The 72,089-nt window shown below is 38.4% G+C and overlaps 2 protein-coding genes across 5 annotated transcripts in view; one reads left to right on the top strand and one right to left on the bottom strand.

Moving 5' to 3' along the window:
* The window catches only part of otofa (otoferlin a), a gene marked incomplete at both ends in the record, with an annotated part of 88,889 nt that extends 71,506 nt beyond the window's left edge, over positions 1-17,383 (bottom strand). The window contains 2 exons of the mRNA XM_079255090.1: positions 8,090-8,148; positions 17,302-17,383. Coding sequence (XP_079111216.1) covers positions 8,090-8,148; positions 17,302-17,383 — 141 coding nt within the window. The remainder of the gene's footprint in view (positions 1-8,089; positions 8,149-17,301) is intronic.
* Positions 17,384-22,175: 4,792 nt separating this feature from the next.
* On the top strand, positions 22,176-59,620 carry fndc1 (fibronectin type III domain containing 1). Of its 4 annotated transcripts, none has more exons than XM_079255415.1 (22): positions 22,176-22,308; positions 30,940-31,134; positions 32,453-32,521; positions 36,922-37,167; positions 37,482-37,580; positions 37,678-37,795; positions 37,917-38,104; positions 38,702-38,809; positions 38,928-39,116; positions 39,213-41,744; positions 41,931-42,046; positions 43,019-43,130; positions 43,437-43,757; positions 44,342-44,416; positions 45,321-45,464; positions 48,957-49,193; positions 52,272-52,380; positions 54,092-54,171; positions 54,340-54,369; positions 55,676-55,837; positions 55,958-56,080; positions 58,358-59,620. In XM_079255415.1, the coding sequence occupies exons 1-22, from the start codon at positions 22,236-22,238 to the stop codon at positions 58,471-58,473; spliced, it is 5,442 nt and encodes a 1,813-aa protein (XP_079111541.1). In that variant the 5' UTR covers positions 22,176-22,235; the 3' UTR covers positions 58,474-59,620. The 4 variants fall into 4 exon arrangements, with proteins under 4 accessions (XP_079111541.1, XP_079111540.1, XP_079111543.1 ...); XM_079255414.1 differs by having other exon boundaries at positions 36,919-37,167; positions 58,358-59,619; XM_079255416.1 differs by lacking the exon at positions 22,176-22,308 and adding an exon at positions 23,720-23,787 and having other exon boundaries at positions 36,919-37,167; positions 58,358-59,619.
* Positions 59,621-72,089: the final 12,469 nt, after the last annotated feature.

Raw genomic sequence — 72,089 nt, 5'->3', positions numbered from 1 at the left:
ATTATAGTCATATTAATATTCTAAACGCAGTATTCTCCTTGGTGTTTTAAAGTAATTTTTTTTGGCTAACTTTTATTTAGTAAGCTGTCAAAAATGGGCTATGTATGGTCCTGTTTTCTTTTTTGCTTTACTGTTTTGCACTCGATGTCTGTGTCTCTGTGTCTGACTATAAAGATCAAACAGCATCAGTGATAAGCTGACTTGGGTGGGGAACTCAACCTTGTCGAATTTACTGACAGCCCTGACAATCTCCTCCCCATCCCCACCCCATTACTACCACTAACCCGGCCTAAACTTATTTTTTCCAGCTCAACTTCCATCCTGCCCTGTTTCCATTCCAGCTGCTTCTCAAGTGTCACTTTCTTTCTGTAACGGTTGAAGTTACTTAGTTTCAGATGTACCACTAGGCGGAGCTATTTGTAAGCTAATGTCATTAAGAATATTACATTTGCGATTTATTTTACATAATTATTTTTGTATTCATAGCATTTCAGTAATCTTTATAGGGTCATACATTTAATAATATGGTACATTTAAGAGAAATTTTGTTTGTCAAACTATTAAGATAAGTGCAAGGTCATGTAAAGGTCACTTCCTGTGTAGCGCTAAGCAGTGAAAACAGCAGAAGCCGACAGACCCGACATCGTGCTCGTTAAGAGAGTTTTGAAGCTAAATAAGTATTTTCTACAAGCACCGGTTTGTTCACTAGCAGGCCAAAGTGGTATGTTTTACTTTATTGTTTGTCTATTGTATAATTTATGTCATTTAAAAGCCTATGTTAATTTTATGTACATCATTTGTGTGTCACCAGTTCTACGGTGTGCCTGTGGTGTAAGAGAAAGACCGCGGTAAACATCAGTTGAAAAGAACTCTCGTGCCTCCTGTTGTTTGTGTGCAACCCGGCATACTTTCCATGCTTCAAGGTTTCTTCATCCAAATCTAACTTATAATACTGAATGTGTCAGTACAGTGTCCCATTTATTCAAACATTTTATTTAACCGAAATTGTATTATAATTTCATGTAACTCTTAAACAATAGCCTTAAAAAAGGCAGGAAATATGTCATTAGATCATTCTGAGTAATAGTTCAAAACGACAAAGTTATGTGCCCTGAATAATATAATTTATTATAGCAAAGTTGTTTTAACAAGAAGTTTTGCAAGATGATACACTATATAGCCAAGAGATGATGTACTCAGTGATGCATAGCAGCATTTAACCATCTGAACATTTTCTTGTCATGCCTTGTACCTGCCTGTCATATTACTGTATCAAATGGCTGTGAGTTGGGTTGTTTTTTGGGCTGGGCTTACAGATATGATGCAGCAGATCTGGTCTGATCCAATGCACTGGTCAAAGTGAAGATGGAATGTAAATAGCTAAATTGTGTTATAAAAGAAGTACATTAATTTATTTGTGAATTGTTTTTATGTTGTGATCAATTTACAGATGTTTAACACCACAAATTCCTTTGGCAAATCAAAATTACAAATGTTTCAGTCTCATACTAACCCCAAAAAAGGAATTAATTTCGATAAATATAGAAGGTATCCTCACTGTAAAATCCAAACTCCTTTAATTAAAAGTACTCAGACATACAGTGATGTGTTATTACATAGTAGATACTGCTTAGGAAAATGCCTCTCATCATGCATGCATTGCCTAGACTACCTTACTTTCTGCTTAAAGTTTGTCTCTTGAAACACATCAGTGCTAAATAATCTTCTTCTCCTAGTTCATGTTCTGATGTTTATTCCTTACGGGGGAATCATAGAGGAAGAGTAATGAGCTGATGCACATGGGCACACACCAAAAAACACATTAAACGTTTCCCTTTTCCTAAGGGGTTAACAACAACAAAATAAATTAAATGTTGACACCCCCCCCAAAAGGAAAAAGTTAAGCTGTACATCAGTTTGTGCAGATGTTTGCATTATACGCTGATCTTCTGACTTTCTTTTTCGTTTTAACTAATATTGGCTGCACATAGTTGAAGTGTAGTTGAAGTGTGAGCCTTCTCCCAACTTTCCAACATAGCAAAGAAAATATTCAGCTTAGGTTATCATTTATTCATAATCCAGGGAAAGTGGGAAAGCACATCCCTGGAGCAGCCCTGAGTGTTAAAAATGAGTGAAATTCAGAGACTATTTTCAGCGGTGGATATATTCCAGCTTGTGTTCTGTCCTGAGGCAAACGCTATTTAATTTTCTCTCTGTCCAGGTAGTCACTGAAGAAGTCGTAGAAAATAGAAATATGACCTTCAGAGGTGGACCACTTTAATGCATGGAGGTATGCTACTCTCTGCTCATTTATGGGATATAACCTCAGTTGATTAGTTTAAAAAACTCCCTCTGATAGTGATACAATGTGTGCTCGTGTAAGAGTTAAACCTGATATGATCCAGATAGTTTCCCAAACATGATTATCCTTACAATCTGGGAAGTGGTTTGAAAAGGAGCTCATCCACTGGCTTTGATTAGCCACTAAACTTCCACGAGTTGAGGTCAGGCTGAAGAGGCTTTGACTGGAAAACTTCTGCCACGGGATATCGGATATCAGCCATTTTCTGCAAATTTCTAAAATATTAACATTAACAAAATAATATCCCTTGTAAATAATTATGTGTTTTGCTTGATAAAAAGTTGACAGTCTGAGACCAAGGTTGTTTAAAATTCAGACTTTGTAGCAAAAAATAAGTTTTCCCTCTTTTATACTGATTAATATTGATTTATTTTAACAGTTACTCACTCAGTTAGCTCTGATCTTCAGAGTCACTGCCTTACTGTGGTCGAGTTTTAGTACTCCAGTGACTGAGAGTTGTGTTATTGGGGGGCATTAGCCACTCCTGGGGTCTCTCATAAAAAAACAGCTCATAAAGGCCACATTACAGAGATTCATAGACCTCAATGGCAAAGGCTTCAGAGTGTAAACAACACATAGAAAAGGGAAACCGGTGGACCCTTGGAGCCAAGCATGTGGTGGTCAAGCCATGGCTCCTGGGACTCAGCTGACTCAGCTAAAAAAAAAAATGCAACAGAACTCCACATGGGCTCACCATCTGCAGGGGAGGAAAACCGAGGCTGTGTGCAGTGTGAGCTGACTGGCATGCCAAGGTGGGGGCCTGCCAGTTCCCAACATTACAAAACCTTCCTCAGGCCAACAACAACTAAGGCAAGTGACAGATGAGTGACATGTGGTCAGGATGACGGTCAGCTCCTTCAGAAAAGTTTGGAGCGCTTCCCCCAGGGTGGGAGTGAAGCTTTGCATCAAGTGGATGAGTTTAACTACGTCAAGCTCTTGCCAAAAGGTGAAGTTTTTCATTTTACCAGTGAGTCTATGTTCCAGCTCCCACCTATGGCCATAAAATTAGAGCAGAGACTAAAAAGATTGTGGACTTGTGGACTAGATAAACAGCCTACAGAGCTTGGCCTACACCTGCTCTCCCTTTGTATCTAAATGAGCCATTTGAGGTGGTTTGGGCATCTGATGAGGAAGCCTCCTAATCACCTCCTCATAAAGGTTTTCCAGACATGTCTGACTGAAGAGACCATGGGATAAATCCAGGACTCACTGGAAAGATAATATTTCCTTTCTGGCCTGGAAATGCCTTAAGAGAAGAATATTGCAAAGGTGTCTGAGTTTCTATCCTGAACCTATGCAGAAGAAAATGGATAAAAAAGAAAAAAAATAGAAATTAATAAACTACGTTATCTGCAATATGCAGCATACCCCTGCAGAGTCCTGGTGTTTATAGTATGAAATAAGTCGGCAGCTTCAAGACGTTAACACTTGTCACACTGCACATTCATGGCAGGTTTGTTGGGTCTTGCTACAATATGTAGAAGTATTCATGTCTGAGCCAGCAGCAGTGATTTTCAAAGACATGCCTGAGAGTTTTGAGAAAATTTGCCTTTGCAGAAACAGGGCACTATGTTGTAAACACAACAGTTGTGACAGATCTGGCATTGTTATGTTAGCAGGATTCTCACACAGATATAGCCCTAAGCATGAGTGATCGATAGCAATATAACAAAGATGTCTTTATTGTGTAATCTCTCTGCAATTTAACAACTCACATTGTTAAAATGCACTTAATCCATTTAAGATCCCTGCAAGAAAATTCCACTTTTAAAATCATTAACATGTATGCTTAAAATTTCTGAATCAGCCTTACATGCACCTACATACAGTTTTTTTGTTTGTTTGTTTTTTAAAGGGATTTATGTGAAAACTAATGTTTGAAACTTATCAAAACATCTTCATGATGTGTTTAGATCACAAATTTTGAGTGGATTAAAAGTGGACAACAGGGATGACCTTTCTTTTCTTGAACATCCAATGTGTCAAAATCAGATTCAGAGAGCCAAACTTTCAAGAGTAAAATAAAAAAATAAAAAAAACTAGTCCCTGGTGTGTTTTCCAAAGTTGAAGAGTCAATAAAATATACTGATACATGACCCAGAGATCCTGAACAATTCACTTTGGCTGTTCTTGAAAACTGATACATCTAAATCTCTTGGTAGCAGCTGTATTTACAGTAGTCCATTATTTTAAATGAGTAGCATGAGCAGCTGCAGTCTAAAGACAGAAATTGTGAATTTTTATATTCACAAAAATGTGCATATTTGACTAGGTTAAGTGTATAGTTTCTTTATTGCCTATTAAAGCCATGAAGAAAGTATTTTATTTGAAAAACTGGATTAGATATGTTTAACCAAGATCAGCAATGATATTTAGGGATTTTATCAAATTACAAGACAGACAAAATGAACAGGACGTGGCCAGTTTTTCTTACTGCCTTTTGTGATCTGCCTGTATGCAGAGCTTGCAAATCCCTTTTGTGAAATGGGCATCCAAGCAGTAAGTACACAACATCCTGAAAAGCCATGAAAAAGTCATTTGATTCAGACTTGGAGTTACGTAATCCCAAGACTCCCATTAAGAAGTCAGATATCTCACTCACCAAACTGTAAGGCTGCACTAGCTGGAAGCTGCAGCTTATATTCATCATGTTTGCATAATGCTTCCTTATACCTTCTTTGCATTGTTTAAATGTCTTGACATCATGTGTGGGGCTTAAAGACAAGAACTGTTTTTATATGCTTACATGTGCCCCCACGTAGGTATTTCTGCAGAAACAGAGCTGAACCCTATGGCCACATTCAGTGCGGGACTCTGTTCTCTGCTCCAGTTGTGTCTAACTTATAAGGGGGAAGCCCTAGTGTTCTGCAGCTAAAAGCCCCACCATGCAATGAATAATGAATACAGATTCCCCATCCAGTCTCTCCGCATACTAGTTCAAAGGCATTCTGCTAGTCCATGCATAAAGCAACGAGACACACAACTCTATGCTAATGGCCTCTCGACTCCAGGGACTGGACTGAACTTACTGAGCCATGCAAACATTCCAGAGATAAGGACGAGGACAACAATGAGGAGGATGTGAGAAAAAATTGCTCCAACATTTGTAAGGGTCAAGAAAAGAGTGTGATTGAGCACCAGCAACACACAAACGCACAACACCAAACACACGAGGCCCGGAGTCTGTTGGAGTTGTCTCAAGGGAACGCTGAACATTTCATTGATGCTGAGTAATGCTAATGACCTCCCCGGGAATTGCAGGGCTGGGATGCAAGAATCGGGTGAGACTGTCAAAGGAGATCATACTGTAAGGTATTCTACTCCATACCCGCTACTGTAGCATGCTTCCAGACTATTCCACGATTATAAATATTTCTGACACATTTCGCTTATTGTCTGGTATCATATCGTGCATTTGTTTCACTCTACAAAAACAACCTTATTTTGGCAGACTGTATGCATGTGTGTGTGCGCTTTTCTGCGTATGTGAGACTGTCTGAGTGTGTAGTCATTTAGCCATTTTCCTGATTACAGCGAAAACAAATGAGGCGGTTATCAGTAAAGGAAGCAGCACTCTGCTTGTGAACCCATCAAAGGAAAAATGTTTTTCCCTGCAAGAAACAGCCGCTAAGACAGAAAGACAGGGAGAGAAAAAAGAGTCTTTACTCAAAGCTCTTCTGGGAAGGTATTAAATGTATTTGAGGTGCTCTCTTTTGTTTTGTGCATTTCATTAGCTGACTTTACCTCATACCTCTGTTCCTCCTCTTCTACCGCTGCAGATGTTCTGTCGCACATTTTTCTTTTTCTCCAACCGCCATCTCTTCTCTGTTCACGCATCTCTATTTCCTTTTATGACGCTTCAAATTTTGATTCATCCTATTACACAGGTTTCTCAGTGTCAAAGGAGCTTATGGGAATCCAACTGGGAACATTTCCCACAATCTCACAACAGGCAGGAAGAAATGAGACACAGAGACCAGTAGCAAAGGGGCTCGAAGTAACAGATGTGTGTTGTTGCTGGGAATAATGCAATTTACAGGAGTAAAAGTGAAGTGGTGAAAGAGTTTGTCTCCACTAAACTTTCCTTAAATTCAACTTCTAGGTCTGAATGCAGAAGCAGTGGACTATAAAGTTCCTGATTTAATTACAGTGGTGTAATGCATGAGTGGAGATCACTACCACTTAGATACTGATAGGCCATGTGGACCAGAGAGAAGTTTGGCAGGACTTTGGCCGTTTGCAGGTAAAAACCAATATCTTTTTTTCAATCCACACATTACTAAGGTGACACTTAATTCACAGAGTGGCTACGGCACATAATAAGAGTCCTAATGAGTACTTTTTGTGAATTACAATTTTGTCTTCCAGTTAAAACCAGAATCTCTGAAATTTCTCATTAATGTGAATAAAAATCTGAATATATTGCATTTGAGCTTTTGGTTCACTCTTCTTCACAACGTATACTGACACGTGAGACCTGTTACAGAAAAAACACATCACCACATACACATAGGAAACAGCTCTTTGTATGTTACAAGATATTGGTCTGGAGGGTTTTGGGCATCAAAGCTTTACTTAAGAATAAGGGCGAATAATAAAGTTGAAAGCACATTTTATCACATAATATAGAATTTCATCATCAAGTGTATGAGAGAAATACATCCATCCCTTTTTTTGTACCTGCTTCTTGTAATGCAGGGTTACAGGAGGCTGGAGTCTATTCCAGCAGCTATTTTGAGAAGCAGGTACCTGCTGGACAGGTCACAGTTCACAGCAGGGTCAACAGAGAGAGACAAACACCTCGCGCTCAATCCTGGGGGGAATTCCGAGTGACCATTTAACCCAACATACATGTCTCTATGGGAAGAAGCCAGGAGAAAACATGCAAACTCCACAGAAACCCCCATCAACCTGAGCAAACCTTTTTAATTCATTCATTTCATTCAATAAATCAAAACATATTTTAAAATCTGAACATATCTTCAAGTTAAACTTGAATGAAATAAGGAGCAACAGAAGTAAAGTCTTATATTATCTGCCCCCTTTTCACCCAAACATTAGTACAGTATGTAAACAAACAGACCAAAAAATTAATACAATAATTAACCTGCCGCCCCCCCCAACCCCCTCCTCCTGCCAAAGCTCAAAGCAGGAACCTGTTGGTCGTCAACAAAATTATTCTTCACCCTTAATTCCTGACAGTATCTTGGAATCTAACAATCTCTTGTGTTAAATCAAATCAAATCAAACTTTATTTATGAAGAAATTTTCCCTACGATTAAATGTAACACAAAGTGCTTAATATATATAAAATGATTTAATTCAATTTATTTGAACCTGATATTTAAAAAAGGGTTTTGACTTGGAAACAAAAAAACCAACAAACAAAAAAAAAACTGAAGATAAACTGAAAATTATGTCTCTATTTCAAAAGAAAGCATAGAAACGGCAAAAATGCTGTTCTCAATTGTGTTTTTCAGGAAAATGTTAAATACCATACTCACTCACACCATGTTAAAAAAAAAAACACATGTTTAATGTAAGATTAACATCCATTAACATGGATATTTAATAAAGTCCAAATAAACCTCAGCCTTCACTATGCCTGCTAATCATTGACTTTCTACAGTTCATTAACAAAACTTCCAAACTGCATTGAAATCATCATGCGGTTATCTGATAACTGCTAAGTGGTGATTGTGTGATAGAGGTAATGAAGACACTGACCTCGTTGAAATGAGCCACATCCTCACAGTTTTCTGCTACTCGACTGTAGAAAGGCAGACCTGCAAGATGAGGAGGAATTTAGTGGTTAAAGAACAGTTCAGTCGATGGCAATGGTCACTGCCATCTCAGTTTCGATTGGTAGATTCATTTTTACAGCTCAAAAAAGCAGTGAGTTACTTGTGTTCTACATTTCTAAGGATTTAGTTTCAGTCTCAAAAACTGAGAGAAATTAATTATTGTTGGATTTTTAAAACAAGCAAAAATATATTAATGTATAGACGCTATTTCCTACTGGCGGATTTTGAAACTGAACAAAAGGTTGCAGATTTCGTGAGACTTAACATTTTTTATTTCTACTAAATTATTCTTTATCTTTATCTTATATATTTAGGATATAATTCTGCATTATATTAATTACTTGTATATTAGGTCAAAAAGAGAAAAAGATATTTGCTTTATTTGCTTTTATTTGTTTTAAAGGATTTTTTCTTTCTTTCTCTTTTTTCCTTTTGTGAGTGTACTTGCCCTGGATTGCACTTCTATTAAGCTAGAGGGCTCTCTGATATCTGATTGGATGCCCCGGGTGCCATCTCAGGTGATTGACAGATCACTCGAGGGGGAAGACAGGAGTGTCACTACACCAGTTTTTAAAGTATATTTTAAAGTAGTTTCATAATTAGACATCCTGAAAGAATACTAATATTTGGCTGCATATTAAAAAAAAAAAAAAAAAAAAAAAAAGAAAGACTATTTGGTCCCTGTGCAAGTACAACAATTAATGTTATGTAATGCTATTAAAATGTTAGCCTGAAGCTATGTAGCAGTGCTAATCTGGTTATATGGTAGCATTCACTTTAATAGGGGGAAATTGTGGTATTTAATATTTTAAGGGACGACACATTAGCTCGGTTAATCAAGATTTTCACAGTGGAGCTGAAAATAAATGATAAAGAAATGTTAAAATAGCCATCCTTGATGGCTATTTTAACATGGAGATGATTGTGGAAAAGGGTAGAGCTACATGATCCACTTGAATTAAACAAGAGCCAAGCAAAGCTGGTAGTTGGTTTATATTAAGGTCTGGCTTGAAAATGTGGACAGTTATAGCATGCAAGCAGTTTTATTTTATATAAGATCGAAAAGAAAGGGAGATATTTCTGGCTTTTTATATAGAAGAAGAACACAGAGCAGGTCCAGAGAGACCCCAGCCCCAATGTCAACAGCCTTGACAGCTCGCAACATGGAAGTAGCCAAGCAAGTCGTTGTGGTCAGACACAAAGATCTGGTCTACCACTACCACCACCATACAGTGAAGCTGCCGTGTTGCGCTGAACACATTTATTCTTTATTATTAAGAGGAGCCCGTGGATAATGAGGCTCCCCTTAGTCCTTAAGCTTTATTCTTTATTTTATTATGTATTTCATAATGTCTGTTATTTCAGCGTATAACCGCTGGACCACATATTGTGCCACAGCTACCTTTCCATGGACCATTTTAAACTTGTTGCAAATATTTCCACTTAATAAAGTAGTTTTATTATGATTGCAGTGGCTTTGGGCTCGTTTGTTTAAAGTTGCTGATAATCTTCTTGTTTTGTTTCATAAATGTAAAGACATTTGATTCTTCATGTTTATTCTTTTTCTCCTTTGGCCAACCTTCTGGCCAAGAGTGTGTATAAAAGTCTTGCTCTTCACTGCTATGAATTCATTCCCTGTTCGTCCATTAGGAGGTAAAACCCAGAGACTTTAACAGAAATTAGCTACCTGGAGTCCCTTTTCTTTCCAATCCTAATATTCATAACTGCTCACATCTGGGTATTTAGTATCACACATCAGCAGCACTGGGACACTTGAAAGTTTCTAAACTTCTCAGCTTTTTTTAACTTTATGGATTAGTTTTGCAAAATGCAATCTACATAAAAATCAATGAAAAAAAAGCAGGATATATTTCGGAGCTCTGTGTTGTTCTCGTCAGCAGATCTGTATCAGATGGGTCAGTTAATATCGCAGCTGCAGTCCTAGTGAGCAGTGATTTTGCAATATTTCAGGTGGTTGAGTTAATGAAAATTGATAGCTTTGGTGAGATAAACTCATCTTCTTTCCCACATTATTAAACATCTCAGATACATCCAGATTTATTCTGTGACCTTTAAAGTCGGTCCAACTCCCTCTGCAAGTTTTGAGCCACTGAACTAATGACTAAACTTTGTAGCGTTGTAATAACTGGGTGCAGCCTGACCAGCAACATTTCACTTACGCACTCATACATCAGCAAATAACTAGATTACACTGAAAATAATTATTTGCGCATCTCATATCTCAATTTTTCAAACAAACCTGTATCTTATTCTTCATCTTTGGAGTACATTTTACTGCCTTTTCCACTGCTTTATACAAGCTTTACATAAACATACAAGAACTCACTGAGGCTTTTTCCTACATTTAAATGGTCTCATCGTAATCTAAGATCTGTTTGCTTGCAATAAACAACAACACAAAGAGAAATGAATGACTTAAGCACCTGATAAACAGTGGGATGAAACAGCTGTAGAGTCACAGGAGAGGATAGAGAAATGGAGTCGGTTGAAGCGCTAATATGTGACTCACTATGCGACAGAACAGAATTAGAGAAACAGAGACTGCAGCGAACTTTAAAGAATAGAAATAAAAATCAGACATCAACACTTAACAACAGCAGTACTGAATGAAGTCTCATTTAAGGCAACACTAATCTGTTGTTGCAGTTATTCAACTCAGTGCACAGTAACCCAACTCATTCGGGTGTGCATCTTGTGCTCACCTTGTTGCTTTGAGGCCCATGATGAACCATCCCCGCTTTATTGTGACTGTTTATTTTGTATATCTGAAGCTCTGTGTGCGCAGCATGTGGACACACTAGTACATAAACACATGCAGACCTACAGCATTAATAAAGTTTATGTCAGTTTGGTTTTACTAATTACTTTGAATATAAATATGTTTTGGCCCAGCTTTGGCAATATTGTTAACATCATGCTCTGAAGCATGTTTTTCATCATTTAGGGCATCATTTAGTATCCAAACACAAGACGCTACAACACACATGGAGGAGTAAAACGGGAAATTATATCCTGCATCATAAAGCCTCACTTTCACATATTACCCATACAAGGAGCCACTTCTAATTCTCTCTGCAAGTGTTCCAGTCTCCTTTCTCATCACTCCCACACGCTGCTCATCCTTATAAAACCACATCCTTTTGAAGCAGTTTTTCGCTAAATAAACACCACTTCAGTTTCAGAATAGGAGAGAGACAGAAAGAGAGAGACAACATTCCCTCCTACATTATTGATAACAGTGGCACTGCTGTCATACCAGTGTTTTCATCCAACAAGAGATGTGGGCTTAGAGAAGGAGATCATATGAAGCTTATGTAAGATGCTCCAAACCAACCTAAAACATTCTGTTAATCAGCTTGAATTTTTGGCCTTGATGAAACTAGAAAAAAGGTAAAGTCAACATTGAAATAACTGGCCTCAGAGAAAGAAATGAAAAAAAACAAAAGTTTGATTTCAAGCAGACACAAACAAAATGAGAGAAAGAAGATGCAGAACACCATCGACAACCAAAACCAGCACAGAGGAGATTTTATTCACTTTTACATTTGTTACTTTTGTATGAAATACAAAAAAAAAAAAAAACATTGAATGTTACATCCAGTCATGGAAGTACTTTTTTATTTCCCTGTCTGCCACCCTGAGTGTCTCATCATTATTGCTTCACACTTAGCTATTTATCGTACAGCAAGGGTTTAAATACCCACAATGCAATCTGAAACTAAACATAATAAATGTTCAGGTAAATAAAAGGATGAATATAAATTGCACAACTGGGAAGAAAAGCAACTTGTGTTTGCAGTATCCAGTGGATGCACAAAGCCCAGTGTCAGGCCTTTAATACATCATGCTGGCCAAGCAGCAATATGGATATCTGAATATTAACATATCTGAAAAGTCTTGAGGCAGAAAGAAAGTTTACTGGAGAGTAAAAAATATCTTTAATCAAACAGTCACTTTTTTTTTCTTTCCTTTTTATTTTTTGTTTAATAATTATTTTACACCATATTGCAGACTTAATTTTGCTTGTAGTCCTGCAGGCGTCGGTCAGTCCAATGAGGCAATGCCAACTGGAGTGCTGTTCTTTGATAAAAACCAAGAGCTACAGATAACAGCAAGAATTCATCAAAGGCTTGTCAGGAAATCAATTAATTTTTGACGGCTTGTCTTCAAGGCAAACTTGCCTCATTGGCTATCTCCACGGTCGAAAAATAATGAAACTGTTTTAGTCTGTCCATGGCAGGAACGCTGCAGCCTTCTTTATCACATTTTGCATTACGTTATGTCTTCATTATAGTTGAGCACAGCTTTCATCTTCTGAAAAGTGATTCTGGACTATGAGTGCCATATTCCATTTTTCTCAACATGGATTAACAAGAACTAAAACTTAGGAACACTGAATTAAAAGTGATAGAACCTTTATCTTAATTGAAAAAAGAAAAAATCACATATAGGTGTAGTTTCTAAACGTTTGTTAATCCGTCTGCTAATAAAAGATTGTAAAATCAAATAGATAAAGAAAATGAGAGAGGAGATAGTGAAGCTGGATGACAGGTTCACTCGTTCTAGCTGAAAGAGGCATGATGAAAAGACTCAAACTGTGCAGAACAAAACTCTCAAATGCCCTGGTTAAGAAATGGACTGGAAAGTAATATCAAAGTGTTTTGGTGTTCATCTAACGATGTTAACACAAACTACCTTGAATAGAACTAATATGGGCACTCATCCTTGAAATTGGCACCAGCTAAGGCAACTCAAAATAATAATCTTCTTGTGGCTTAAAAAAAAAAACTAAATAACAAAATATGATTAAAAAAAAGAGTACCAAAGTACCAGTTAAAAGCTGTAGGGGATCATTATATGTGGTTAAGATCACTGTCTGTCTTTGTTCTGGTCACAGGGAACAAAAAAGCATCAGCGGCCAACACTTGAATTAAGCTAATAAGCACAATGACGCTGCACACTACTTAAGCATATGTTTCACAGAATAACTTCAAGAATAACCTCTGTAAAAGCTCAACGACAAACATGTCTTCCTTTTCACCCATTCCACTGGAATCTAATCCTTCGAGTGGCCTGAGAATGCCTTGGGACATTCCTGGATGAATTGGAAAAAGTGGTCAAGGAAAGAGAATATGGATGGATGGATGGATGGATGGATGGATTTTCAAACTCAGAGCTTTAATAAATGTAGTTTACTTCCATCTGCTCTTATCAGAATGAAACAAAACTTCTGAAGTATATTTTAATATAAGGCCATACATCACAATTGAAACATATTTCCTTAAGTAAGAAAGGATGGAGACACCATCATAATTTGATTTGTTGCCTAAGAGTCTTGAATAGCTTGTCATCACATTCAGGAAATTGGGAAGTTTTAAGCAGTAATTATAGTATGTTTTAACGTTTACTTGTGGCCATGTTAAATTGGTGTGTGTGAAAAGTGTTATTAATTTGCACATATCTAGTTTGTCTATACCACAAGCTTAGATCAATGCTGAAGGTTTAACAAACAGAATAACTCGGACCACCTTAACATGCATGAGGACAAGGGGTGGATTGGTTTTCCTGGCAGATTTCTTCCTCTCCAGACAGGAAACTTTGAGATCTGAAAGCACTCAGGAAACTCTACTGACAAGTTGTGGGGAAAGGCATGACTCAAAAATCCACAGCAGAGGATAAGATCAACAAACACTTTGGAAAGGCAAAGCATTTCCACACAATTTAAAAACAATCCTGGATTTGGAAAGGACAGAAATGTCTCATTTTATTTTTTCAATTATGTTCAAATTGTAATGAACTTTCCTCATTCCCTCAGCAAAGCTATTACTGATACATTTGATTTAATGTTAGACTTTTTAGTTTGAAAGTAAATTTAATCTAAATTCAATTTAATTCAATTAATTTTTATTCAACTGTATTAATATGGCACATTTCAAAACAACTTTAGTTGACGAAAGTGCTTCACAATAAAATCCCAGACTGCAAATTGTTCATACAATGTGTGCTGAAGTGATTTAGTGTGCGGTCGTTTGATCTTTGCTCTCTCTTGTCTACTGTGTTGGCTCTCTTGCTTTTGTAATAGAATAAACCAAAAATAGCTCCATTTAAAGCACATATTACATTTAAACACACTGATTAAAACTCTGCCATTTTATCGTGCTACCTAAAGGAACAACCTCAAGAATGAAATCCTCATTAAATGACAACTGCTGATGATAATGCAAAAATCTTAAATACTATCTAAATGCAACTGAGTTAAAATGCAAAATTATTTTCATTCCATGTTTGTCTATTAGGTCAGACAACAATAGAAAACAGTTTTCAATGATACGTTAAATTATGCAGCCGTTGACGTTTGATTTTTAGGTAAAGGGATCAAAAGTTTTGGTCAACTATGGCATAAATTTGCAGATGTGTCCAAGCCGTTGAGTGTATGCGGTTTAAGGGCATCTTTTTGTGTTCATACCTTTGATAAATCCTTGATGTCATAAAAAATGCAAGTAAAAGTTCTTAATGCTTTTCTCTATGTATGCTGACATACCTCTAGATTAAAGATTGGATGTGTTTGTTCCTTGAGATGTACCTCAACTTAATCTTTACCCCCGCTTAACTATAAATAAAGCTTTCGGCTAAAATGTTAATAACAGGCCTCATATATGGATATATATAATTTGACTCTTAAGCATGTCCCCACAACCTGAGTAACTCTAATTCTCTCCCTCTTTTAAACACACACACATACACACACAAGTGAAATCATAAGCAGATGAACTGCAGCAACTGTGCTGACAGTTCTACCATGGAGAAAAGAGCAGAGCATCACATTTCTGACTCAGATAACACGGTTCATGTAATATCGAGACCCTGGTGAAATTGCTGCAGCACAGAGCTCAACACTAAGAGCCATCCATTTTCCCAACACACACACACACACACACACACATACACACACACACACACACACACACACACACACACACACAAACAAAGAGCAAAAGAACTGGAAACAAAGAAGAGGTGGTTCTTGCAAAATGCTCCACAATCGAGTTGTTGACAGATCAGAGAGCAGTCACTACTGAACACCTGACAGAGAGCACTGATCACTGTCCAAGGTGCTGAAACACACACACACACACACACACACACACACACACACACACACACACACACACACACACACACACAAACAAAGAGCAAAAGAACTGGAAACAAAGAAGAGGTGGTTCTTGCAAAATGCTCCACAATCGAGTTGTTGACAGATCAGAGAGCAGTCACTACTGAACACCTGACAGAGAGCACTGATCACTGTCCAAGGTGCTGAAACACACACACATACACACACCCACACACACACACACACTTCCATTGTCCTGTTCTTGTGTGATTCACACACTGTCTGAGCTAGCTATCTTGCTGACACAAAGACACATGAATGAATCCACAGTGGCAGAACTTTTTCCCATTGTTTTCCAAACTGTGTGTACTCTGAGCTTTGGTGTTGGCTGAAGGTTAATAAAATCCAATTTTTATCTTGATAGTTTTTGGTTGGACACCTTTTTACCTCCAGCACAATCTAGATTCCTCGTTTCATAGATTCATCAAGGAGTTGGAGACATTCTTCAGAGATTGAGGTCCATATTGACATGATAGCATCAGTTGCTGCAACTTTGTTCAATGCCCATGATGCAAATTTCCTGTTCTACCACATATCAAGCTCTATTGCATTGGCATCTGGTGACCATGGAGGTCACTGGAGTCCAGTGAATTCTTTGTCATGATCAAGAAAGTACTTAAGAGCTTTGGGACATGATGCAATATCCTGCTGAAGGTACTTCATGGTTATAAAGGGATGCACATAGGCACTGGCAACATTCAGGTAGGCTGTGGTGTTTAAACAAAATAAGTTGGACAAGAATGCCCAATCGCATGGGTTCCAGCAGCAGAAGACCACAGGAGAATATCAAAAGTTGCCCAGTTTAGGTAGTCCGATAAACTGTAGCCTACGTTTCCTGCTGTCATTTCCAACGAGTCTAGTCCTCCTCTGACATATACAAGACATCAGGCAACTGCTGCTCAGTAGATTATTTTCTCTTTTTCATTTTTTGTAAATATTAGAAATGGTTGTGTGTGAAAATCCCAGTACATTTCAGTCTCAGCACTCCCTGAAATACTTACTGGCCCCAGCAGCCATGCCACATTCAAAGTAACTCCAATCCCCTTTTTTCCTCATGAACTTTGGCAAGTCATCTTGACCATACTTACATGCCTACGCAGTGACTTGCTGCCATGTGATTGTGCGATTAGCTTTTAGATTAAGTAGTTGAACAGGAGTGTCTAATTAAGTAGCAGTGAGTGTACACAAGATAAGAAATGCCAGAGGCAGTATTTTGGTAATTACAGGACACACGTGGTAATAGTAGGACACCTGTATCAACATCCTTTGTAATCACTTCATCAGCTTGTCAACACTGAGAATATTTAAAGTTAAAACTACATAAAAGCACATGGAAATGGGACTGCTGATATTTCCAGGCGTGATTAAGCTTTAACAGGGTGTGTGCGCGCTCACATGCGTGATTATATAACTTAAATTCCATTATTTATATTTAAAGCTCCCATTTTACATAACTGTGCTGCAAACTCACTTTTTTTTTATCGTGATCGAAATTATTTTATTTATTATTATTATTATAGGAATATTACATGTTTATATTAGTTATTTAAAATGAGTGTGGTGACAAAAAAGGAAGTAAAAAAAAAAAAAAAGGAAAAGTTTGCCGTTCAGCTGAAAATGTGCGTCTAAATGCCATGTTTCATTTTTCTACAGACTAATCATTTGGGGGTTTTGTTATTGTAAGTTACATTAAATCCAACTACATAACTGTTTTGCATTTTATTAAATTAAAAGAACATCCTCCTCAGTGAAAAATCCGCGCGCGCTCCATATGATGTCCACCGAACCAAATTCCCTCCAACTTTTTGTCCAGCCAGAACAGCTGGTTATGTCCCATCATATTAATAATTCAAACACAGCCCAAATGAGGACACTCGGTGAGGTTTTTTTGGGGGGGGGTTAAATCTTCCACAGAGACGTTTCAGGTTAAGATGTCCTACCTCTGAACGTAACTTTTGCGATCCTGTCACCTTTCCCACGAAGGTGAGCCACCGTCTTCAGGTGAACCACTAGGGCCATCATTAGTCCACACTGTTCAGGGGAGTAATTTTACTCCACACAGATGAAAGTTAACCCGGTTTGGTGCAATCACTGTTGTTTTACACGAGCCTCAATCTGGGTCTGGATCCGCTGTAACCCAAAAAACGCGTTCCTGTCCGGCAGCATGGATACTTAAAAAAATCGTAACAGAAAGAAAGAGGGAGAGAAAAAAATGTATTTAAATCGCAGGCTCGGGTTCAGATGTACTCTGTGTTGCTGCTGGGTCTGTCGCTCATCTCCTGGCTGGTTCTTGGTTTTACTGCTTCCCTGCTCTTTGCGCAGGAAGGGTGGGGGGTGGGCTTCAGCTCCAGCTTCAGCTGGAGGTTGAAAGATGCTTTGATTGCAGAGGATGACTTCAGACATGGAATATGGAGGCAAAGAGTGCTATCTTTTCCCTCTATTGTTTTGTGGCTGAATTAGTCTAAATGTTTTGCATCATTGTCTTACTTTGCATAAGATTTGAAGACATAGTGGATTAAAGTGTCGATAAGGGAAAGAATCATATTCTCCCTTTTGATAATGCTAGACAGCTCTTGCTTTACTTTGTCCTGATATCCAAACACTGTTGGATCCAGTCTTTTCTTTTCTTTTTTTTTTTAACTACATGGTCGCCAAGCAACTCCTTTTGCCCCTAGTAGACCTATAGCTTTAAATGGGTTTGGTGAATATCAAGGGGTCAGATGAACGTTGCCTTTTTCTGGCTAATGGGCAGCTGTGGTCTGATGATGGAAAGAATGATCCACAACAATCATTGCAGGGAGGAGGACGGACTGGAATCCACATCTTTGTTTGGAAAAAAAAAAAAAATACAGCAGGTTGGTAAATTTAACAAAAAAAGATTTTTTAATAGTCAAGATTTGTGCACTTGTGAAGCTAAAGAATACTCGTCAATTGATTCAATAAATGTTAGCAAAAGTCATTAAAACACACTTCTCTCTGAACATGAGAAATTTTTGCTTGATGTATGAAAATCCTTGTGATACACTGTTTGACAGTACTTGGCCTTGAAAATTAAAGGAATGTCTTCCATTAGGCACCAAGGGAAAATAAGACAGAAAAGATGCTTTATGCTCCTCAAAAGATCCCACCATGTCTGTGCGGATCAGAGCGCTGGCAGTGGGTGTCCCTGTGAGAGCACTGGGATATTTGTAGCTCTCAAAACTCTTAAAGCTGGGACAGCTGTGGTTTATTCAGATTTAAAAAATGCTGCTTGACAGGTAAAAAAAAACAAAAAAAAAAAAACAACCAAACAAAATGAAAAAGTGAGCCAGGCAGGAGAATAATCAGCAATCTACCAACCCAATCCACCAAGACACCAAATTGCCATCTCCTCCCTGAGACACTGCACCTACTTCTGCTCATTACTGGGAGGTTGTGTTCCCTGCCTCTGGTGCTGAAAATGCCCCTTGCTTATAGTGTTTTTTCATGACTATCTGATGGGTTAAATGCTGAGGTTAAATAGCTGTGTTTGTAAAAACATACAGGCTAATAAGGGACTTCTCTTCTTCAGCATCCCAGCAGTCATACTGGCACACTAGCTGTCCTGAAAAGATAATCGATGTTCAGCATGAGATAGGGGTGAAACCTTTCCATGCAAGAGTATATTGTGTGATAATGTGACATTCATGCACTGACAGTAAAACAGCCTTTAATTGTCAAACAGAAAGATGAGGAAATATGTGAAAAACCTTTTCTAATATGAACGAGCTTTTCCTTCTCATGCTGGCATCTCTGTTTACTGTACGTCTCTATTTTAAGCTCAGTCTAAGGCAGCTAATTAAATGTTTTCCTCCTCAGCCCTACAAGAGATTCAGGGCGAAAACAAAGAAACCAGCAGGCTGAAAGGGCTGGTTTGCTACACCATCTCTGCAGACAGGAGCTGCGCATATCCCGAAGAGATTCATTACCAAACAAATCACTGCTTTTTCTTATCACACACAAAAACAAGAAAAACAACTTGTGTTTTAAACAGGGTCAGATGTTGACCGGCCCCTTTCCTGACAGCAAAGTGTTGCAGATTTAATAAACAAAGAAAATGTGTGATGGTAAATAGGTGATAGAACTGGAGCACTCACTCCACTTGAACACTGATTCATATCAACCCCGTAGGATGGTGAGTCTCTCTTGATATAGCTAATAAAGAGAGATGGCCTATTTCATCAGCATCTTGTCTCCTCACTTGAGGCAATCAGTTGGACCTGTCGTAAACAACCTCAGGCATGCATGTAACAAGACAGAGCACTCTGTGATTCTGTACATCCAGCTGGCTGGAGGAGCAATCCAGCCCTTTTAGCTACTGTCTGTCTGTCGATGTGTATGCGAATCTGTGGAAATGTGCACGTTCGCTGCCTCGCAGAGACACTGACACACAACCATCTCCTTCAATGGGAGTTTTTAGTTTAAAAATGCATTACGTTTTTTGTGCTGACTCATGCATTATTTCAACCGGCTGCAGTGTTGTGTGTTCTTTTTACACTGGTGCAAAGAAAAATTCAGGACTATCATGGCTTTTAATTCAAGTTCACCGCTTGTTTGTGTAACAGCAGTTGAAAGGTAATGACAACACGTTTCATGATTGATCTGAAATCAGTGTAAACATATGGATCTTTGATTATTTCAGTTTTTTTCTTTTTCTTGCCACCCTGCTCTTTATGTGCAGGATTATAAAGATGGAAAATGTTCAGATATTTAAGACAGCACAGTTTATGTACCGCATAAAGGCTTTACCGAAAGGGCAGTGAACTTAACTGTGATGCACAGGAATTTCAGTAGCACTGGATGTCTGCACCTGAGCAAATAGCTTAAGTGTTGGTGAGTACTAAGAACAGTAGCAAAATCCTAAAAACATGTTAGGATTACATTTATCACGCGCTTTTTCCTATTGAGTTTGATCGCCCTTTCCCTTCATGACATCACACTAACTTGTGAGATAAGTTAGAAACAAGTTGAGAATGAATCGCTTTTGCCAATAGTTGTTAAGAATCCAGTCAACAGAGGGGGGTGTTGGACTGCAGTAAAACCTCATCAAAAAACAAGTGAGCAGTTATTTCATTAAATCTTTGGGGCTCATTCAGATGCATATGGATTATAACATCATAGTGGCAGACTATCCTCTGCATTATAAAGACACATGGTTTATTAGCTGCACTTCTGTCAGACTGAGGCAGGTATTGTAGGACCTTCTACTGTTCTAACAAAAAGGTCAAATCATTCTGCAACAAAACCCAGAGGTTGTGTAGGAAAACTCTCAAGTGAAAAAAGTGCTGGAAAGAGAAAAAAAACCCCAATGGTTTTTAAGTTAAAGACACCAGTGACAGAAGGCAGCAGTTTTCTTTTTAATTACCTGTTTAATTTTGTTCTGTTAAATGCACATCTGTGCACTATTGTAAGTGTAGCTTTAGAACATGGATCCTTTCCATTAGCTACATAGCATGATCTGATTACCTGAGAACCAGGCAAACATATGCAGATGATATTCAGAGTAAAAGGGTCAACAACCCACAGCCAGAGTGTGAAAAACAGGTGAAGAGATGCAGGTTGGAACAGGTGGGGAAACATGTCTGGTGTAATAAACTAGGATGAGGAAGAATTAAAATGTGTAAAAGACAGTGGGGAGGCTGGATATGGTGTTGGGGTTGTTTGAGAGGATAGATCAGGAATGAGTATAAAACTGGTACAGGTTGTTAGATGTTTTGGAAACAAATTCAGAAAGGTGAGACTCAGATAGTTTGAATGTGTACAGAGGATGGATGTAGACTGGATCCGTAGAAGGATGCTGAGGTTGGACCTAGCAGCCATGAGGCAAAGAGGAAGATGAAGGAGGAGATTAACAGATGCGGTAAAAGAGGACATGAGGTCGGTTAGTGTAAGAGAAAAGGACGCAGAGGATAAAGTTAGATGAAGGCAGATCATTTACTGTGGCAACCCTAAAGAAAACAGCCAAAAACGAAAAAAAGAAAAAGGGGGGAAGACAAAAAAAAAAAAAACCCAACCTGAGAAGACTCATGAGGCTGTCGTTTCAAAAAGACGGATTGTAGCGCCATCTTGCGGTAAAGAAAATGATTGGAAAACTTGAAAATCCTTTTCTTTTCCACCTGGTGCAAGGATGACGTCATCCAAAAAGATTTAACGAAGCAGATCTGCTTTGCGGGAGTGGACCGCAGGACAGGTGCGGCTCTGCGGCCTCTATAAAGGATTTTACTTGCCATAAACCACTCGAATGATTGTTAAAAACAAATTAAGGTTTTAAAATAGTAAACTATTAAACCCTTACCAAAGTGGGTAAATATGCTTTCTGTTGTTGTTGTTTTTTTTTTTTTTTGTTTGTCTTTTCTATAAAAGGAAAAACACATGGAAGTGTCTTGTTCAAGCCTGCAGAAGTGTGATCTGTTTTTTAGAAGTCATTCCTCAGACTACCTGCTGCAGAGGGGACATTTCTACGTTTAATATTGAGAGGGGTGTTCTACAGTTTTGTGTTTCATCATTAGGCTACAGACTATATCTGCAGCATCTGCAGATGGCTGTGGTCGAGGGAGGCATTTTAGTCTTTCAAGGTTAAAAGCATAACAATATGTTTTTTCCTTTTATTTAAGGGAAACGCAGAGTGTTGCACCACACCTGCAGATCACGATTGGCTGGAAAGATTTGCGCATTCTCAAGTTTTTGTTTTTTTTTTGGTAATACTTTAATAATTTATATTTTTATTTAGCAGAGAATGATTAACGACAGCTGAACGGCGGGATTCATAGCTGTAGAGGGGAGGGGGTCTGGTGTGTCCCAGCCCTCCGCATCCAGCTGTTGAGCGGCTCTACAGCCTTAGTGCGCCACATTCACAATGGCTTCAGCCACAAGCGGGACGCTTTTGGTGCTATTCATTACGTTTTGCGCCCCAGGATGCGGATGGGCAGGTAAAGCAGTTGTTTACCTTTTATCAGAGCAGGTGCAACGTCTGCACGTCCAGATAGCAGTTTGTGTAGACTTTTAAAGGCGTTCATGGTTTGTGATTTTTACTTCTCCGTGTTTTGCTGCAGTGTGCATGTTTAATGCACTAAAAAGAAATAAGTTTGGATTAAACATTGTGCTAAATTAAAGTTCAGAGTATTTTCATGCATGCATGTAAATCTCTGACACTAACATCTGCTGTTAAAACAGATTAACTGCAAATACACAGCTAGACTCCATTAAAATGAATATTTACTGTATTTGGTTGAATATATTTGCAGGTGTGGAAGAGTTTGTTTAATTAAGAGCAGCCACAGAGAAAGTTTGGACTTTGACAGTATTTTCATTGCTGGTACTTTATGGGGGAAAATGTGAGCATTTCTTGCCTCATTCACATCCTGAAGTAACCATGATCAGCTACAATGGTCGATGACAAATGTCGGTATACATCATGAAATACTTTGAAAGTGGAAAATCTTTCCTCTGAGTGTTTTCATGCCAGACTGGTGACTAATCTGGCCTAAAGTGTTGATAAATGATCCGCCTGTTAAATTTAGAAAGTGCAGAGACTTTTGTGTGCCACACTTTTTATCCCGACACCCGTCTGGAATGAGTGGAAAATGCTTCAGCAAAATTGAGCCAAAAGATATGATTTCCGAAAGCATGTGAACGGTTTTGGTGATGCTCAGATTGAGAGGATTTCAATGAGAATACACCACTTCAGCATATTGATTTGTCAAAAGTGCAGCACATCTTTGACAGACTGTGAACCACATCGGCACAAATGGTTTTAAAGTTTGTGAAGTGGTGTGTGTAAAATCCATTTTCAGTGAAAGGATCCCACAGTCAGACAGTGAAAATAACCAAAATATTTGTAAAATCTGCCTTAAAGCTTGGTCTTGAAAAGCCAGAGGTGAATCCCTTTGGCTTGATTTAAAGGCCACAATCAGACTCCTCTCTTTCTCCCCTCCTCCTCGTCTATATCCAGCTCACCTACTGTGTCAGCGTATCTGTAAGTCTCTATATGCCTCCATCTCAGCTGTGAGCATTTTACTGAATGAGATCATTGATTTAACTGAATATAGAGAGCTGCTATTTGCTAAAGTCTTTTCCTGAACTTATTTTCTTTTCCATTGGTGAGAAAGACTTTTCAGAGCACTCATGACCTTTTCCTGCAATTCTGCTTCCATATATTCACACCTGGAAGCGACTTAGTGCAATCACAGCTCACTGCTGCTGGCCACTGAACAGCGTAGTGGAGCAGTTTGGAGTTAAATGCCTCCTCTTGGGCATTCTGGCAGCTGTCCATAAGTGAAAGGAGAGTGCTGCTAATTAAATAACTACTGTTACATATCATCAACTTGTCACACTAAAACTTCTTACAAAAGTAGACGAAACTGGGCACATGGGAGTCGCTGGACACGCTGGTGGGAGATCTTCAAATGGTGAATAGAAAGCATAGTGTTCTTGAACAACAAATAATGTCAACTTCTTCCATCTAGCCACAGTCAATCAGAATGTGGAAAGTGGAGAGTAAGGGAGAGTGAGAGTGAGGGGAAAGAGGGAATCATGTCCTTGCAAGCCAGTGGAATTTAATTTCTCTGCTCCTCTTAATGTGCTGGGATTCTACAGCTACAGGTTTTCAAGGTTATTTCAAGCTTCACATTGTTTGCTTTAGTTTCTCTTATACTCTGTGCATCTTTGACATTTGTGTATATATCTAATATTTTCCACAGTGTTGGGTATGTCAAATCACTGACATAGATTGACCCTGTAACCCCACCCACCTGCAGTTTGGCTGTTTGTCAAAACTGCCAGCAATGGCACGAGGTCTCTTGTTATGATGTCATCTCTGTGCACAATTCCAGTTGCTCAAACAAGCCCCACCTGGGCTACAAACACACCTGTCACAGCACAGACAAGGTCAGCAAAGTGAATTGCAGGACACTTTAGTCTAGCATGCAGACTGTTAATTTTCATTAACAATTTATTATTACAGCAATTTGGGAATATGTTTTGGTTAAAGCAACTGGGTTTATGACCTCTGACTGCAGCCACAAGTGTTTTTTGACCATAATTACTAGTCAACTAAACATGTTCTCAGTTACAATTTCATGTTGGATAAAGTTTGACTCTGATTAATAAACTTAAAACATGCAGTCTGACAGTTTGCTGACAGGTCCGACTGCAGTCTGAGAGCATTGAGAGTCTTGGACCATGATCTAAGTCTGGTGTGTTTTCTTTCTAATAAGTTTAAATACTACCAAAGTTCAGCGGTGTTTTAACTGACAGAGGTGCTAAAAGGAGTTGTGTTGTACGTGGCAGGTTTGACACATATTTCCAGCTCAGACTGATCCATTTTATAGTCATAGAGGCTGATCAGATTTTTAAAATCATATTAGTTCTATTTAGTTTCTCATGCCTGCATTTAAAAAATTAAGATAATAATTAGTAATCATCCAGATCCAATGCCTTCCTGAGCTTATATAGGTGATATATTATGACAGACACATTATGGATTAAAAAAAAACAAAAAAAAACAGGGTAAACTAAATTGATTATTCTATGCAAAAAAAATTACGTTTTTAAACTTTTTTTTTTTTTTTTTTTTTTGCCTATATGGTTAAACACATAAAACGTGTTATGAGACATATCCTGAGCAAATTTAGGAGTGCTCCAGCTGAGGATTTTTGCTTTAGAATACCAAAGTACCACCTACATTCTCAGGAAGACACTGTTTGCAACACTTGTTCTTTGTAGGTTAATCTCAGGGACCAATCCCAATTACTGTGGGCCGCACAGTTATTTGCATACTTTGTGAGAAACTGATGAAACAGAAGGATTGCAAGTAGCAATGAAGATTTTGCACAAGCTGGTGGGAAAAGACTGTAGAGGGAAGGCTACCTGAGGAGCCCAGGTTCTTGCCCTGCTGTGTGAGCTGTTGGGGTCCGGTCCAGTAGCTAGCTGCTTGGGACCTAGTTGAATTAATTCTTGTGTGAACAACTCAGAATCTCCAGAGCTGCAGGAGCCTGGAGTTAGCGCGCCCGGTTTCTCTGCCAGGGACTTAGTGCTTAAGGACTAGTTCATGTTCATCTGAAGGATCTCCACACTTCTACAGATCGAGGCAGATACTCATGAGTGCTAGCTTATCTGGCTCCCCAATTCCCGACTATGCAACCTCTTGGCTCGCTGCTGCTCGAACAAGTCAAGAATGCTGGTCAAGTGCTCTCCAGAGCACTTCGTTGGGAACTGTTGAACTTGGAGAGTTAGCTGCCAGAAAAACAGGACCTCTGAAACCAATCTCCTGGCCAGGAACTTGTGAGCTTGCTGGTTGAGAGCCAAGAGGTAGATCTGCTTGCTGCCTGACCCCGGGACTCATTTGCTTTTACTGTTGGTAGGTAAACTGCACCTGCTGAAAGCCACAGAAAGTAAATTCTTTGCTATTTTGATATTTCCACTTGCATGTGATTATTGTACCTCGTGAAGAGTCAGTGCCAAGCTGCATTAAGATAATTTTTAAAAATTGTGTTTCAAAAGCATCAAATATACAATTCTGAGGAACGCCATCGTTTTAAATCATTCATTAATACAAAAAAAAAAAAAAGCTCAAAATATCCAGTATTGTAAATGCACCTCTGATGTCAAACAAATTATCTGCTAATTAGGTGTCAACAAGTTGATGATTTTATTTGTGAATGGATCTATATAGTCCAAGATAAATGGAAAATTCAGACGCTCAAAGCCAGCTTCCAGGCAAGTCGGCAAATATACTACAACCATATTAGAAGTATGAACATACTTATTTCAGTGACAGATGTAGCTACTGTATGCTTTGTTTTACCATGACTTTAGATGAGTACCTGGCCAGTTGTCAGTTTTTATAATCAATATAGCCATGTTTATAAAGCTGTGTTCCGAGTGCTTGTCCATCACAAAATAAAAAAGGAAAAAGAAAACACAATTATGTAAATATACTGGATTATCTCGATGTATGTGTTACCTAACACAATAAGGTTTCTTGTTTTTGTGCAAACAGAGTTTAATCATGCCCTGGCTGCTTGTTCTCATAATTAGGGATCATGTCAAACTTTTCTTTTAAAGGGTGTGGTCAGCCAAGTTACAAAGCATACGCCTATTGTGTGTGTATACACAATACTTTAATTGAGAGGAACACAGATTTGTCTTCTTGCTTGTACTGCCAGACAAAAGCGGTAAATGAGAATTTTCTTTTTAACGCCAAATCAATATTGGAAAGTCACTGTAAACAGCAGACTTCCATGATTGGTGTTCCATTTATTTGGATAAAACAGGCTGTCAACAGAAAAAGGTTTAGATGAAAACAACATGTTCTGTTGATTATTCATCCTGTTTGGAAAAGTGTTTCTGCAGAAACAAAGCGTGTTCATTTTTCTGAATTAATGTTTTGAAAATGAATTAATTCATTTTTTTTCAAGTGGTCCTGATAACTTCTGAAACAGGTGTTTTTAAACCAGTACAAATAAAACCAAAATCAGCTGGGCATACCAGAGCTTCACAGCACAAGTCTCATGGCAAGAACACTATATTGTGATATAATCACAATAAGCAGACAATATTGAAATAGATAAACAAGAAAACTATTTCACCAATGTTTTGAAAGTCTTTTGTCTCCTTTTTTTCTAACTTGAAAAGAACAAACTGTGTTTTATAATGTCTTGATTTTAACCGACAGTCATTTTTTAACAGTCATATCAGATGTGTTTTTACCAACAACACATCAACATTTCACTCTTTTCATACTATGAGTATTGTGAATTCTGATTGATTCTGACACCATGACTTTCATGTGGAAATATGTACTTTAGCTTTTGTGAATCAATTCATGAATTACATCAACATACGAAGCCCAAATCTGGTATTTTAACTCAGTCTGATGGTATGGGACCCAGCTGGCAAAGGAAGAGGACCATAAGTGGCTTCAAAAGAAGTGGGTTTTATTTGCCCAAAATAATGTTTTACCAATAAAAACTCGGCCTATAAAAGAGATCAACTAAACAAAACATAAATCAACTTAACATAACTTAAACTTAGATAACTTAGAATAATTTAAACTTGGTAACACAGCCAAAGAACATTTAAAAAAAAACAACCGAACAAACAAGAAACAAAGGGAAACTGAAATACTGGATGATCAGACCAGTAACAAGACACATGGGATAACACATACTAACATATTACACAAAGAAACAAAACCAACAGAACCTAACCAAACCTGCTTGAAGTTACCGCCTTTAGTTGTGTGCCTGTCAGCATGGTCCTCACACTGACCAACCAGACAGAAGACCTATTTTTGTTTTAAAAAGCAATTTTTCACTGTATTTACAGCAAACAGGAAAACTGGAACTTGTGCTTCATGTATGAAATTTACCCCTAAATTAAGCAGATAATTTGCGATACTTAAATGTGGCCCCTCGTTGTGAAAAGGCACCTGAGTCAGTCACTGAGTTCATTCCTTTATTGTTCCTATAGCATTGGATAACTTTATCATCTAACAGCTGCAGCTTTGTGTACATTTCTTAATATTATAGTGTGAGTAGTTGCTTCAATAAAAGTGGACGGAGATTCAGATGAGACCCTGATTATTAATGGAAGTTTGTGGAAGACAATTATTGGAGGTTTCGGGGCAAACTCTTTAGGGGTTAATGAAAGGTCAGTGTTTGTAATTTTGCAGTAAGGTGAGAGAGTTCTCTTGTAAAAGCAGAGAGCATTGCAGGTGCATGAGCACAAATATTTTCTAGAACAGTTTTACAGCATTCATTTGGCCTCTGGACTTACCTGCTTCATGTACCAAACTATGCATGCACATACATGTGTGTGCCTATCTGTCTTTGGGTCAATACATGTGCATGTGTGCTGCACATTCTATATTTATGCAACCTATACTCACTTTTATGAGAAAAAAAAAGGCATTGACATAATGACCCTCAGGCCCTGCCCTCATTCTTCACATACTTAATACTTTCCACTGTTTAAATGAGTTTAACTTGCCACTTGACAACCACAAACACATTGCAAAAAATGTTGCATTGTTACGACAGTCTCTTGTAGCAACCGCCTCAAATGAAGCCTCCCTTTTTAATAGTACAATATTATAACCACTGCAATCCTTTAAAGCTTTGAAAGTGTTTGTTCTCAGATAGCAAACATGATTCAGAAATTTCTGATTACATCAGAAATATCTAGTGTACCCTTGGATCATCAATCTCTACAGGGAGCGAGACACAGTCATTTCTGCACAAAGGAATCGATCCAATGCTATGTAATAACACAGTCTTATTGGAAACTGGATGCAAGTGACTGAAGTGTATCCAGATGTGTTACAGTGAAGACTGACTCAGACAGCAGATAAAACTAGCTCCAGTGTAAGCCTGCAGTTGTTATGAAGATATGAGGAGACTGCATTTTGGTTTTGAATGAGAAAAATACTTTCCTACTTCCTACACACCCCTGCACAATGTGAGGCACTGTCATGAGTGATCATATGCAGTATACAGTCAGCAGAGACAATGATAAGATAATCCACTGACAGATAATAAAACCTTAAGGAGTGTTAACCAGAGTTAAGGAGGACTGATGTGGCAGTTATAGCTAAATGTGAAAGTTAAGATCCAGCTGGGAGAACACCTGCAGACAGCAAGAGTGGCAAAATGACTTTGTGAGCGTGCAAAACCAAAACTGCTACTGAAATCCTTCAGGAATTAACATCTGTCATGAGAACTAGCTGATGACAACAGAAAGTTATTACTGTAGTAAATGTATCCCAGTAAACCTCCTTTTCTATTCTCCCATGCATTTTGCTAACATTTAGCATTTAAACTAATGTTTAAATTCTGAGCTGGAAGGAAAGCTGGAAAATTAAAAGAGAAATATTTTGTCTAAAAAATATACAGATCTTGAGATTTAAAGCTGGTATTATTTGCAATTAACCAACTTCATGTCCATATCTTTGAAAGGACTTTATAATAAATGTAATTTCTCATTAGCATTAGCAATTTTTCTAATTGGTTTCATTTCACTGCTCTGATCTGTGTGGTTTCCAGCAACAGAAACATGCAGCTGATTTCACTCAAAAACTCAATGCATCCCACCTGTGCCGGATCAAACAGCAGACAGATGATGTCAGCAACTAGCTCGTCTACATAGTGGAAAATCTAAAGCCAGAGTTTCCCCAAGGATCTGGTGGAAACCAGACCAGCAAAAGATTTTTCATCAGATGGACAAAAAACATCATTCCAGGCACTAATGCTGCTTTTGTAAATGGAAGACTGTGTGTGGACACACCACCATGTGAACTTAGACAAACAATAATTTGTTGGTGCTTTGCTGTCCCCCAAAAGCTGTAGAGTAATTTTCTGCAGATTTAGCAGAGAGGATTATCTCTTATCTTTTGCCAAGATAAATAGAAATGGTGGAGTGCTTCAATATTCAGAAACATTTTTTAACAACCATCAAGCAGAATTTCATGAAACCTTTGGAACTTTGACAAAGAAAGCACAAGTTAAAGTTTTGCATGGTCTGAGTTTTTTTACAGTTCATATTGGGCAATATATTAAGCAAAGAGAAGTCTACAATGTTACCTTAGTGAGCAAAAAAAAAAACTTAAATGCTGGACAATGATTATATGAAGATTTGCTTTTCAGCTTGATGAATTCTTCAAATATATTAAGACTGAGAAAAGAGATAAAGATCGTATTTAAATAGAGCCAATTGCTGATATGGATGTATAGTAATGAAGTATTTATTAAAGATGGCTGACATGTAGGTATTGCAGACTTCATAAATCATATTTCCAAAAGGCATTTACTCAGCTAAGGTTTCATCACCTGCAAGCTCTCAGCCATGAGAAAAATGGTAAATTAAATTAGTTTTAGTGAACATTTCAAGTGGTTGCCTTTACTACTCCCTATTCTTTTATCTCTCTGTGGAGCTTTTAAGCTATTTTTGTTTTACATATGCTAAATTCACAATTTCATGCTGGGGCAAATCGTAATTTTGCTTTTCATAGATGATTTCATTGCTGTCTACATCAGGGGTGTCCAAAGTCAGTCCTCTCGGGCCGCTGTCCTGCAGGTTTTTTATGTATCCCTGTTTCAACACACCTGTCTTCCAATAAATAGATCCAGTAGCCAATGAAGTTCTGCACAATGACTGATTCTTTTGAGTCAGGTATGTTGGAGCAGGGATGCATGGAAAACCTGCAAGATTGTGGCCCTTGAGGCCCAGATCTGGGGATCCTGGGTCTACATCTTTAAGCTTTCAACCATGTCCTCAATTATTAACACTAGTTTTTATCTTTCAATGCCACCTAAATGTGTGTATGCCTCATCAAAGGGGAAGTTGCAGAGTGGCAGATTATCAGGAATTATAAAGTGGAAACAGGTATTGAAGTAGAAAATCAGCACAAGGAGCTTATATAGTGTCCCCTTATATGGTGTCCTTACATACAACCTAAATATGGAAGACCAAATTCTCATATTTAGTCCAGGGAACAATGCAACAATTAATACTGTTTGGTTACACTTTATACAGCCAACAGGATTGTGTCATTTGTTTTACAGCTGAGAAACCCCTACGGCCACAAAATGGGAAACAGACATCTGTAGACAAAGTTTTGAGGGAAAGCTGGGAACCATCTATTCACTTGGATGGAAGGCCAGTGGACCGCTTTATCATCAGCTCCCACAAACCCCCCAGGTCTCACCGCTTCACTAAAGTTAGCAAGGACAGTCACACTCATCTGTTGGAGGATGTAGGTAAGAGTGTTCAAATGAAAGGGATGAAAGTTGGATGTGAATGTGTGAAGTGTTTAAATACACTGACTGAATTTAAATGTTGCCAAAGAGGAGTGTGAGTGCTGGTAGAACAGCTTGATGAAAAGGAAAAAAAGAGAGAGAGATTTCAAAGGAGTAATTCACTGCAAGGAAAATAAGGTTTGGATCAAGCTATATAGTAAGCTTTCAAAATGTAGAGCTCTGCAGTTTCTCAAGGCAAGTGCCAAGAGCAGTGAAACGATGACAAAAACTAGGTTCAAAGTAAAAACAAGGAGGTGAGAAGCAGAAAACACACATGTGCACATTTGTGATTGATTTCTTTTTAGCTGTTTAGTTCAGAGTTGGATGTACTGTCATCCAAGATTGCCAGAAAAAAAAAAAAAGCCCAGAGAACCAGAGGTGGCGTGCGTGACCTGCAGTCATCAGCTCAGCAGACAGTGGATATTTTAGGCTTTAAGAACTTTATATTTAGGTCTGAGTAGCTTCTCTAAAATTCCTAAACCTGTCTAATAAAACATAATTTAGGCCTTATGTCTCCATACACATAAAGTCTGCATTGTTGAGCCAGTCGAGCCTGCTTTTGTCATTACTCCATTTTCCTCTGTCTTTGGCATCTTGGAACCACGCTTCATCAGAGACTAAAAGTCTGTAACCAACTGTTTCCAAACCCAACCCTGCTCCTATAACACAATCCTCTTTGTTGTGGCCACTTGTAATGCGTGTGTGTGTGTGCAATATATCTGTGTGGTAGTTGTTGGTGGAGGCAAGGGTGGTGCAGAGCAATGATGTCATGCATTGTCATGTATTGTGTCTAAGTGGGTTCAAAAAGCATCTGCTGTATCAATGCCTTTGGGTTTGTGTGTACGGGCCAGTGCAAGTCCAAGCAGCCCTTGTGGTCTTTTCAGCTCCGGTGAGGTTCACCATAAATCTCTGGCAACTGAGCGAATTCACGGTGTTGCCTTTTCCAGAAATTCCTCACTGTTTGTGTGTTGTTCCCCCAACAGCATGAGAGTTGCATCAGACATCATAAATAACACCACACTTTTTTGCCTCCACATCATTAATATGTCTGGCGAGCTGCCGGTGGAGGAGCAAAGACAAAGAGTTGACCTCTCCTGATGAAGAAATAGTGAGGTGCAGAGTAAGGACGTCAAGAAAAAAATAGCACTTTACTCGTTAATACTGGAGCTTGAGAAAGTGACTTCCTTCACAAACAAAAAAGTTCCTTTTTAAATGTGTAAGATTTGCTATTTGTAGCAGAAAGCAGGATGTAACTTTTTGAAATGATATTTGATTTTAGACCCTGATTGGGTTAACCTGGATGGCTTTGCTGTGTTGGGCAATCCACGTGTCAACAACTCAACAGCAGGTAAGAAAGTCTTCACAGAATTCTTCTTAATTTTTTCCAGTAGTACTGCAGCCAAATATTTATACAAAATTATGTAAAAACAGTGAAATCATGGTTGTGGAGGAAGCATCAAATTTATGTAAAATTGTGTCTTGGGGCAACAGGCTCCTTTTCCTTGATTCCCTGTCAACTTTTTCTGTCCCTGTTGGATCAGTATAATAAAAAGTCACTTGTATGTGACTCAGAAGTTCTCATATGTTATGTCAGGCATATTTTTCTTGCTTGAGAGCCAAGTTTAATATCCATGTGAGACTGTGTTACCTTTAATGACATGTGGCACATTAATTACAACATATTAGCCTGCCAGTAAGCTTAGTGCAATGTAAAAGGATGGGGAAATTTGTAGTAGATAAATATGTTGCATGCTCTTGTCAGAATAGTTGAGGATATCTGTCATAGTCAACAAGAAAGGTGTTTTGTATTTTTGAATATAATGCAGGAGATTCTGGGCCCATTTCCTTCCATTGTGTCTCGGCTTTCCCTTAATTATTTAACACTAAGTCAGATGGAATTTTTAGATATCGTACCGACTTGCAAAAGGTGAATGTTACTTCCAAGACAGACATACATCCACTTCCTTGGCTCAAGTTTTGCACTGATCACATTTGGTTTGCATATATTGTGATTAAATTTGATTGGCAAGTATTCCTGGAAACAAATTCCAAAATTTTGACCCATTTATTGCACCTTAACGTGAATGCATTCAGTGTGCCGTGAAGTGCAGGCATCTAGTGGTTAAGTGGTTAAAGAAAATGTTTGTTTTGACATCTGAATAATTGGAAAGTATCTAAAGTTATGGTGCTTGCTCCATATGCATTTCTGTGCAGCATCAGGGGAACACACATGTCCTTCAAACACTATCGCAACAGGAGCAGACATGTTTTCATACTGTTCTTTAGACAAGTTATGCTTTTCCAAACCACTTATTTTTTGCCTTGGCACCATATCAGAGTACATGGAGAAAACCAGTTGAATTTTTGTCTGAAAGTTTGAGGCTCAGAAACTAAACCCAGAAACGTACTGTTTCGAGGGAGACATGCTAACCACGAATCATAACGCTGCTCTGGAGTTTCAGTTTTGTTTGTTTAAAGCAGAGCAGCTCTGGAGACTCAGCTAATCATATTTGTGCAGTTTCTCTTCAGCAACTAGAGCCACACAACCACTGTGATTTTGGCAGGATTAGGGTAGCATTAAAATGAGGATGAAGAAGCAAGTTAGATAAATTAGCAGTGTTGGGGTTATGCATTACAAAGTGTCTCATTAAAGTAACATTATTACTTTTTTAGGTAACAAAGTAAAGTAACGAATTATGTTTATAATCTCAGCAACAAAGTTACTTTGCTATACTGTAGGAATGTGTTTTCTGCATTACCAGAGCCGTGTTTGCCTATGTGTAAAGTTTGATCTGTTTAAGTGATACGTGCATGCACTGCCTGTGTGTGTCCTTACCTGGGCATGTTGCCATAGAGATCGGTTTGAGTGGTAACTTCTCGTGTGTCCACTTCCCGATTTCACAGAATAAAAAAGACAGTTTGTTGGAGTTTTTATGCTTCTGAAATTCATTTGACTTTACAGATCAGTGGAAGGAAACTCCTCTGTCTGTTATATCTGCTGATCAGTCTGATCAGTCAGCTGATATACGTGCTGTGTTTTCATGGCATCCTATAAAATGTCGATGTTGACAGTGACGATCACATTGTGAAAAGAAAATACATTGAAAACACTGACCTTGGCCGCACTAATGACCCCATTCTTGTTTTTTGTATAGACTTAACAATTATACTATGTACAAGTAAATTCAATGAGGAAACACTTATGTGAGCTGTATTTATTTCATGCTACTTGTATGGGCAGTACTTTGCAGGAGCTTGCAAATCTCACATTAGGTAGTTACATTTAGAGCTCATCCTAAGGCTTGTTTGTTTGAATTGATACTTAAACAACAACAAATAAAAATTCTGACAGTTTGTTAATTTCATTTCCAAAGACAACATGCTTTCATATATGATGACTTGTCCAGCCAATTATTGAGTCATGGTAAGATAATGCCATTCGTGCTGCATATTTGGAATGGGGGTGGGTTTTTTTTTTCCACTGTCTGGGTTCTTAATGAGCTATCATACCAGCTGAGGCTGAATACATAAACTTTGCCAGCAGGAAAGTCTGCTCAAGAGTTGTTTGTAGAAATAAAGCTATGGGTAAAGTAAGCAATCCATTCAACCATGGCAGCCAAACTTTACCAATTCAATGTTTGCAAAGTTTACACTGGAGTTTAGAAGTGGTGAAATATCAAAAACAGTGGTGAAAGTCTGCAAGCTTTTGAGGAACCTTAAGACACACAGAACATTGTCATTTTTTGCAATTTGCTTCTTAGCCTGAAAGCATTGAGGTTGGTATTTTCACTGAAGCATAAGCTGTAGATTTGTTTGTCTGCAGGCCAGCCTAACAGTATCTCTGACCATTGAGCGTTCAGTAAAAGAAAGGAATCTGGCATCATTTCAACCCTGGAGTCAATGGTTTAGTGGTCCGTGGCTAGTGACTTGAGCCAAACTATTCAGAGTGACAGTTTTTCCAGAAACGGCAAGAAAGACGGAAGGGAAAAAGTCTCAGATTAAAACCAAATGGGGATATTTCTGTTGGAAGTTACAGCTAGCATCAGAAAAGTAAAGTTATGTAAAGTTTGTGAAACAACTTGCATGAGTCACACCACTTTCTGTTTGTCCTTTACAAAGCCCAAAGCCAACAAATGTTTGGATAAAATAAAGTGTAAAGATTAGCATATCTGAAAGTGTTTTACATGAAAAAAAAAAACAAAAAAAAAAAAACAACCCAAAAAACTCCAAAATCTCAACAATAAAATAAAATTAAAAACAAGCCTTAATATTCCAAAACATAGCTCACTCAAAACCATGCACAAAAAAAAAGACCAAAAAAACACATTCACTCCTTTTTCTCACAAACTTACAAAGATAAATCACATAAAACACTCCCATCCACTAATCCAGTGCCTAGTCCCAAACCCCACAGACAAGCCCTAGTTCCTAGTATCTGGCTTTATGCGACTAGGAAGTAATATGTTGGTGACCTGTCCACAACTGAACACTAATCATGTTTACAGGGGCCACCACCACAGAACCCACCCAGTTCATGACAGGTTGGGGCACCCACCGCTGCCCTTAGGACAGTGGAGGATGCCCCCAACACAAGGCAATCACTGCAGTGGGGAACCTATAGATAATGATGATAGATAAATAAGCAGCTTGTGTAAAAGTTTGCAATAATAATGACAAAACAACATTTTCCCGCATGTTGTGCAATTACATAACATAAAAAGTCAAGAATAGGAGATGGGGATTAGAACAGAAAGTTGGTGTTTCCCAGAACAACGCTTTCTAGATCCAAAAGCAATCGTCCATTCAGCTGTACTGGCAGAAAACCTGAAAATACACACTAGCAGAGACAAGGAGAGTGTTTCAGTTGGAACTGAAGCAAGCCACATCTTGATCGGGGAATTGTGTTTAAAAATCTCATCTTCCTTGCACCAGAAATACTTAAACTCTGTTCTTTTTTTAAGTCATAGCTGTAGAGGACCTGTTTGGATCCCATGAACCTATACAGTAATCTCAGTAGGACCTCCCTGTTTATTGAAAGGGAGAACTCTACATTCCAACGTCACAGCCTTGTAGCCCATTTGAATTGAATAAAAAGCACCTTGTGAAATCAGCTGACTTATCAGTGCTCACCCAGATGTGCATTATGCTGATTTGATGGGACACAGGGTCGGTCCTTTTCATCCAACAGTATGAGTAATAGCTGTGGTAGGAACACAGGAAGGAAAGAAATAAAAACAAAATAGTTTAAATGATGGTGGTGGGGTTAGTGGGGGGTGCTTTGGTCTTTTCTTTTTGTTGTTTTTTTAATTTGTTCTATTGGCAATGCTATCGCTCAGCATTGCAACCACATGAGAGGGATTTTCTGGCTGTCTGAGTCAATGCCTGAATGGCTGCCCGAGGCAGAGTGACTACTAGGGTTAGACTGAAGTAGGAGACATAGCACCAGAAGTTAGAGATGATGACAGGGGACATATTACACCGCCAAAGCATTTCCTTTTTGGGATAACTGGCCATGTTTACAGTCAGTGTTGGATTAATGTGATATCTAATTGAGTTTATTAATGAGCAGATATGTCTTGAGTGGAAAAGTTATGCGTCAAGCTTTTCCACAGCGGTTCGATTTTCTACAAGACCCCAAAGGCAAATCTGGTACAGAGCACAGATGATGAATGAATTATGGGGTCACAACGGGTAAGAAGAACTTGAGTGCACTCTGACGCTTTGCCGTTCATTATCATCCACCAGCAGGTTCAGTCAGGTCTTCACAAAATGCTGCCAGAAGCCACTCCACAGCAGAGAGGACCACCAGGGTGGACAGAATGACTCACCCGGCAGGTGTGACCTATACCAGGACACATAGGAGGGCACCTCAGTCCTCCTCAGGTCCAAGACAGCCTGAGAGAGCCGCGGCAGGAGCCCCACTGCTGCAAAGGAGGCGACAACACAATGCCAAGCCTCAGGCTGACCAGAGGAAAAGACATACACCAAAGCTAAGTAAGAAAGCTTATATTTTTTGTCAAATATGACACTTAAGTAGAGCTGTTTTGTATTTTTTATGAAAAAACACTTCCATAGCATCTGTAGTAGCTGCTAGATGGCATGTGACAAATACATGACTTTCAATCAGGTAACATTATTATTTGAAGCAAGCAAGTAAATCAAAATTGTCAAGATACAAATAATATTTTAAGCTTATGTACTTTTTAGTGGTGTTTTTAATGTTTTTAAGTTGTTACAATTTGTGTGGACTATCTTTAGTGTCCATAGTGTAAACCCTGGCCGTGCCTGGTATCCCTTTCTATTCATAGCATCTGAGTCCGTTCATGTGGTGTCACTGCAGGCACAGAAGGCCCAAGGCCAGAGCGCATCCGCCCACAGAGCAGTCACAGCCAAAGCCTCCATACCAGGTAGAAAGTCAAAAGTAGACAAAAGAAAAACTTGAGGCAAAAGTTCATGGAGTTTAGACTTTGAAATTTTGTATTTATGTCTATGTGTGTCACCCAGAACCACCTGAGTATGAGGCCCGGGACTTGAGTGTCAGGGTCATGTCTCCAAAGTCAGTCCTAATCTCCTGGGTTGACCCTGCTGTCGAAATGGGGAAAATTGTCCCCGGGACATCCAGGTGGGCTTTTTTACTAAAGTGTATGTTTGTACATGTACTGTAACTTTGAGCAGAGAGATAACTTAAGTGCAAAAGACTGCTCATTGTAATGACATTTTTTTAAATTTTCATTTCAACTTAGATCATATACAGTACGGTTCAGAGAGAAGGGTGAATCAGCACGTTGGGATTACAAAGACAGCACTCAGAGAAGAGTGTTGATAGACAATCTGTCTGCTGACAGCATGTATGAGTTCTCTGTCAGGATCTCTCAGGGAGAAAAACATGGCAAGTGGGGTGTTTCAGTTTTTCAGCGGACCCCTGAGTCAGGTATGTATTGCCACTGTTTGCTGAGAACTTATATTCTAAGATGCAGCTGGGGAACAATGATTGTAAGTGAAATAATACTCAAGACAAAAGATATAACACTTCATTTTCCCTAACAGTATGAAAGAAGCAGTTATTCTTGCAAAAAAAAGAAAAAGTAATGTCACTGTTGCATAACCTTTCCTGTTAGTCTTTTTTTTTACTAATGTCCTCATGCCACACCTCATTACATTCACTACCTAGAAGTCCCATCTGTTTTAAAGTTGCTTTTTTTTCAAGATTTTTGAGCTGTAGCTCTATTATGGTTGCAGCCTTTTATACTATGTCACAGGAGCTCTGAGTTGTGGTTCATTGGAATGTCAGTATTTACTGCCTGGCTCACTGTTCAGATCTCCATCTGCCACTTCATACAAGCTCTAAAAGGGCAGTTCCTGTCTGCTTATGGCAGCTGTATTTTGCTCAGTTGAAGCCATTTAGAGTCACAAGTGTTCTTCCTCTTTTTTACATACTGTCAGCAGCAACATTCCCAACTTTTTCTTTCCTGCTACTCCTTTTTCACCCCTGCTTTTCCCATTTAGCTGTTCTCTTCTGTCTTGATAGCACCATCAGGGCCACCTGAGAACTTTGAGGTTAAGCCGCTACGAGGAAAAGGAACAGCTGTTATTGCAACATGGGATCCTCCTGAAGAACCCAATGGCAGGATAAGAGGTGAGGATATAAATATAATTAGACCACACAACTCAGGCTAGATTGAAGTTGAATCATTTCCAAATCTTAAACACCTGATTTACATTTCCATCTATATATTTGTGCTTTTCTTCCACAGAATATATCCTGTCCTATGCTCCTGCTATGAAACCATTTGGAATGAAAAGCATTACATACAGTGGAGGCATCACCACCGCCACCATAGATGGCCTCACACCCGGAGAACGTTACATTTTCAAGATCAGAGCTACCAACCGGAGGGGAATGGGACCACAAAGCAAGGTCTTCAGTGTTTCCATGCCAGAGTGTAAGCACATTGTTTAAAATGTATGTATGTTTGTGAACTTGAAAATGACGCATCTTAAATCATGAATTTATCTTTTTTTTTTTTATCTCTGGCCAGCGAGGACCAGTGCCTCATCATCCTCTAAATCCAAGGGCAGTCAGCAGACCATTGACTCTCCTTCCAAAGAGGATGCCAACCACAGTGAATCCAACCTCCAATCATCAGAATTGCCAGATGAACTAACTACCACCCCTAAGCCACGCCCTGCTATACCCGTCAACAGGCGTCCACGTCCACTTTCCCAAACACGCTCCTATCATAGCATCTTCTCTTCTGTCAGAGGCTCAGTCAGGAATGTGGTAAACAGAGACTCAACCAAAGATAGAGCGAGACAAGATGAACAGGAAGAAGACAGAATATCCACAACACCACCTCCAGCAGAGGAGACAACAACTCCAGAAGTTATGCCGGTGACAAAAGAACCAAATAACAATGCTTCCCCTGTTTCTGAGGATGAAGTGGAATATGATAAAGAGCCTCTGACCACTGAAACCCCCAGCCTCAAAGTTTTGACTCCCTCTCCAACTAAACCTGCACTTATTAGACCAAACAGACGGCCAGTTAAGATCAGAGTCCATAAAAAAGCTGAATCTAAGGTTTCTTCTTCCACCTCTTCATCCAGTGGTTCATCTTCATCTTCTTCCAAGTTACCTTCATCGTCTTCTGTTGATTCCTCCTCATCTCTTCCCTCTTCTTCTTCATCCTCATCTATACATATTCAAGACTCAACAGCAAGTAGAAAGGACTATGTAGCCTCCACATACCCTGAAACTAAAAATGTCTACAATAAGCCCAGCACAACACAAACCAAACCCTCCACCACAAGTGTAAAAGAAACCAATGTACAGCAAACAAGTGGTACTCCTAGAGGTAAAGGTTCTTCTTCAGCAGGCCGTAGCAGCAGTTCTGAATCTGGATTAGGTTTGAGAAACGGTTACGGGCGCAGACTTCCTGGAACTTTATTTAGAGGGAATGCAACAAGAATGCTAAATGGCTACAAACCTGCCATCACCACTCAGTTGAATCTACCAAGCAGAACTCAGAGCCAAGCAACATCAAATGCACAAAGTTCATCAAAATCTCAGTCTACTGCACCAGAAAGAACTGAAAATGATGATTCGTCCAAAACATTCAATCCAGAAAAATTAAGATCAACTTCAAGAAGTACTTTGGACAGCCAGACATCATCAGATTCATATCATTTTGACAAATCCCAGTCCACATCAGAGTCTAGGTCTCATGGCTCTACAGCTTTGCAAGGAAATAATCCCACCACTCTGCGGAATAGTGCAACCCATCCGTCAGATGCAGACTCATCAAGTTTTTCCCAATCAGCTTCACGAACAGGAACTCACAGCTCTTCATCTACACATAATACACCCAATTCTCAAGGTTTACACACATCACTTGATCAAGAAACATTACACACAAATGGAAATAAAGATGATAGTAATGAAAACATAGAAGATGCAAATATCAAAGTTAATGAGCCAGCTTTAAGAGGACAACCAACAGGGGAGATAAGGAAAGAAGAAAGGGAGGATGAAAGCGCAAATGAAAAGCCTGCAGTTTCTCGTACTAAAGTTAGTCCTTCATTTGCGGAGAGATTCCCCTGGCTAGCAAGTCGTTACCCGGGCAGATTTGGCTCAAATGCAAGGGCAACCTCTTCCAGGCAGAATGGAAGAACTCCTTGGACCAGGGTTTCATCATCTGTAGGGGCTGATAGGCCAGTTTTAAGGGGGGCTCCAACCAGGGTCTCAGGGGCTGTTGGTGCTGCAGGAGTGTCTGTGATACAGGAGACCACAGAAGATCTCAGGACTTCGTCCACTCGTGATTCACTGAAGAATGGAGTTGGGGGAAGTTCATTTAAACCTTCTTTAACCAATAAAAACACAGGATCTAGTGATGCTAGAGATCCAACTACCTCATCTTCCTCTTCAGCTTCCTCAAATTCTGATTCATATCATTCCTCAAGTGGACGCAGAGATTCCAGCAAGCCCATCCACAGAGAGACATCTAATGTACACAGCAATGATCACAGTAACACCTATTCTGGTGAGAGGAGTGGGGAAAACAATAGGAAAGTTTCAGACCCCACAGAACCCCAAAAGAATACTCCTATAACGTCTGCTGTACATAGAAAGGCAGAAGACAATGAGAGTTTAGGTACAAGGGACCCTTCATCCAGGACCAGACCAGGCACTTCCTCTGCAGTCAATCCAAATTATCGTCACCCTGCAAGGGGGCGCTCTCCTCTTCTGATAAATAGACAGCTTGGTGGATCAAGGCTACCCATTAGACCACAGCCGGCACAGAACTCTAGGCTAGGAGCTTCAACAACGGATTCATCCTCATCATCTGCTGACACCTCCTCTTCACACTTGCCTCAGCCAGTTTTAACCTCAGATCGGGATGTTGGCAGTGGCACTACTGTAACAAAAACTGGAGGTTTGATTGGCGGAAACCCTCAATCCACATCATCTATACCCTCACCTAGAGACAATTTAAGGAATCATGGCAGTAGGCCTCGCTTTCCCATCAGGGGAAAACAAATCAATGGAGGAGGATTCAAACCTGGCACTGGGATTGGTAAGGTCATTTGGCATATACATGTGATTATAAGCTAAGCTAGGACATTTTGTTCAAAGCAAAAGGAAAAGAAACCTAATTCAGCTAAAAGTATTTAAAATGTTTATGGTAATTCTGCAGTCAATTCTATTCTAAAACCATGTAAAGATATTTGTAACACAAGTGATTCAAATCTTTAATTGCCAGCTAAAAATGGACGACCCAATTTAACATCAGCAATGGACAAAGAGTCCACTTCTTCTCACGGTACCAGCAAGGCAGCTGGTCAGCGGTTCATCACTGGGCCTGATGGAACCAAATGGGTAATAAAATTTGACAAACTTATCTTCATATGCCAGTTTGCTATTTCATGTGTAGTCTATAAACCATATAAGCCAATCCTTCCATTCCTTCCATTGCTCCTTGCATGTTCCAACAGTATACGCAAGCGATTACAAGTTCTCAAGTTTCTTCAGTAGGATGGGTCCTTCTGTCTCATAAAAAGAGTCCCTCCTTGTATTGTAGAAAGACATTATGGGTCACGTATAACAACTGGATAAATACCATTGCAGTCATTTTTCTTTTTCAAGTCAAACACAATTAACTGTGAAATAGCCAGTACCTACTAAATAATGACCATTTATACTGACAGTTTACACACTGGACAGAATGCATTACAATACTGACAATTTATGGTTACAACAAATATGGTAAAAACACACTTAGTTACAATTAAAGCGATATTTCTCAAAGCTTCCTGCAGGTTTTAGATATTTCCTTGCTTCATCATGTCTGACTCAAATAATCAAATTAATGGTTAAAGTGTAGAGTCCAATATGTTAAATACAGTTAATTAGAATCAAGTATGTTAGACTGGGGAAGCACCTTAAGCCTGCAGGGCATTGGTCCCCAAGCACACACATTATTGATCTCTGGTCTATAGCATGTTGGTTCAAGGATTGCCGATGCTATAAGTATGTGAAGGATAAACAGAAGCATCCTTAAATTTGCACAGAACACAGAACAAAGTACTTTGATTTCTGACTTAAAAGTCTTTCACAGATGTTCCAATGTCACATCCTAAATTGGGTGTTGAGTTAAAAACATGCAGATAAAGGTTTATTGGAAAAAAATAATAGATAGTTAAAGTTTAACAGAAATGTTGGAAAAACTTTATCCTTCTGAGACATCTTTCACATCAGCCAGGTTGTTGTCTTAAACGTGTTTTTTCACTGAAAAATATATGACCGAAACATTTCACAACATAGAGTCTACTAAAATCTTTGTCTGCCCAGGTCGTTGACTTGGAACAAGGGGTTCTTATGAACCAGGATGGACAAGTTCTCCAAGATTCCCAGGGCAAACCCAAGAGAGTGGTCCTTGGAGAAGATGGACGCACTATTTTTGGTAAGATGCTTCTTTAACTTGTATGCAGACACTGGAGAAAACTATACTTGATCAAGTTTAGATGGCTGTTTGTATGCAAAAATATAAAAAACAGAATGTATTTATATATTTGTTGGAGAATTGTAGTAACTCTATTTCCATTTGCTAACATCTTTACAACAAGCAGATTACATTATACAGAATTAAGAATCATTGTTGATGAAATGGTATCTTTTTGATTATGTTAAAAAGTTAGTTTGATTTAATCTTAACGTCATTTATTTTTTACTTTTCTGTTTCTCCTGCTACGGTATCACCTACTACTAGACCATAGGGGTAGTCCCCTGGTAAGCCAGGAAGGTATTGCTTTGTTTGGACATGGCAGAGACAGCCAGCCTGTGGTCAACCCCAAAGACAAGCTCCTCATGGTTGGAGGGAAACCTGTTCTTGGTTTGGACATTGCTCGTCCCAGGACTACCACTATAACTCCTACTACCACACCTGAACCCACTACCACTGAATGGATCACAGAGGAGTTTACCACTGCACTACCATTCCCAACCTGTCCGCCTGGAACCTTCTCCAAAATCGATGAATATGGATATCCAGTTCTTGATCCAGAGGGAATTTTAGACTGTTATCCAGAAGGTGAGTCAACACACTGCAGTAACTGTATAAATGATGAGTCTAAATAAAGATTTATGTGGCACAATATATCGTAGTGCCTCAGTTACGATATTGTTTTGTTTATAGGTTCTCCATGGAACTGAAGTTGATTTAAGAGCAGAATAGTTACCATAAAGTATGACCGCACTACATTTTTCAGTTGTATTTTGTAACCATCTAGGCCAAGGCTGTAAGTGCTTCCTGTCTTCCTGACTCTACTGAGTACAATAACTGTGTGTTCAACCGCGTGATCTGGTTAGTGAGTTTGAGTGTACAACTGAAGAGTGTGTCTATGGGACACCATGATATCCACATGTAGGTCTCTGCATTTGGGAGTGGGCTGTGGTCAGAGTACCGCTGGTTTAAACTCTCCACAAGCTGTCAGCTGCATATTGTCATCTTGTCTCTGTAAACCAAAAACACACATGCATGAACACACAGAGACATTACTGCTATTTCTGAGTGACTGTTTTTTTGCATTGCATTAACTTGAGATTCACTGAGATTATAGATGTGTTCATAGTCCTGGGATACTGAAGCTGCAGCGTTTTCTGCTTCTCTGACAGAGGACTCCTCAGGAATGGAAATGGACCTCATGTTTACAGTGTCCATGGTGCCTGATGCTTTAGCTCTTGAGAAAGGTATTGGCGGAGTCTGGCTTGGGACCGACCTACCTATCGCCACAGGGCTGAAATGTACTAAACTGCACTGCATGCCCAATGTTTGTTGACTGTTCAACTACTTGTTTGTTTCCTTGTTTACTACAGGGTGAAGCTGCATAACAATTATTCCCTTCTCTTCCTCATAGTCTTCCCTTTGTTTCTCTTCTTTTTTGTTTGCTTTGCTCCGTTTTTGTTAACTACTGGGGTTTTTTCATCATAGACTGTTTTTAATCACTTTTATTCAATAAAGCTTTCTACATTACTAAGCTGAGAAGAATGCCCTGGCTGTTAATTTTTATGCAATTTATTTGATGTTCCAGCGTTGCTTTGTAATGTAACAGACTCATCTTAAGCACAGCACAACACTATCTGAATGAAGAACTGTAGGGATTGGTTAATATGAGCATATACATTTTTTATTTGAATGCATGCAAAATTTTCTTTCTGTTTTGAGTTTTCTTTAAAAGTCACATTGAGTGTTAAAATATTCCCTCTGTCCTGCTGTGGTGCTGAGCTAAGTGCATGTGTGTGGACCATGATGTAATGCCAAGGTCCACTGGCGAAGTACGGGACAAAAACTGTGATGAAAGAGGAAAGAGCTAATTTAATTTCACCCACTGAAACCTTACACATGTGTTGGCTGTGGAGACTTGTGAAATCAGCGTTGTCACACGCATGGAAAATATGGGCAGCAAAAATAAAGTTTGGGGTCTTGAGTTCTTTGAAAGTGAGCTCACTCATCTGTCCACAACTAATTAAACTGGTCTAACACTCATTAAACAGTTATTGTGACCATTTTGAAGGATTAATGAAGCTGTGCAAGATTGTATCAAGTTAATATTGTAAATCTGATCAAAAGTTCATTAACACATGTGGTTCTTAGACGAGCTGATCGTCGAGACTACCTTGCTGCCTTCTACTGCTCCCACCACCACTATAGTAAGCCCAGCTCTGGAGCAGCACACCAAGCCGTTCAGCGAAGGTCCTTCATCTGACTTTGATCTTAGTGGGAAGAAGCGATTCACAGGTACTCAAAGGCTTATACGTGTTTCCATGAGCAAATTGACATCTACTCAGTCTTGTCTTTGATGCAGAAAGAACTATTTTCCACTACAAAAGGTTGCCATAAACTTAAAACAAACTTAAAGCAATTCACTTGTTCATATGATAGATTTTGTACTATTGGGCGGTACGGCCACAAATCATGTTGAACCAGCAAAGAATTCTCTCCTCTTTTTGTGAGTCCCATCCAGTTTATGGTTTGTTGAAATGCTTTCCTGTTCATTTAATTTGCATTTACTGTATTATTTTCTCTTTACCTGCTCTCTCACTATGCTACTTTCAGGGACATCTACATTAAATTCACAAAAAAATCAAGTTCAGTACAGAAACAGTTGGTGTCTGATCCAGTTTCCTCTCCCTTTTCATCCATCATCAGTTACTTATAAAAACTTCTTTTATATAAAGAACATCAGATTGTCCTTTCAGTTAATGGTTTTAAAGATGAACAAAGACTTTACTTACAGCATTTACTTAGAGCATTTTTCTTCTTCACACGGTTTGACACAAGAATACTTGCTGCTTCCTGGGCTTTTGCTGCAATTCATGGTCAGCAGAAATGGGAAACCAGCTCCTAAAATCATCACATATTCTGACATTTGCTGACTCAATACAAAGGATGGAACAATAACAAAGCTGCATCCAGGTTTGCTTTGATAAGAAAAAAAAATATTGCTTTGTTTATTGAACAAAAGATGCAAGTCAGGTGGTTGTTGGTAAATTGCAAAAAATATTTGGCTTCTCATTCATATTATTGTTTCAGTATATTCCCTTTGAAAAGTTAGCCTTAATTTGTAACCTCTGATTTTAAGTTTCCATTATGAGTGATGGATTTTGATTTAATAGGAACTTTAGGCCATTTATGCAAGAGCATCCCCCAAACTGGATTATTTTAGAAAGGAGCTGAAAACCCACATAATAAGTAAAACTTTCATATGATATATTGAAAGCCATAGCAATCTTTCATCCAACATTTCCTGTTAGCAGGAGAATATCTTCATATGTTTTTTTTTTCTGTTTTTTCAGTGATTTCCTGGAATAGCACCACCAGTTACATATTTATTATGTGTGCTCATGTGTTTTTCAATGATTTTTTTAAATTTTATTTTTTTATCTTGAATGGCTCGTAGCTCCGTTTCATTTAATGCAGGAGTAATAAATTAGATTTTTGATCTTGGGTTTCTTAGCAATACCTCATAAATAACTCATAAAAGCAAATCCCTCTGAGACTGTACAGACATCACTTGCTCCAAAAAAGGAAAAACTATCAACACACCTTAATTGGTTTGTTATAAAAAAGTTCATGGAGGACACTTTATTCAGGTTCTCTAGACTTGATTCTTGTTCAAATACAGCTGTTGTTGTTTTGGTCTGCTTATTTTATTTGACATAAAAACCCTTAAACATTTTTCTAAATGTTTAAGCACTACATGATGTAAGTTAGTGTTTTTTTAATTATTCCAGTTCCTAAAAATGTTCATGTATAGACCAGAAAGGACAGAGACCATGTACAATAACTGCTAATGGATTGGACCAAATCTTTTTTTGTTTGTTTGATTCAGACCCCCTTTAGCAAACACAGGGTGGCAGGCAACAAAGCAAAAGACCAAAAAAAAAAACCCCAAAACTTTTTAACAAAAGGGAAAACATCCAACAAGGTTCAGAAAGGGTAACTATCTGCTGCCACCAGTTGGGGGTGGAGGAGACAGGACAGAGGGGTCAGCAACACTGTAATATTTGGGAGATACCTCCTGAGAATGAAAACTTAATGACAGTAATTTACTTTCCCTCAGAGAAAAGGAAGAGACAGACAAAGACACAGAAATGAAGAAAAGATGTCAAATGACTTCCCAGCAATCTAAGCCTATAGACTGGCAGCAGAAATAAAGAAATGGCTAAGGGTCGCCCAAGGTGTCCTAACTAACAGCTTCACCAGAAAGGAAAGTTTTAGACTTAATTTTCCCAGCCACCGTAGGAAAATCTCAAGTGAACGAATAGGTTCCTTCAGATCAAACATTGCAGTGCTGTTTAAAAATTTTTTACTTCTGTCCATAAGTCCAGTTCCAGAAAAAGCTGAACCTGCAATGGAGAGTGGACTTACAAGCTATTAGAAGTTTTCTTATTGACTTTTATCTTACTCCCCATTGTAAGAAAATTAACTTTGACATTTGAAATTCATAGTCTGTATTTAATTTAAACTAGTGAAGTGACAGCTCCTTCAGAGCTGTCACAAAATATCATAAAATAGATTATTTCACAGATTATGGGCATTAAGGGTAAAAGTATATTGGATGTGAATAAGTCCCTGGTGCTTTGAGCTTTTTCAGTATGTTATCTTTGTAAATGCCTTTATTTTTTTGTGGACTTATTAATTTAATACAGCTTGTCAGTATTTATGTTGATTTTTGTTACAACCCTATTAAATGTAAAAATGTATGGCCATGTCTTCATCAGTACATGACTAAAACTTTTTAAAAGGGATAATTAGATCATAACACGCGTCACTCTTTTACTCCATCTATCATTGCAAACAGCGTTTTAAATCTTTTGACTACACACCTCACTAGGCCATCTGAAAGCTATTATTCTCCAGAGGAAAAAAAATGGAAATCATAAAAGTTAAGGGTGCTGACCTCAGCAGAAGGAAAAGGCTCGTCCTGAGACTTCTTTTTTTCCCTTTTTATTAGTTTAATATATCTCAGGTAAACTAAGAAGCTTGCTAGTCTGAACTCTTTGTTTAGATGAAGTGTCCAACAGAGACTGCATCTCATTATTTTTCCAGACTTGGTTTGTTTGAATGAATCTTAGCCACAGCACAAAAGGGACAAACGCTAATTAAAGAAATAATTCTTAGCACTTGTGTGCTTTCCACTCACTTCTAGATGTTTATTTCTTTTTTTTTTTGTCATCAGACAAAAATTGGAGCACCTGGATATTTGGGCTGTTAAAAAACCCATGCCTTAGAAGACTTCTATATGAGTTAACATGACATGAATGGCTCTGATTGCGTTTCCCATTAATCCATGTCAGTGTGAAGACCTATGTTTCCTTCACTGCTTTTGGATAAGAATTTTAAATCAAGCAGAAGAAAACTTTAGGCAGTTAAAAATTTTCGTAGCACATGACCAAATAAAACACGTGGATTTAGCACATGTGTGATCCTGCACAGATCATAAGATAAACAGAAATACACTCTTGTCTTGTGAATAGATACCAATAAATGTGCTCATCAAGACAGCAGATTATGTATTTTAGTTAATGAATGCTTAAGATAAGCATGTCAAATGTCTGCTGAACCATCTTAACAATAAAACCACCTGCCAGATATTGTATTTACAGATCTTGGTAATATTAATATGAACTGATGGGAAAAGTAGTGGTTTCCATTTCTTGCTCTTTAGAGTTTAGGTTTAGAAATTAATACAAAAATGCAAAATAATTATTTTATTTTTGCCCTCAGCTCCTTATGTTAACTACATCCAGAAGGACCCAGGTGCTCCTTGCTCTCTAACCGAGGCTCTAGAGTACCTTCAGGTAGACGTCCTGGAAAACCTGCTTGAAAAGGACAGTCCAGCAGCCAATCAGAAACAGCCTCCAAAGAACAAGCCTCATAACCTTACTGTGGTTGCCATGGAAGGCTGCCATTCCTTTATCATCCTAGACTGGGCCCGTCCCTTGAAAGATGATATGGTGTCAGGTAAGAAATGCCTCTCCAGTACTTAAACTGTACACACAACAATACTCACATTTACCTCAAGAGCAACTTTCTTTTTAATAAATTTACAAGTGTCCATCAGGTGTCATATTGAAAGGAACAAAATGTGATGTATTGAGGGAATCTGTTTCAATATTAGCAAAATGTTACGTCAAGGGCTGCATCCACTGTCGATCAGCAAATACAGCAAAAGTTTAATATCATGAAAACCCAACATCTAAACTTGGAAGATATTCTATAAAACAGTTTTAACATTCTTGCAGTCAGCTAGTTTATATATCTTTGGCTTCTCTACTTTCAGAGTCAAAAACAAACTTTTCGACCGGATGGCTCTCCTCCGAAGCTGACAGTTAAAAACAGACAGATGTCGTTACATAACCAGTGCCGTGTGCCTGTTAAATCATATCAAAGCACTGTGTTGGTTGAAAACATGTCTGCTGGTAACATTCTTACATGTCAGTCCAGCAATGGAAACCATCCCCTTCTGGGTTATCACTACGTAAAAGAAAAAGGTCATCTGTTGTGTTTTCAACATATATGTTTAATATATCACCAGCATCCCTCTAGATTCATATTGAAAGAGCTTCTCCAGCAGTTTGTCGTTAATAAACAGCTTCAACTGAACATGTGGGCAAGGGTTGCTTAACTCTCACTGTTTCACATGGAATAGCCAGACTCGTCTGACCCAGAAGCTGACATATGGAAAATCAGTAATAAAAAGAAGCTGAAGATAACAGCCTACTGTGTGAGGCTGTGTGGACATCAGGGATAGCAGTTTGGCCAGATAGGGAGTCAGTCTGTTTCCTCTTGCAGACAAACAAAAGCTCCTGGTCATGCCGTGGAGGGGTTAGTTCTCTGATGTATAAAACAGATAGATGGTTTGCCGTCATGGTGTTTTCTTCCTTTCTTTTTGCCTGTGTGTTTATACTATCCTGAGTAACTGCCCTGATACCCATTTTGGACTCAATTTGTCTTTTAACCATTAGTTTGGGTGAAAAAAAAAAAAAAGTTTGGTTTTCCATTATGTATCACTTTTTCTCAACAAACTGTCAACAAGATCAAACCAAGTGTGTCTGAAGCCATGTTTAGTTTATTTGTCTGTGCCATAGTTTCATTATCGTCTAACAAACATTAAAACACACCAGATGCTGCCGTAACATGTTTCAGGGTATAACCATTTTACTTTTCAGAAACTCATTTCCATTTTATAAATAAACAACTGTGCCCACATCTTTCACTTTGAATAAACATGCCACAAAGTTTTTATTTAATAATCAGGGTGTGTTTGCACCACTATGCTGTACCATTAGTGGTTCAAAGCTACTGAAACAAGTGGATGCAAGCAGCTGTGAATGTGCATCTTTCACCTGAAACCAACTTATGGTTCCATTTACTGTGATGATGGAAGCATTTTCCCTTAAAAGCTTTGGGCAGAATCATTCATTGAGTATTGTTGGTTTTGGTTCAACACCTTAATTTTCATCTGACAAATTTATATCCAAAGTATGGAAAGATACTCTGTGCAGAGCACATAGACAGTTGGCAAGTGCAAGATGCTCTTAGAGAGCTGTAGTTTATGTAAAATGGAAAAGGAATGGAAATCCAAACAGAGAAAAAAGAAAGTGGCTTTTACTTCCCTTCTCTGCTGTGAGAAGCCAGCTGTGTTGGTGTGGCTCCACTAAAAACAGAAAGCAAACTCAAAATCCAATTGAAACAGTAGTTTGATGTGCAGCAGAGCTTCTCTCTACAGTTTTAAGGTAAATTAAATATCTTTTTTTCCCCAGCAGCTGTGTTTTAGTTGCATTTTATACCATACAAAATAGTTAATTTTGAAGTCTGTCTGAATTGAGGTTACTTAGTGAAATCTGACTGCAGAGGTGAGGAAAAAGGGAAAACAGTCGGAGACGAAGAGGTTGGAGGACAGTTACAATGAGCTACAGAAGAAAAACTAAACTAAGCGTTTCTGTAAGGGTTAAAGATGTAAGAGACCACCTACTCTAGGTGCAGATCATTTTCAGATATCAGTGGAAAGTTGTGTGATTTTTTTTAAATACATGTACCCAAATTAACTATTTTGTATGGTATAAAATGCAACTAAAACACAGCTGCTGGGAAAAAAAGGATATTTCAAGAGGACGTTACATTAAAATATCACTGTTCACCTTGGGAAACCATCCCATACAATACCAGTTTATTTACTTTAAACAACAGTAATGCAGGCCAAAGAGCTACGCAATTAAAAAAAATATAATAAAGACTTCAAAGATGGCTGTCCGGTGAAATAGTGGTTAGCGCTGCAGCCTCATAGCAAAAGGGTCACTGGTCCAAGGTGGGAGGTTTGTACAGTGGCCTTTCTGTGTGGAGTTTGCAAGTATGCATAGGTTCTCTCTGAGTACTTCGGCTTCCTTCCAAAGTCATGTTAGGTTAACTGGTTACTCTAAATCATCCCCAGGAGTGAGTGTGAGCATGAATGGTTGCTTGTCTTTCTGTGTTGGCCCTGTCATGGACTGGTGACCTATCCAGGGTGTACCCTGCCTCTCACCCAATGGTTGCTGGGATAAACTCCAGCTACCCCACAGTCCTTAATTCAAACAAGCAGTTAGAAAAATGGATGGATGGATGAACTTCATAGAAGACATGCCAGTTGTAAACTACAGCATAAAACAAATAATGATTCTAATGGGATGTTAAGTTCGCCCTCATATGGGTGTGTCAACCCTTCTGACCTCAAAATGCAAACTTTTTTTTCCCATACAAGCACTCATTTTATGACTATTTCATGAAATAAAGTAGTTTTTTGCTCTCCTGTAGTGTTATTTTTTGTGGCCACCTGCATAGAAATTCAGTGAAAATTGAGTCTGACTTTTTAATGTTGTGCCTTGAGCCTGGTTTCCTTGTATTACATCACTCATAGCTATAAAAGAACAAACAAAGAGTCTTTCTCTGAACTCAGTAGTGAGTCTCAGCATATTGCCATTTTGGACCGAAAACTTCATATAAATTCTTTGTGTTTTTACCTGATCCTTCTTTTTTAAAACAATTGTGCGGTCTTCCGTGCAGGTTACATGGTCTACAGTGCCTCGTATGATGACGTTCTGAACAATAGGTGGTCCTCCAGAGCCTCAGATGGGACACACCTGCCTGTGGAGAATCTTAAGCCTAACTCTAGGTAACATGCCACTGTACGCTACATGCATTACTGTATGCTTGGAGTGAGGTTAATGCGTGCACTTCCAAGTAATTTACAGTATAATATCACACATGGGAATTATGAAAAGCAAGAACCTGATTTTACAGAGATTGCAAGATCTTTTATTCTGACCTCTGTGTGACAGAAGCTGGATCTGTCCTGCATGTTTGTATGTGATTTATAGCACGCATGCATATCAAGGCTGAAGCTGATCAAAGCGGATTGTGAGTTGGATGCTGTAGAGCTGAGAAAGGCTTCCACAGAGTGAAGTAAATCAGTTTGGCTGAACAGAGGCAGGCTAAGAAACAGATTTTGATTCTGTTGTGACATGTTGTAAAACCCTGTTGAGGCCTTGGAAAATTTAGTGGAACGTAAATACAGCACATATTATCTGACACTTACTCACAGATACAGCCTCTGCAGTCTGTTTCAGTTATTAGAGTTTCCACAACCGTGTCTTACAAGACATGAGTTTGGAGTTTCACAGTTTTTGCAACACATTCATGAAAATATAGATTTGAGCAAAGAACAAGAGATGTAAGGTAGATAGACCAGCCATTGTTGCAAATTGACAATAATGTGCAAATTCTCTGACATCCTCTGACTTTCCAAGTGATAAAAACTAATTTTATAATAGATTTTTTTTGTTAAGTTTTTGTTTAACCTATACTCGAAACAGTTACCATCTGATTAATCCACTTAGTTTTTTCTCACTAGACAGTCGTTGAATAGGCCAAGCATGGATTTATAAGATGCCGAGTATCTTCATGCACATTTAAAGGAAGGCTTCAGCCACATTTTAGTATCTTAAAATAGATGCACTTATATTTTAAAAGTGTTGTTTAAAAAATATATCACTGGAGAGATGTCAGAGCATAAACATTTTGAGCTTCGTCTATCTTTTGCTTTGTATAAGAGCGTGTCCATTTCCAGGTTTTCCCTCTGTCTTTTCATTCATTACATCATCTTTATGCAGCTGCTTTGCTTTCTTGACTCCCTCTCTGTGACATATTTTAATCAGTTTCATCACATGGCCATGGTGATTAGATCCAGGCTCTGTGGCTGCATGTGATGAAAGTCTTTGGTTTGAAAGCAGCGGACCATGAACTTAATGTATGTGACCTTTTTGAGTCGTGCGGAAGGAACAAAAAAACATGTGAATCCATGAACCTTTTGCAAACTCTTGAAGTTGTCACTGTTGTTGTTTTCAGTTTGATAGGAGCAGAGACAGTCTGCTCAATGGATGACTTTGTTTTGCCATTTGGCAAGAAACTTTCTGATACACAAAGCTCACAAAGCACTCGATGAGACATTTCTCTCTTGGATGCTCTCTTACTTCAGTCACTACTTCACTCTCCCAGCATTTATATATTTATATCTGTGTTTCACTTTTTCCATATCTGTCATAGCTGTCATTCATTAGACTTTTCTTCTTTTTGCTTCTCTAAAATGTGCTTCTTACTCGCAATAACTTTTTTTCTCCCCTCCCTGCTCACTTTTGTGTCCTTCAACAAATAGCTATTTCATTTCGCTCAAGCCCTTTTAGTCTAAAGAGGAGGACTCTTGGATCAGGCTAGCTAAATCATTCTAAGTCATCTGCTGTGCTCATTGTCTTTTCCAGCTGCAACATTTAAACCACGAAATTTCTCATTGAATCCCAACATTATGATTTGTCTTTCTTTTCCTGCAGGTACTACTTCAAAGTGCAAGCCAAGAATGTGTTTGGTTTGGGACCAGTCAGTGATACCCTCACCTATGTTACTGAATCAGGTGTGTTTGCAAATATAAACCTTGACATGCCCTGCTGACCAGAGCAGTAATGAGTGGTATTTCTATCATGTGATCCATTAGCTTTTCATTCCAATAAGCCAGTGAATGCATAAAGTATGCTCTGCTCTCCTTTCATTCTGAGAGAAATGTTCATATTCCTTTTTTCAGATGATCCTCTGCTCATCGACAGGCCACCTGGTAAGTCTTAATACTGTACACATGGCCAGTAAACGGTTTTAAAACAACTTTCAGAGAGAATGAACCACTTAATGGTCAGCACTATGTGCCGTTTTAGATATTTTTTAAGTTTAATGTAAGCCACACAGTGCAAAACGCATCTTATGAAGATAGATGACATACTGAAGCTTCACTTGCTGTGCTGATAAACAGCTGATTCTGCTCACAGTGAGAGTGAACCGTTTGTAATGGAAAAGGAAACAGGAGAAACCGAGTCACACTGTACATACAAGTCATGGAAAAACTCCATATGCTTTTTACATTTCCACTGGGTAGTTACTAGATGTGGGTCATAATACACTGAAGGAGGACTTCTGGAAAAGTTTAAGAAAAAAATGGTCTGCCAGGCTTTATTCACCAGATTAAACTTGGTCTATCAGGAAGCAAGGCCTTTGTTACGGTTGCCTGTTTCTTGCTCTTCAGCCTACTAATTCTGAACCTTCAGCTGGGATTCCTGCTCAAACACAGCTCTGATTGCTGCCACCTGGCTGGGATTGGTCCTTCCTGTCACCTGCTCATCTCCACCCTGCTCACTGGATAATTGGAGCTCTGAGCTTAGCTGATTCCACTAATCGCCAGGACTTAAAAGACACCAGGAGTCCTTCATTCAGTGGCAACCACTGGCTCAGTAGTGGTCTGCCCTCAGCTTGTGTTGTGACTCTGAACTTTTGTATTTCTGGAGGACTTTGAAAGAGCTGCATTTTCTGTTATGTTCATTTTCATGGTTCTTAAATCTTGTTTGTGGCTATAAAATCCAGTCATGTTACATCTGTTAGTTTTTTTTGTCTGAATAGTTAAACCAGTGCTGCTTTTGTTTGGAGAACTGCTTTGTGGGCTTGTTTTGCTCTTGGTTTGGCTATTTTGAGGCCATTTCTGGCCTGTTCTTGCCTCGTCTTCCCCCATTGGACAATAAATCTGCATTGGTCCATATGTACACCTGGCCATGGGTCTTTCTTTTGTGCGACTCAGTTGCCCTAGCAGAGTCTGGGTTGTAACAAAGGCTGAAAAGCAAGAAACAGGCAGCTGTAACAGCCTTGAAGGGACAGCCAGTAAAACTGTGTTTCAAACAGAAGGTGATGAGATGTTGTAGCTGAAGCAACAATATAATTTTTAAAAAAAGGTGTGTTTTTATACATGGAATATTATAAGGATCATAGCCTTTATACCCTAAATTAAATTTTGAACCGTTTAATGAGACATAAGTCTTTGAAACTGCTGGCATACTTTGATGCCACAAATGACACCTTCTGTTTCTCTGACTCCTCAGGTGGAGAACCAATCTGGATCCCATTTACCTTCAAATATAACCCAGTTCACAGCAGCTGTAAGGGTAGTCGGTACGTCAAGCGGACATGGTACAGGAAGTTCGTAGGTGTGGTCCTGTGCAACTCCCTTCGATACAAGATCTTCATGGGAGATGGTTTAAGAGGTAACGTCTCATGAATGCAAGGTTTAAATCTCGCCCCATATTACAGTTATGAATATTTTACCCTAAAGCAGCTTTGTTTTGTTTTTTTTTTTGTTTAATATTCTTCCTGTCTTTCCACAGAACCATTCTATAGTATTGGAGATACAGTTGGTCAGGGAGAAGATCATTGCCAGTTTGTGGACTCTTACAGGGATGGAAGAACAGGTCCAGCCTACCTTTCAAATAATTTGCCCTCAGCACAAGGTAAACAACACTATAAACATCTGTTTTGTAGTAGTAGTAATACATCTCATTTATATAGTAAATTTAAAGCTGTTTTACAGGGAAAAAAAAGTTAAAACAAGGTGAAATGCAGAAAACAAGTAAAAACAACATAAAAATGTTTAAATACGACACAAAGTAAAAGGAAAGTTCAGGTGGTAAAAACAGGTTGTGGTATATGTATTGTCGGAGGGAGTTCAAGGGTTGGAGAGACGATGGAAAAGGCACCCAGGTTTGGTGTTTGGTTCTATAGGGATAATCAGGCCAGCGGAAGAGGAAACAGGAAGCGGTGTAAGGGTGAAGCAAGTCGCATGGGACCTGGTCATGGAGTCCTTTATGGGCGAGAAGGAGGATTTTGAATTTGATAAAGTACGGAATAGAGAGCCAGTGAATTTTTTTTTTTTATTATTTTTTTTATTAGGAGCACAGGAGCGATAGAATCTCACGAGTGTGTGAGGAGGCGTGCGGCAGAGTTTTGAATATTCTGAGGTCTATTGGGGAGGTTGGCGGTGGTGCCATGAAGAGTGTGGTTTTTTTTTTTTTGGTTTTTTTTTGTTACCTATGTGGGATATGATTGTGTGAAAGAAGGTTTCAGCTACAGGAAAAGAGAGAGATGGAGGAGGGCAATGTTTCTAAGATGATAAAAAGCTGTTTTAGAGACCTGTTTAATGTGCAGGGTGAAGGTGAGTTTGGTATCAGCAATTCTGGCATTGGGGGAAGCGTGACAGGGGGGAGTTATCTAATGAGGTGGAACTGTTATTGTTAGAAGTAACATGTATTTTTTTTTTTTTTTTTTTTGTCCAACACTTTCACAATATAAAATAGGTCTGTATTGTACCACTGAGCTGATTTGATCTGCACAAGAAACATAGAAGCAGCACAATGTAGAAAGAAATTCCTGGGATTTAGATGTTTTGGACAAATGTCATGCTTTTTATTACTGCATAACTCCAAACAATTTCCAGTATTACCATAACTGATCAGATTAATGTTGTGATATCCTGCGAGTTCCAGTTTCCATATTATTTTAGCAGAAAACAAATTCTTCAAACTCCAAACAGGAAATCCACTTTATATAGATGGAGAATGGTGAAAGATGTATTTGCCATTTTGAACAACAAGCAAACAAATACATGACTGAACATTTGCATGTAAAACCTAATTTAAAGACTAAATTTAAAACTTAAAGACCTTATTTATTTATTGTGGTGGGTTTTTTTTTTTTTTTTTTTTTTTTTTTAAAGTAATAATCCTATTTCAAGTGTAGCAGCTTCTTTGTGTTAAACTGTCATAACAAGATCAGATTTTTCCTTATCTGAGTTTGTCTATAATTCCTATAAAAAGCAGGAACGTTTTCCAACGCCGAGCATAGCCACTGATTACTGAAGACATGTATAAATAATATGTCATTAACATATTGCCTAATAGAATTAAACCCTCAATTTCCGATAACCGTGTGAGGCTATTTCAATTTAGCATACGCAAAATATGGGTAGGATTTTCAAACATAAAATACTATTGGCAACCAGATCAATGATGAGGCATTTTGCTGGGATTTATTGAGAGAATTTATTAAATGAACATCTTAAATGGATAAACTATGCTTAAGTATTTTTTTTTCTATTAAATACACACATTTTAACCATTCCTTTTTTTATTCGTCCTTAGCAGTTTTTTTTTTTTTTTTTACACTAATCCATTCCTGTGTTTTGACAGAAAATGTTGTTGCCATCTTTCTTTGACCTGTTTATTAGAAAGGTCCTGAGAATGTTCCCAGCTGAATGGGATTCAGTTAGTTAGAAACATTTGTTGGGTTCAGAATAGGATAACATTTTGCTAAAATACTGAAAAACAGCTTTTACCTTGATGAGCAATGCATTCTTCATCACCCTTGTTAAACTGGAACTTTGATAAATTCAATGGAAGTGATTAGTAAGACCCAGGAGGCACATAGACGAGATCCAGATGATGACTGTCTGTTGGAAAGACAGTCATCTCAACTTTAACACCAGCAAGATAAAAGGAAAAAAAAATTATAACTGATTTCAGGAAGGAGAGGGCCACACATTACGCAGGCCTGAGTGAACCTCAGCCCAACAGTGACTGTTCATTCTGAGAACACCTAAAATAAATTCCCTTTGTTTTTCTTGCGGAACTTGTACTACTGCAGTATAGAGTCCTAACCTATGGATACGAAATCCAATCATAAACTTCATTCACTTCATAGATGTATGTAAAGGTGTTCTCTCTGTGTTGCAGGATTTTACCGTGCCTACAGACAGGAGCCTGTTTCATTTGGAGTTATTGGCCGACGCACACCCCACCCATTTGTAGGCTGGTATGAATGTGGCGTGCCTATCCCTGGGAAGTGGTAACATGGCAGTAAGAGGAGACACTGCAACTAGAAGCAGAGCTCTGTATCCAGCTGCAGATGCTCACCTCTGGTGGTCCTGACCTTGGAAGGAAAAAAAACAAACAAAAAACAGACTTTTGCCTGTGAGCACAAAAAGACACCACTACGAATTTATTACAGCTTCAGAAAAAGAGGATATAGTACTTTTAACAATTCAGTGTATATCTTTACATTGCACTTTTATATAAAGCAGTCTGTATATTAGGGGAAAAGAAGCATGTAAGCTCTTGCTTAGCTTAACTTGTATCTCAAAGTGTCCTTGTATTTTTCCCAACAAGAGACAGGTCCTTACCCAGTGATTATTTATCTCATCAGAATTGGACACACGTGTGGTCACGTGGTGACATTGCACCAAAAGTACAAGCTGCAAAGCACACTGTACAAATGGGCACTTAAGTTGTGTATAGGTCTGTTCATTTTTACTTGCAGCATATGTATTGCATATTGTAATGGCTTCTAACAGGAATGTTCAATCTTTCCATTTGTCTGTATTTGTTCTAAAACTATCACTGTTTCGTTTTTGTTTATTGCTTTTTGTTTGCTTTTGTTTTTGCACCCTTCTTGCTATTCACCAGAATTCATCAAATTACTTTGTAAGTTTCTACATGTATACAGACAAAGAATAAAAACACAAGTATTTGCTCAAGAACTGTGGGAGATTGAATAAAGGGGCTATTAAAACCACAGCCATCCAAAAACATGAATCATATCATGCTTTCTCTCTGCCACATTCTTCTCTTGCAAAAGCTTCCACAGGTGATCCAGACCTGTCAACCTAATGGAAAATGTGAATAATAGACAAGGTTTAGCTGAGCCCTAAATGGTATCTCCTGGTTGTTCTTTCTCATTCTTCCTTTTTTTTTTTTTTTTTTCTTTCTCTCTAAAAGGTGTTTTGTTTTCTCCTTTTCGATTCTCTTTCTGTCCCGCTTTCTTCTCCGGTCCAGTCCAGCAGTACACACATTGTATTACAAACAATTATGCAAAATAAATAGAAAAATGAAATTAAAACCCAGAATATCAAGGGTAGCATATCTATGATGCTTCCCTTGGCAAAGTAAATTTGCCCAGCAGAACACAGCATCCAGAAAATCCATTTTGCCTGCTTAAATGCTGGACAAGACCAAAAAAACGAGAAGAAAAAAAACTAAATATCTCCTAATATGGTGTCTAAACAACACATCATAGGCTGAAAAATTAAGCCACTGCAAAGGTCCAAAACGCGCAGTTCCTCAGATGGCCTCTTGAGGCTCTCTTCAGTCAAGTTCCAGCCAAAAGTCTATTGACTGATCTGTGCAGGAAAACACACCTCTGTTGGCATCTGCCAAATCACAAGGTAGCTTCCACTGTTTAGATTAACCAAGTGGAGCCACGTTTAGAGAATTTAGTGAATTAAAAACCCAACCCACCTACCTGTGCACAGAATTTGCCAATCTTTTGTGTTTTTGTTTGTTTTATTAACTGAGCCCTTATGAATCTTATTAAAACTGCAGCTGCTTCACCAGGCTAGAGTTGATCCAATCTGGCAACAAAACCTTAAAACAGTACTCATAAAAACTTTCACAAACCACTGAGACAAATGTTACAATGAATGTGTGGTGTGAATCTTTCCTGCATTGGTGTGTATTCCTTTGAAATCAGCTGGAAGCATGACTTTCTGATCTCCTATAGCTGTAATGGTGGTTATAGTAAATGCAGCATTAAACTAATTTTTCATTAAAAAATAGTTATAAAATGTCGGTACTGTAGCAATAACCTCCTTTTTCTCCTTTTGTTCTGTGAAACATACGCTGTCATACGTCTTTCTACTGATGGTCGTGTATCTTTCAGAGGTTAGGGTTGAGAGCTGAAAATCAACTGAATATTATTCCAAATACTTCCCAACTATGACTGAATTCACTTTTAACTTAAATTCAGACACATGAAACAGGCGTTCATTTTCATACCGAAAACCAGCTGTGGCTCTCAGAGGTCACTGTTTAGTTTAAAAAGTTTTTCTCCAGCTGTGTGAAAATATGAAACAGAACAAAGAAGCATAATTATAAATGGGTCAGCGGCACAATAAACCAGGTTGAAAAGCTCTCTCCATCACGCCTGACTTACTGGAGTGGCCTACTCTGTATTTCTTGCCAGTTAATCGTTACTGCATTTATAAGATTCTGAGATTATTTCTCAGCCGTGAAACTGGTTGTTCTGCGTCCACAACCCAACAGCATAACCTCCAGAACCTCCTGCCTGAAAGTAATTATGAGCATCTTTCTGTCAATTTTAACTGTGTGAGCAATGAGTATGACATCCAGCAGCAGGCCAAACCACTTCCTTTAACACATAAAGTGCAACTCAGCCTAATGTTAATCTTGATTATTCCTCAGAGAATGGAAAAGACTCTTTAATACCTGCAGGAGGGGGGAGACTTTGTCATGCTTTCTGTTAATCACAACTACTGCTTGTCTTCATAATTTGCTGCTTTATAAATGTCATTCATGTCACCACGAGGCATGAAGTAGATAGAGAAGACATATTAGTACAGCGGGTTGAATTGGTGCCTTTACTTTACCCAAACACCTTCCTTATCTTAGGAACCAAATCTGCTGGCTCAGACTGAACCCCTTCTGACTTCTCGGAGTGCGCTATAATGGTATTGCTGTTCCAAAGCTTAGTGGATGCCTTGGGCTTAACCGGGTTAAGAGACATTAACCTTTCCTTCCGGGAGCTCTGCAAGAATACAAAGTATTTCCCCTGAGCAATAACTTAGAAATAGTGATTGTTTTTGGAGTCATAGCAGACCAATTTGTCAATTTTTTCCAGGTATGCTGTGGATGGATGAAAAAGCTCGAATAACACGAGTTTTCAGTGACTGATGAGCTTCTACCTGCCTCATAATGTTTTGGTTGGCTGCAAGTTGTAGCTCCATTTTATCTAAGTGGAGAGTAATGACATTTAATTCTGAACAAAATTAAAAAGCCTATCCTGCTCTGAGATGGTTGATATTAATCTGTGTTTGCTCAAGTTTTGGTTTTTTTTTTTATTCGGAAAATAAGCAGAGTAGCAGGGAAGGAAGAAGGGAAAGTAATAAAAACTAAAAGGATGATGACACAGAGGGACAAAAACATTTCATAAACACGTGTGCATGATGACTGCCACATCTGCTACAGATGTTAGAGAGGATAAAGTCACTGTGTGCATGTGTGTCCCAGTCAGAAATCATGAGTGCTGTCAGGGAGAATAAGAAAAATAGAAATCCACAACCAATACGGTGGGATGATGCCAACCTACATGCAAGAAAACAAAACCGGGACTTAAACTCTGCATTGCTTCTTTGTCCAAGGAGACTGGATATTGGAAGGGCCTGAAAAACATAAATGGAGTGATGTGAGCTTAAAACTACTAAATGATCTGTTGTAATGCTGTTTTCATCATATTAAGGAAGAATAAATGCTCCAACATGAGTTGTAGCCTGATGCAACTAAAAGCACCTCCCACGGCTCAGTTTAAATATAGAAACTATCCTGTTTTCACAAACATTGATTCAAAGATGTTTCAATACAACAAGAAAGTGTTCCTGTGAGATTATTGTGTCACATATGTGATATTTATGAAGTCTATAGGAGTCAAAACAAAATGATAGGAAGTCATCTGTACATATCAGCCTTTAAATGTCTCCCATCCAAAATGACAGCTGCACCAGCAACAATGGACCAATACCAAACAATATAGTCTCTTTTTGATCAGCTAATTATTCATTCAGTTTGCACCCATTTTTAATTGGTTTGACTGGATAGTCATGGTCGTTCCTCCCACTCACAGTGTGCTTTTGGTGCTTTGCTGTGTTTCTACAGAGACACAGAATGGACAAACCAGATTCTGGCTCTGTAGAGAGCATTTTACATTCTTCAAGTGTTTTGCAGTCATCGTGGTTTCTTCTACATATTTGAAGGGGCAGGCAAGGCAGGTGGTATTCCAACTCAAGTTTCAACCCAGTTCATGAAATTTAAATGAAACATAATATTTTGGGGTCTGACTTTCTTTGGATTTTGCCCTCATCAAGGCTGCTATTGTTTTCATACTTGGAGGATGACCATGCCATTAACAAGGTTTGCCCAACCAAATGTTTTTACCAGCTTCTATTTTCTCACTGTAGAAGTTAAACTCCAAATGTAGAAGTAGATTTTCATTGACAACATTTGCTTTGATGAAACAGGACAGAAGATATAGAAATAAAGGTGGTGGTTGCTTTATCAGCCATGTGAATGCATCCAAACAGTCATGCACAAATGGAGCTCTTTCAATATCTTCATGGATGTTGAATTGCATCTTTTTTCAGCTGAGTAAATACTATGAAACTCATGCATAATAAAACTTTACATGTCAGCTATTTTTCAATGTCTGTAACCATTTTAGTCAATATCTGTGCACAGAACCAACTGCTGGTCTTTGTATAAAAAAGGGCAAAAGGCCATGATTGTCTGATTGAGTCCAGGCCCAGTTGACTTTCCACTTCTCAAACTAGCCTCTTAAAGCCAGACAGAAACTTTAAGCGCTATTCTACTCATCAACAAGAGCTACCTTACATTGGAATATAGCACAAAATTGCTTACTTGCAGGAACATCTCAATCATGCAGGGAGATAAATAACTGTGGTTTTGAAAGAATGCAGGTCTGCTTGCTGTTTTCCATATGCTGCTTTTTTTATGTGTCTTTCTTGATAGGAGTCAAACCCTATTTATGCTGGAAAAACTTAGACTTCATTCTAGAGAGCTTAAATCATCACTAGAATCTGCTTAGGTTCGAAGAGAAAAAGGCACGAAGAGGAGAAACGATTTAGTTAATTCAATTCAACCGTGTTCTCTTTTTTTTTTATCCCATTGATCCAGTCATCATCCTTAATTCAGCCTTACAACTCAATACTTTGAGGCTTGTATTCAGTTAACATAAAGAAAAAATGTATTTTCACAAGTATTTTTATACGTTTATATATAGTATATATATATATATATATATATATATATATATATATATATATATATATATATATATATATATATATATATATGTTCGAAGATTTAGCTGCATAGTTGAGAGAAGGAACTGGGCGTAAACTTGCTGTATAATGCTGTCCTAACAAACTATTAGAAACTCTGAGATCAGATGTCACTCATCAAAAAGTTTACCTCTTGTGAAACATTATGTTTACTCCACTAACTTAAACATCTCAAACTAAATGCTCCTCTTATTTCACTTTACAGCAGCATATTCTTAATTATTTCTGGACGGTTTATCAAACATCTGTTGCTGAAACAGATGCCAGCTTATGGACACTATCTTTACAAAAGTATAATGCCTTTAGGTATGACAAGTGTAAAATGCAACATGCTTTAGTTGAATAGGGTTTATTAATAATGCAAGTGCAATAACTGTTCTGTATGCTGTACATATTTTTCACCACTTCGAAGCATTATTACATACATAGTCTCCCAACTTGAATCTCTTTTTGTAATTTGTCTGATGCTTTAGACTCATTTTGATGGCACATGAACACCCATTATACACATTCCTGGAGCTGTCATTGCCCTGCTGTGTAACTTGGCTGAGAAACACACACTTCAAAATTTGTTTGTTTTAATTTTTTGGGTTTTTTTCTGCAAAAATGCAAAAGGGCATTGTCTGAGAATAAGAGTCAAAAAAAGAGAGAAAGGGACAAGGGGGGCTGAAAATGAAAATAAAAGATGTGGGAATTTTCAGCTGCACAGAGACATAATATTTACCAAATTTAAGATGACATAATATTCGGCCTGCAGTGACAGAGACTAAGTTGTTTTGCTCTCAGCTCACAGTACTTTTAATTATGCTTGGATAAGGAGCAGACATCCTTTTTTATTCGCTACTCTGACCTCATTGTGAGAGTAAGTTGTGAACTCAGTCTGCTGGGCCTTGCAATTATATCATACTGTTGGCAAAAGGAAAGGTGCGACACTTCAACCTGAGAAAGCTGCAGGAGGGAAATACAAGGTCAGTGGGTAAGAGTCAAAAATCCTTCTTTTTTCTTTGGAATCATTTGTGGTTACATGTTTGTTATCACTGTTAAAAGAGCTTATGTTAAACAGAAAATGTGAAATATAAACTTTAGTGTTTCATTTCCTTTTACAAGAAAGGAAGAAAAAAACTAAAAGCAGATATGACATGGTGAAAGGGAAAGTCATCATACTAATGAAAGATTAAAAAAAGCCAAGAAATTCTCAGTCTTCAGACACAGCTTTTGTTGACCTGACTCGCTTTTAAAAAGTAAATTCTCATGAAAATGACCGGTTGTTTTACGTTTATTTATTTTGCATACACACAAGCTAAGAATCACAATCTGGTGCAGTAAAATAGAGACATATTCAAAGTCAAATTTCCAGGTATTCAGGTCAGGCCAAGAGAATCCCTCCTCCACATCCCAGTTCTGTCATCAGCTAAATTCATTTGATGACATGAACGTCCAAAATTACTTCATGCTGAAACAGAAACAGACCTGGAAAAGCAGGGATCGCTTCAGACATCATTAACTGAAGGACAGCAGCATATTTTCTTACAGTTAAGCACTGACAGTGATTGCCACTGACTTTCCTTTCAGAGTGTGTGAGGTCTGATTTGCATTTAATATTTCCGATGAGTCATTGCAGCATGTGTTACATCAACAGCACCTTCTGATGTTCACAGACAAGTTTGGTTGTGTAAATACATAAATACTGTTCACTACATCATGTGACCAATCCCCACTAATGCAGCAGCTTATGGAAAATAATAGCTCCAAAATGACAAGTCAATTATTCACTTGGTTGAAATATAGAGATTTGACAAGAGATCTGTAATTTTTCTGACAGCTTTTACAAAAGAAAAATCCAATTTATTCTTTGATTTGCTTCTTTTCTTTGATCAAAGATAAGAAAATGATGATCTTGACATAACAAAATAAATAAGGTCATTAGAAAGGAGACTGAAACTATAGATCAGGCACTGTTGCTTGTTCCGGCAGCAATATTAAATTCAATTCATGCTTGATTTCTTAGTCAAAAGATCCAGCATCTGAACCCTATTATCAGGACACAATAAAACTTTTGTCACACATCTGTGTATTACTTCAACAGACAAGAGGAAACAACCAAACATTTCAGAAGATAAGTTAGTTTTAATCAATCTTCAGCTGAGTGAAATGTGTGCTATGCATGACAGAAAACAAAGGCCAGTGGTAAAATACTTCTCCCATACTCTCGTGTGAGTATCCCCGATTGTGTCTAGACAATCTCTGATGCAGCGTCGAACTACCAACTTCCCACTACTTTTACAACATTTACTGTGAACTAAAAGACAATGTTCATGCCACAGACATTTGTAATAGCAATGTTATTACACTGGTGGTAATTGGCTGGTGCCTGAGAAGCTCAGAGCCAATGCAAATGAGAGAAAACACATATCACTGGAAAACAGAGGAATCCTAAAGACAGTATGTCATGATATGCAGAGCAGTGATTAATTCACCAATACCCTTCAGTCACTGGTAGATATTGATAAGTTTTCATTCAGTTCTGCCTACATAACATACAAGCCAGTATTTAATGTAATCTCATGTAAAATGAGAACCCCAACCTTCTTTCTCAAGCAAAAAGAAATATACTATTTCCTTGTGACTGGATAAGAGATGTCATCACATCACATATTACTAAGGTACAATCAGTAGAAGGCTGTTAACTCTTAGATGTTTGTTCTTCCTCTAAAGTTCACTGTTTTCATTGTTTTTGATGTGTTGAGTGAGAGCAGTTTGTTTCATCGTTTTGGCAATACTGAGCCAAATAACAGCGAAGTCATCTCAGTCCTTCAATTATTTTGAGAGTTGGGATTTAAAAAGTCACTGATGTCTGGGAATGATAGCAGACCCTTATAGTTCATCTCTTTGAAGGATCAGAAGCTGTGATGTAATGTTAAGCAATGGCATCTGTTTTTAGGCACCTCTTTCCTCAGAGCAAAACTTTAAATTTATTAATTTAATCTTGATGAAATCCAAAATGTTAGAAACTTTCATTTTCTACTTTGGTAAATATTCTTCTATCTGAAGCTTCAAACTTCTCATATTCAAAGCTTGCATCAGCTCTCTGCTCCTTCTTTTTGCAAGTGCATACATATGTAAACAGTTTGGTGCACGTGTGGCAAAACGGCAATGTATGTAATATGGTATAAAACTGGTCAGGATCCAGAAGTTCCAGGACTTCATATACAACTAACACCACAGTATACTTCACTGATACTGAGCTCATGTGACAGTGTTTTCCAGACCTTGGGCATTTAAAGCTCATTAAATCACCTCAAGTGCTTTTACTGAATGCCAAGTTGCTCAAATTTTCTATTACTTCATTATTACGCTCCACTTCTCCAGCAGATACAAATACATCATCGGAAAATATGTGCCATTGGAAGTCAGTGCCAGGAGCGCCTTTCCTTGATAATCAAACCGAAAAGTCAGCAGGGATATCTTACATTTGACAAGTTTATTGTTTTGGAAGCGATTTCTTTCTGTTAATCTTCAGACATGGTCGCCCTCTTGTTGATTTCAAAGATATGAATCCATTCGTATCTGTAAGAGTAGTAAAATAAATCTAATATAATTTTAATCCTCCAAAGCACAGTAAAAACAAGTCCTATGATCAGCTAAAAAAAATGTATAACAAGTATGTATAATGAGAAGTACAAGTACCCTTTCCCAGTTTTTTGCATCATTTTTCCTGCACAAAGAGCAGCACCTCAAGTCTACTTTTAATATTATAATGAAATTAGCTGCTAAGTAAACCATACTGACTTTATCTTTAAATTGGGCGACACACTGAATGAACGACTTCCATACTGTCCAGCTTTTTCAGCTGTGCTGTAAAACAGAAAAGTAAAATTAGTCACTCCTTCCCACAATGATAAGTCTACACATTGATTTTTTTTAGAAGCAGTATACACATTATAATTTGTTATGCAGCAAAAATACATCAAATTTCTGGATAAAAATACAAATCAATACAGTTCAATCCAATTTCCCATTAAAGAGCAAAGTCTGATTGTAAAGTCTGTTACATACTTGATTGGACAAGACTTTGAAATTGAGGATAAAACTTTGGGCAATTAGATGGAAATCACATCAAAAGCTGTGCATATCATAAAGACATATAAAGTTGTCATAGGTAGATTGTAAACACACCATAAAAGTAGGTATAACTAGCAGTTGTTTAACATAAAGCAGACATGCCTCGGTTTGGAAACGTGTCATAGAAACTGTTTGGTTCGTTATGTCTTTCTCTCAGCTCATTTCTGGACCTGAGAAAATCTGACTATCTGATTTATTCTTCTTTACGTGTTGTGTTAGATGAAGGAGGACTATCCAGCTGGAATTTAATCTCCACACGTCTTTGGGTTTTTTCTCAGCTGCTGTGAACCTTCAAGGCCAGTCCGACTTGGCAAACACAGTCTAATTGCAAATAATTATTAGCGTTTGTTTTAACCGGCTGGACGGCCATACAGGCGGAAAAGTACAACTGAGACACTGCTGGGTAAGTTAGCTGCCAAAAAGCTGACCAAATTGTCTTATTCGTAACAGGTTGCGTTGAACACGTCAAATGCAGCTGAACCTAAAATAACAAAATGTGAAGAACTGTTTGGAAGACGTTTTCGATATTCCTCTCTCTTATCAGACTGTCTCAATTTCCAGGTGTCTTTTACGCTCACTCCAACACTGTCTCACTTTTTGAGGTTTAAATGCTGCATCTTGTTCCAGATACTGAGGAAAACAGAGGGAGAGCACCACAGCATGCACAAAAAGAAAAGTCGGAATTTACAGGTGCGAGTTTGAGAAAATATATAATCAGTCTGGCTTTCATGCTCATAAATGATGTTACTACATATCATATGACAGCCAATGGAAAACACTATAGGGACAAGATTTATACATACACAGAAGAATACTGACAGCTGTGGAGTAAACAATAACACAAACACATCTGTGTGTGCAGGAAACGGCTTTCCATAGAACTAGGACAAAGAATGTATGCACAGAAATGCACAGGCAAACTTCCATTGACTTGAGCTGAAAAGAAGTTTGATGCATGATTTACTGCTGTTGAATCTCATAAATTCAAAACTAGGAAACTCAGGATTGGGACCATGCATTGCTCTCCTCCCCTTAGCCATGAGCAGTACACCACTAAATCCTGACTTTTGAAAAAGGAAAAAGACAAACATCGCATCTTGAAAAGCTATTTCACAGCACAGAGAACTCATACATGGAAAATTCAGAATGCTGTTTCCTCTTTAGCTATCCAAGGCAATATTTTATTCTATTTCTTATTAATCACTCTGCATTTAAAAAAAAAAAAAGAAAAGAAAAGAAAAAGAAAAAGGAAAAAAACATCCTCCACAGCAGAGCCAGGAGATGTTGTGAAAGAGCAAGACGAGCTGTTCTCAGACTGATTGGCTGCAGCTCTGGATGGAAAAGTCCCATCACAGCAGGAGCTGCCTGCACTGGTTGGCTGGCTGAGGGGGGACGACGGCCAGCAAACAGAAGCACAAGGGAAAGACAGGACACCTCAACATGTGATCTTTATAGACATTGTGGGTGTGATATCAGATTGACTAGACTCTTAGGATATGTTTTAATGCACTCATAAATACAGATTCAAGTGATGAACCTACATTAAAGATTACTTATCCATGTGGCAATCTCTCCTATAGCCAGTATTTACATCCCCGTGTCAACCAGCAGCAACAGCTTCTCTGATAAAAAAAAATAAATAAATAAAGCAGCAGAACCATCAAGGTTTGGGACAAACTTGTCAAAACTTCCAGTCTAACTCATCAATTTTATAACTGCTTTAGAATAATTTCTTTACAACATGTTTGGTCATATTATACAGGTATAAATAAAGTTGTTGTAGAAAACTAAACGTACAAGGAGTGAGATCAAACTGTATATATAAAAAAAAGTAAAACATATTTGGACATAAAGCTGAAATACAAAAGTTACATCAGTTAATGGAAACTTGTGAGCAGGTTGGGTGAAAGAGCATGTTATCCAGAAGACACCATAACAATAATGGGTGGGAAGAATTGTTGTTTATTATCTACCTGTCTGCTTGTTTGTCAGCAACGCCATATTAAAAACTACTGGGCAGATGCTTTGAGAATTTTATGTTAGAATGAGTCTTGGTCTAAGTGTGAATCCAATGAATTCTGGGGATTATATTGAAGGAATTGTGGACATAGGAATTTGTAAAAGGATACTTCACAATATGGGTGGAAATTAACTGCTTGTCTGTGGTCTTTATGAGCTTTTTTCTAGTGAACGTTTTCAACAAAGACATATCTTAAGACAATCTGGAAGGAAATGTGCTAATCAACAGAAATAATATATATTCCATTTGTTGATTTGACTCTGACCCTACAGACCATAATGTACTATTATGCATTATTATTTAATCCCATTCACGCACACAATGCTTCATCAGTTTTCATTCATTCATTCATTCATTTTCTGAACCGCTTAATCCAATTCAGGGTCGCGGGGAAGCTGGAGCCTATCCCAGCTGGCTTTGGGCGACAGGCAGGGTCCACCCTGGACAGCTCGCCAGTCCATCGCAGGCTTCCTCAGTTTTCATTTAGATAATTTAGATCTACTTTTGGGCAATAAAAAGTATCTAACTTGCCTGCACTTTGTAAAATGTGTCCAAACAAATATGAAGATGTCCATAATATTATGGTATACAGTGTTTTCATGTGTGTGTACATGTGTTGATTGTTACCCCTCCAGAGTACTGAAGCCTTTAATGGTGAGGCGGTTGGTAAATGACTGGGGCAGATGTGCGAGGATGAGGTCACTCACGTGCTTCCTTAAAGACTTTCACTTCACATGGATAGAGAGCAGCAGAGGGAGGATTGGAAGGATGGGGGGAGGAACAGTGAGAAACAGATAATCAAAGCATTGGGGGCAGCAGAGTGAGTTGTTGGTTTAAAAGACCCCGCTTTCAAGAGTTTGTTCAGGGTTATGGATGCAAGAAACACCTCTCAAATAGTTGCTGAATATTGGTTTTATAAGAAATGAGATTTCCTCAGTCTGTAAGGGGAAAAAAGACAATAGAAACAGCAGTAGTCTTAAAGAAAGGACAAGTTCAGATGGATATTTTAAAAGACTAAGCACCAATAACAAAGTGGCTGAGAGTAAAATTAGTTGGGACAATGAGAAGAATGCTTTCAGGGCCTTTTTTTTATTTTTTTTTATAACTTTTGACCCAACTACTGGTATGACTGCCAATATTGCATCTGTTTCTGAACACAGCAGCGACTATGGAAAATCCCCTGGCAGGAAGAATGTCCATCACACACAGACACACACATACATGAACGGAAACAAGGAAATTAACTCCATGGCTCTAGCTTCTCTGACAGACTTAAACCGTCACTAACTTTGACCTTTGCTTCCCAGATTTGCCTCCTTCGCGAAACTTAAATTCACCCAGACCTAATTTTCCAGCAGATTCTTTGTGGCCTCACGCCTTTTTCCTTCTCCAAAAGCAAGCAACTCTTTATGCCACATTTAAGGGCTGCAAATTGATCCACATTTTGTCTTATTTAGTCAGCATTTTAAACAGGAGTCACATTTGTCAACAATGACAGAAGAAGGACTGAAGAGCTTAAACGGGAAAAGTACATTTTTCATTCACTCTGGACAATTGGTTAAAAAAAGAAAAAAATCCATTCGACATTCGAAGGTTTGACCTGTCTTTTTTTCTGATGTTGTGACTGGTCATTCTTTCCATCCTGCTATTTTCCACATGGAGATGTGTTTGGACAGGCCAATGAAACATCACAGACAAGAATGATGAATGGATTTTGATGGAATCTTGAAAAAATATTGCAGACAATCGTCTCTTCTGTCTACTGTGATCTCATTACATATGACAAATGAAGTCTGCAAGGACCAGTTTGCTTTGATTATTGAATCCCACGGTATATCAGGGCTTTAGATATTTAATTGAAGCTTCAAAGTTTTGGGTATTGTTGTCAAAACCACTGGATGTCAAACTTAACTGGATCTTATGTTTTACCAATTGCCACTCTCCTGATTATGTCATTTGTTCTTTCTTTCTATCTCCTATAGATGAATGAAGTCGATATGACATGCATATGCGACAAAGCAAAGACATGCAACTGCAGCTTTTTGACTTATGGTCAGAATTATTAATTGGGACAACAATCAGTCGAGAGTTTGATTAAAATGTTGCTACTATAATACTGTGGCAACATAATCCAAAGAGCAAATGTTTGCTCAAAAGAATAATTGTTGATTATTTACCAGTAACAGCTTCATGTTATCAGTCTTGCAGAGATAAACCAATCAAGTAGAACCTAATGACCAACAACCTAACATTGTGTTGGTCTCCCTTTGGCGGCCAAAACACTGTTGACCCGTTGAGGCATGCACTCCACGAGATTCCTGCAGGTGTGCAGTGATGTAATGCACCAAGGCATTAGCAGCAGATTCTGAGGTCCTGCAAGCTGTGTGGCGATGTCTCC

The sequence above is a fragment of the Telmatherina bonti genome (assembly GCF_933228915.1).
Source record: "Telmatherina bonti genome assembly, chromosome: 16".
NCBI lineage: Eukaryota > Metazoa > Chordata > Actinopteri > Atheriniformes > Telmatherinidae > Telmatherina > Telmatherina bonti.
This window is presented reverse-complemented; position numbering and strand designations above follow the sequence as displayed.

Excerpts from the sequence above, each read along its gene's own strand:
- fndc1 (XM_079255414.1), top strand. The coding sequence starts at position 22,236 with ATGGCTTCAGCCACAAGCGGGACGCTTTTGGTGCTATTCATTACGTTT. Across the intron at positions 37,581-37,677 it reads AGCCAAAGCCTCCATACCAG|AACCACCTGAGTATGAGGCC; the intron begins GTAGAAAGTCAA and ends TGTGTCACCCAG. Across the intron at positions 42,047-43,018 it reads GGCCTGATGGAACCAAATGG|GTCGTTGACTTGGAACAAGG; the intron begins GTAATAAAATTT and ends TTGTCTGCCCAG.